This window comes from Phyllobates terribilis, unplaced genomic scaffold, assembly GCF_046119375.1.
Source record: "Phyllobates terribilis strain yellow unplaced genomic scaffold, ASM4611937v1 Scaffold_43__1_contigs__length_10536358, whole genome shotgun sequence".
NCBI lineage: Eukaryota > Metazoa > Chordata > Amphibia > Anura > Dendrobatidae > Phyllobates > Phyllobates terribilis.
Genome location: NW_027362803.1, coordinates 7,369,758 through 7,441,846, shown reverse-complemented (window position 1 = coordinate 7,441,846; position 72,089 = coordinate 7,369,758). Strand labels below are relative to the sequence as shown.

Below are 72,089 nucleotides of genomic sequence, written 5' to 3'. Positions count from 1 at the left end.
TGTAGGAAGATTCGTACAACGCCTTACCACCCGCAAACCAACGGGCTGTGTGAGAAAATGAACAATATCGTCATTGATCTCCTCAAGACATTGCCCCTGGAAGAACGCAGCCTGTGGCCGGAGAAGCTGCCAGATCTGATTGACTTGTACAACCATATCCCGGTGAATGCTACAAATTGCACCCCGGCTTACCTGATGCGCGCAAGACCAGTTAAGCTGCCGATAGACCTGGAGATGGGAGTCCTGACACCCGAGGACACCTCCCCAGACGCGGACTGGGATACGGAACGGCGGATACAGTACAAGAAGGTACAGGAGAGTGTGGAGAGGAGTCTGGCTCAAGCGAGAGAAAAGCAAGAGAGGCTCTTCAACCAACACGCCCCTGCTGGTCCCCTGGAACCTGGTGAGCAGGTCCTGAAGCGGAAGAGAAGGCTTCACAAGCTGGACGACCAGTGGGAGAGAGACCCGTACACAGTACTGCAGTCCGACCACAACAACCCGAAGGTATGTGTGATTACCAAGGATGGAGGAGAAACCACTAGCACCGTCTCCAGAGACCACCTAAAACGGTGCCCCGAGCAACTACAGAGTCCAAGAGAAGATCAAGATGACCTTGAACCCGCAGAGGACAAGGAAGAAATGATCAGCACAGTTCTCGGAGAGTTCCCCCGGACCTGGACTCGGATAAATGACGCGATAGTGGTACCCGTCCTACACTTCCTTCAACCTACCCAGCAGGAGCCTACAGAACAGGAAGAACAAGAAGAACAAGCAGCCCCAGAGGCAGAAGAACCCATGCCAGCAGCCCAGGAGAGTCAATCCTCTGCTGACAGTGAGCCTGCCATGTCTGCGGTAAGCCAAAGGACCCGCAGACAGCAGCCTGCCCTGCCTGTAAACCCAGCTAGTAGCAATACCCTAAATACTAGTGGGGAAAGCCAGGTTAGACCACCACCAGACAGTGGGTTACGGAGGTCAACCCGGAGCACTAGGGGCCAAATACCAGCTCGCTGGAAGATCTAAAATGCACAGTGTATATATTTAATGTTTTATGTTAGTACCCTGGTTATTAATACTGTTTTCCCAGTTTTTCTAGATATATGGACTAACAGGTTATGAACTTTGAGTAACCGGGACTTCCTTGTAAATATGTTCGGAGCCTAACCAAAGGAATGAATAAAGACTGTCAAGGACTCGGGGCAAGGACAGACCCCCACCTGGTTAAGGCTCCCGTTGTGTTGGTGAAATGGACACCCGGTCACGGATCATACTGTGACCCTCTCCTTTTGTTGGTGATATGGACACCCGGTCACAGGCCACACTGTGACCTAAAGAACTCAATATGTGATGTTGTTCGTTATTTCCTTCCCTGTTGTGTTTATGGTCATGTATTTATACCCTGTATTTGTGTTTCCTGTTTAGTCCCGGAGTACTAAATTTTACTAGGGGGGAATGTGTCACCCCAGGCCTGGATTCCACAAATATTAAAGGCTGTGTCTGAGAACAGGAGGGAGGTTCCCTGGTCAGGGACAATTAGCATACAGCACCTCCTGTCCCAGGCCAGTAGGGGGAGCTGGCTGCCCCTATAAAAGCTGGAACTGAGGGCAGGGTTAGTGAGAACTGGACGACCTAGCTCAGGACTGAGACTAGTCCCAGAGAAGGAGGGACAATTGAGCTGTAGCCAAGGAGTCCGTGAAGTAGAGGAGAAGCTGCGAGCCAGGGACAGAGGCGACGAGAGCCGGTCCAGGCTGAATCACCACCGGACATTGGGGTCCGAGGCTGTCAGGGTTGCAAGCCCAGCAGCAGATAACCAACCCGCAAGGGATTTCAGGTCCCTTGGCCTAAGAAGCCTGGAGGCTCCGCCACACAGAGGGACCGGTACAGCACAGAAAAGCCAAAGGTACCTAAGGCCCGAGCAGCAAGCCATACAGGCGAAGTACACGTCCAGCTCAGGGACGTGGGCTATTACACCACAAAAAGGGGGATAGTCAGCAAGTGGCAGAGAGAGAACGGTAGGCCATTACACTCACCCTGACCAGTGGGGCTCGCCCGAATGCCCTGAGACACCCAGGCCCATTCCTGCCCGGTACTCCTGTTGGGTCAGTAGTAATACCTACAATAAAGACCCTGGACTGTTTGAAGCGGACTCTGAACTCTTATTACTGCGGCCTACACCATCACCCCCAGTATCCACCTACATTGCTCTGAGGCTACACTCTTCCCGTGGGGAGTTATCCTATCCCTGTGCTGCACACCAACACCTGAGCCACGGGATTGGGTTGCCACTACTACTCCCAGCATTGTACTGAAGCCCGGTTCCGGGTACCCCACGGCCCAGGGGGCGAGTCACAAGCACGACCGCCAGGGATGTTACACAAACTAGCCGGTGACCCCTTTACATTACCCGTTCCTACACTTTAAGGTACCTCCCCTATTTCCAGACTGCCCACATTACCATGTGACATTAAAATAGACGGAAATGGACGTGACAAAGAATCATACTCACCAGAACGCATAGGGGGACCCACCCCACCGGCCAGAAAGTCTGTATCCGGACGATCTTCCTGTGTTGACGGTCTTGGTAAATAGCATCTTGTAGGAGAAGATAAGGGGAGTTGTGAGCCGCCCCTTGGCCCCTCCCCGCTGCATCTGCCTTGTTCCTGAGACGCCGATAACGTTGGCCTTCAGGGATAAGGTGGGCTTATCCCCCCGCCGCCGTCAGCCATGTGTCACACTGTCACAGAATACTGGAGGTAGGGGGCCTAAGCTGACCCTAAGCTGGGGCCCTGACTAATCCCTCACCCTGGAGGTACTGTTAAAGGTACAGAGGTCCAGGCCGCCAGCGTAACCCCTACCTCCTGAGGATCCCTGCACCTAAGTAATCTAGTCCTAAGAAGGACCCCGATCACAACAATTGGGAACCAGAAATAATATGCCCACACACAGTATTTAGACGAACGAGACAGTACAAGGGAAAAACCAAAACCACCTTGCATACAAAAACTACACCACAACTACAGAGGGAACACCAACGGGAAAGGAGATAAATGATAAAGCGAGGAAAGGGAAAAAACACTTCCAAATACACTTATCTCAGCAACTCCAAACACCACGATCCGCTCTGTAAGTCTGAATGAAAAGCTTTCACCGACACCTCCCAAACAGACCTGCAGGAATATAAAGGAGTCTCACTAAAGAAGCATTGATTGCAGCTGGGCGAGGCTGGACCTCAGCTAGCCCAGAGAGAGAGAGAATTAACTCCTACACTGCCGAGAAAACACAAAGCACCAACAAGTCAGCTGCGAGAAGTCAGGCTGTGTACTCGTGACGATCTTCGTGGCAACACACCCGTGACAGTACCCCCCCTTCTACGAGGGGCCTCCGGACCCTCAGGGCCAGGTTTATCCGGGTGAGTCGTGTGGAAGGCCCGAACTAATCGGTCTGCGTTAATATCCGACGCAGGAACCCACATCCTCTCCTCAGGACCATACCCCTTCCAATGAACCAAGTACTGAAGGGACCGGCGATTAAAGCGTGAATCAATGACCCTCGATACCTGGAACTCCAAGTTACCATTGACAACCACAGGAGGGGGAGGTAAAGGTGACGGTACCACCGGCGCCACATACCTCTTAAGCAATGATCTGTGAAACACGTTGTGAATTTTAAACGTAGGGGGGAGGTCAAGACGGAATGCCACCGGATTAATAACAGAACTGATTCTGTACGGCCCGATGAACCTGGGACCCAGTTTCCAGGAGGGAACCTTAAGTTTAATATTCCTGGTAGACAACCATACCTGATCGTTCACACTTAGGTCCGGACCAGACACTCTCCTCCTATCAGCCATACGTTTGTATCGGTTCCCCATAGTATTCAGATTCTTCAGCACCCCTCTCCATACTGAAGCGAGAGATGAGGAAAATCGTTCCTCCTCCGGAACCCCCGAAGAGCCCCCCCTACTGAAAGTACAAAACTGGGGGTGAAAACCATATGCCCCAAAAAACGGGGACTTACCAGTGGACTCGCTCCGCCTATTATTGAGAGCAAACTCTGCCAGAGGTAGGAAAGAAGCCCAGTCCTCCTGGTTCTCTGACACAAAACACCGAAGATATGTCTCCAAGCTCTGGTTCATACGTTCCGTCTGACCATTGGTCTGAGGATGAAAAGCCGACGAGAATGACAAATGCATCCCCCGCCGTGCACAAAACGCCCTCCAGAACTTGGACACAAACTGAGACCCCCGATCAGACACCACCTCGGAGGGTACCCCGTGAAGCCTCACAATCTCCCCAATGAACACCTGCGCAAGAGTTTTAGCATTAGGGAGAGCCGGAAGAGCGATGAAATGTGCCATCTTGCTGAACCTGTCCACTACAACGAGTATGACCGTTTTACCCGAAGACGGAGGGAGGTCCGTAATAAAGTCCATAGACAGATGAGTCCAAGGACGCTCCGGGATCTTCAAAGGTAAAAGGGCCCCAGACGGACGGGTATGTGAGGTCTTAGAGCGCGCACAAACCCCACAGGACGCGACAAAAGTTACCACCTCTTTATGTAAGTTAGGCCACCAAAACCGACGCGAGAGGAGATCCACAGTTGCTTTACTCCCCGGGTGTCCTGCAAAAACTGAGTTATGGTGTGCCTCGATCACCTTTTGTCGCAACTGATCTGGAACGAACAGTCTCCCCGGAGGTCCAACAGGGGCGTCCCCCTGAGCCTCCAATATCTCCTCCTCCAGCTCAGAGCATACTGCCGAAACCACCACCCCCTCCTGAAGAATAGGAATCGGGTCGTCCGTATTCCCGGCCCCAGGGAAACTACGAGATAAGGCATCCGCCTTTACATTTTTAGACCCAGGACGATATGTAACGACGAAATTAAACCTGGTAAAAAACAATGACCACCTAGCTTGTCTGGGATTCAGACGTTTAGCGGACTCCAGATATAGCAGGTTCTTGTGATCGGTGATGACGGTGACCGGATGAACTGCCCCCTCCAAAAAATGGCGCCACTCCTCAAAAGCTAACTTAATGGCCAAGAGTTCCCTATTGCCGACATCGTAATTCCTCTCAGCGGACGACAATTTTTTAGAGAAAAAGGCGCACGGATGCCACTTACCAGGGGACGAACCCTGTGACAATACTGCTCCCACCCCTACCTCGGAAGCGTCTACCTCTACAAAGAATGGCTGAGACGCATCAGGTTGAATGAGTATAGGTGCCGAGGCAAAACATTTTTTCAAGGAGGAGAATGCTTGACAAGCCTTGTCAGACCACCTAGAAAAATCCGTCCCCTTTTTAGTCATGTCTGTGAGAGGCTTAACCATGGACGAGAAATTACGAATGAACTTCCGGTAATAGTTAGCAAACCCCAGGAAACGTTGTAGTGCCTTAAGATTCTCCGGCCGATCCCACTCAAGAACTGCCCGCACTTTCCCAGGGTCCATACGAAAACCGGACGCTGAAACCAGGAAGCCTAAAAACTGGAGTTCCTGTACGGCGAACACACACTTTTCCCACTTGGCATACAGTTTATTATCCCGCAAGATCTGTAACACCTGTCTAACGTGCTCCTGATGAGACACCAGATCCGGCGAGTAAATTAAGATATCATCCAGATATATGACAACAAACTGTCCCACCAGGTGGCGAAAAATATCATTAACAAAGTGTTGAAACACCGCCGGGGCATTAGTCAGACCGAATGGCATGACAAGGTTCTCATAATGCCCCTCCGGAGTGTTAAAAGCCGTCTTCCACTCATCCCCCTCCTTCATCCTAATCAGATTGTACGCCCCCCTGAGATCCAACTTAGAGAACCATTTGGCGCCCACGATCTGATTAAAGAGATCGGGAATAAGTGGGAGCGGATACGGATCTCGGACCGTAATCCGATTAAGTTCACGGAAATCCAGGCAAGGGCGTAGGCCTCCATCTTTCTTCTTAACAAAGAAGAACCCCGCGGCCACCGGTGAAGATGAAGGTCTAATATGCCCCTTAGCCAGACTTTCAGAAATATAATCCTTCATGGCCTGCCTCTCAGGACCAGAAAGGTTATACAACCTAGCTTTAGGTAACTTGGCCTCAGGGAGCAGTTTTACAGAACAGTCATACTCGCGATGAGGAGGTAGTTCCTGACACCCATTCTCCGAGAATACATCCTCAAAGTCCGCCAGAAATGGAGGTAAGACCCAAGGAGTAACCGCACCGATGACCGTGTTCATGCAGTTTTTATTACAGAATTTACTCCATTGGCTTATCTCTCTGGTTTGCCAATTAATAACCGGGTTATGCTTAGCTAACCAAGGAAGGCCCAACACTATAGGAGTGGGAAGACCCTCCAACACGTAGCAAGACAACAGTTCTTTATGTATTGCCCCCACTTGAAGTTTTACGCCATGCACAGCTTGCAAAAAACTTCCCTGACCGAGAGGCCTGGCATCGATCGAGAATATGGGGATGGGTTTAGCCAACTCACTCAATCGCATACCTTGAACCCGGGCAAACCGAGCATCAACCAGATTAGCCCCGGCCCCACTATCCAGAAGAACAGATATCCTCTCAGTTCTCGTACCCACCACCACCTCCGCCGGTACGAGAAACTGAGACGAACCTAGGGACGAAATACCTACTCCCAGATTGCCGTCCACCACACAACCTGGGATCAACAGTTTTTTCGACGACTCTTTACTCTGCAAGGGACGGGATGGACACCCCCCAATAAAATGTCCCTTTTTCCCGCAGAGGAAACACCTTCCTGTCTTATGGCGCACCACCGGTCCCCTTCCCCGAAATGATGTCCCTCCTAATTGCATAGGCTCCTCCGGACTGACCAGGGGAACCACCATATGAGGGGACCTTGTAGGAGGTGGAGACATTACAGGGGGTAGAGTTATCCCGCACCTCTCCCGAAGCCGTCTGTCAACGCGAATAGCAAGGGCCATAGCGGCTTCCAGTGACGCGGGAGAGTCATACTGTGCCAACACATCCTGTAATTTGTCGGATAAACCATGACAAAACTGGCTCCTAAGAGCCGGGTCATTCCACTGGGTGTCCGTGGCCCACCTACGGAACTCCGAACAGAATTCCTCCGCCGGACGATATCCCTGCTGAATCCTACGTAACTTAGACTCAGCAAGGGAGATCCGATCTGGGTCATCATATACGAGTCCCAGAGCAGCGAAAAACCTATCCACTGACTGGAGAACTGGGGAGCTTGGGGGAAGAGAGAACGCCCAAGATTGTGGGTCCCCTTGTAGGAGCGAGATGACAATTCCCACCCTTTGTTCTTCACTGCCCGATGACCGAGGCCGCAGCCGAAAGTACAATTTGCATGCCTCCCGGAAAACAAAAAACTTGTCCCGCCCCCCAGTGAACCTGTCAGGGAGAGCTACTTTAGGTTCTGGTCCGGCTTGCTCCAGAGGATGCAAAACCTTGGACCTAACGTCCGCCAGCCCCATGGACAAACTCTGCAACTGCCGAGCTAGACCGGCTACTGGATCCATGGTAGCTGGAGAAAAACTAAGTGGGTCGGTGAAAATGTCACACTGTCACAGAATACTGGAGGTAGGGGGCCTAAGCTGACCCTAAGCTGGGGCCCTGACTAATCCCTCACCCTGGAGGTACTGTTAAAGGTACAGAGGTCCAGGCCGCCAGCGTAACCCCTACCTCCTGAGGATCCCTGCACCTAAGTAATCTAGTCCTAAGAAGGACCCCGATCACAACAATTGGGAACCAGAAATAATATGCCCACACACAGTATTTAGACGAACGAGACAGTACAAGGGAAAAACCAAAACCACCTTGCATACAACTTCTACACAACTACAACAGAGGGAACACCAACGGGAAAGGAGATAAATGATAAAGCGAGGAAAGGGAAAAAACACTTCCAAATACACTTATCTCAGCAACTCCAAACACCACGATCCGCTCTGTAAGTCTGAATGAAAAGCTTTCACCGACACCTCCCAAACAGACCTGCAGGAATATAAAGGAGTCTCACTAAAGAAGCATTGATTGCAGCTGGGCGAGGCTGGACCTCAGCTAGCCCAGAGAGAGAGAGAATTAACTCCTACACTGCCGAGAAAACACAAAGCACCAACAAGTCAGCTGCGAGAAGTCAGGCTGTGTACTCGTGACGATCTTCGTGGCAACACACCCGTGACACCATGTACTATATGAGACCGCGCCGCAGGTCCTCCCAGGTAAAACTAAGATTCCCAGAGTGTGTTTCTAGAACCCCCTCTAGAGGACTCCGTGATTGTCCCACCTGTTGTTCTCTTCTCACTACTGCAGCCTGGTCACGTTGTCTTTCAGAGGAGGCAGGCCGCCCCACAGGCACATCGCGGCTGCGGCCCACTGCAGCACTGATGACGCTCTTCCGCTGATGCTGGCCCGCCCACCGCCGTTGGGCTAGGCCTCGCTTGTGGATCCCTCGCGGCCCAGCTGAGTACCTTGGTGATAAGGCCTGGGCCGGAGGGTCCCGAGAGGGGCTCCTTCGCTGGTGCCAAGCCCGTGGACCGTCTGGGGAGAACCGCACCGGGGGGCGGGATCATTTTGCTGGGTGCTCCAGCAGCCCTGCAACGGTAGTGTTTTCAGATGCAGCTCCCGCACATCCGCGTCCCACAATTTTAATTTATGTCAATAAACACCACAATTTGATTAATTCATTGAGTACTGTCATAAGATTGGTCTGTCATTGTTTTACCTACCTTCTCATGATTCCTTGATCTAGAGTATGAGTTATTGTGTAATACTGCAAGGAGTTTGTATGTTCTCCCCGTGTTTGCGTGGGTTTCCCCCAGGTTTTCTGGTTTCCTCCCACACTCCAAAGACATACTGATAGGGAATGTAGATTGTGAACCCCAATGGGGACAGTGCCGATAATGTCTGTAAATTGTCTGAATTGTAAAGCGCTGCGGAATATGTTGGCGCTATATAAATAAAAAAAATATTATTATACTTCTGCCAGGAATGTGTCAGTTGATCAAGTCTATGTGAACCATATCTAAATTATTGCAAGGTTTTATTTTATTTTTGGATGAAATAAAGAAGACATCATTTCATTTTTTTGACCTTCTCCCCATACTGTCCCCTCATCCCACATACTTTCTTTCAACATGTGCCATCTAGCTGCTCTACCTGATTCTCTCCGTGTTTCATGAAAAACTACAGCCCCCTGGTTCTCTGAATGGAGAGAAAAGAAGCTTGTTGGCACTCATAAGTAGAAAAAACAAAATCAAATACAGTGTCTTGAAAAAGTATTCATACCCTGTGAACTTTTCACATTTTTCCACGTTACATCCACAAACTTAAATGTATTTTATGGTATATACCAACCAACACAAAATAGCAAGTATTTGTGAGGTGTAAAGGAAATGATACATGGTTTTCTAATAATTTAAAAAAATATAAATCTGAAAATTGTGACGTGCATAAGTATTATCCCCCTGAGTCAATACTTTGTAGGAGAAAATTTCACTGCAATTACTGCGGCATTTCTTTTGGGGTATGTCTCTATGAGCTCTGCACATCTAGAGGCTTAGCCCACAGCCCCCTTATCAGTATTTGGTCAGTATTCAGTCAGTATTTTTTCTCCGGAGTAGGAGCCAAAACCAGCAGTGGGTGATAAATGCAGAATTGGTGATTTGTTTCTATTATACCTTTTCTCTGATTGTTCCTCACCTGGTTTTGGCTCCCGCTCCTTAGAAAAAATACTGACCAAATACAGATAGTGGGGCCGTGGCGTTAAGGGGCCGTGGCCTTAAAATGTTTTTTTGCAGTATGTTTAGGGGAGTTGTCCTGCTGGAAGGTGAACCTACGCCACAGTCTCAAGTCTTTTGCAGCCTCTAACAGGAATTGGCCTGTAATTAGCTCCATCAATCTTCCCATCAACTCAGACCAGATTCCCTGTCCCTGCTGAAAAATAGCATCCACACTGCATGATGCTGCCATCATCATGTTTGACGGTGTTTTCAGGATGATGTGCAGTGTTTGTTTTTCTCCACATTGAGCCCAAAAAGTTCAACTTTGGTCTCATCTGACCAGAGCACCTTCTTCCACATGCTCTGTCCCCTACACATCTTTTTTCCAAACTGCAAACTGGACTTCTTATGGCTTGCTTTAAAAAATTGCTTTCTTTTTCCCATTATTCCATAAAGGCCAGATTTGTGGAGTATAAGACTAAAGCCATGTTCACACGTTCAATATTTAGTCAGCATTTGTAAGCCAAAATTAGGAGAGGAACAATTAGAGGGAAAGTACAGTATAATAGAAATACGTCACCACTTCTGTATTTATCACCCACTCCTAGTTTTGGCTTACACATACTGAGGTAAAATACTGACCAAATACTGAACGTTAGTGGCCTAACACTTCACAAATTCTTGCTATGTTGTAATGTTATCATGTAAAATCCCAATAAAATACATTTCAGTTTGTGGATGTAACGTCAAAAAATGTAGAAAAGTTCACGGGGTATGAATACTTTTTCAAGGCACTGAATGAAGCCACAAGGGGGGCATTATTAATATCTCCCCCTCCCCCAGCCAAATACAGTAATGATTTTCTCGTTCTAGCACCAATATAGTAATAATGTCCCCCATTCTGCCCAAAATATACTTAGAATGTGAACTGAATGTGATGTGGGGCATCATTATCTGAATAAGGCTATGTGCCCACGATGCAGAAATGCTCAGGATTTTTTCTTCCTGAGCGTTTCTCCATCTCCCTGGCAGAAAAAAACGCATGCGGATTGTACACGCGGATTGTGCATGCGGAATGTACATGCGGATTGTACATGCGGATTGTACATGCGGATTGTGCATGCGGATTGTACACGTGGAATGTACACGCGGATTGCACATGCAGATTGTACATGCGGGTTGTACATGCGGATTGTACATGCGGGTTGTACATGCGGATTGTACATGCGGATTGTGCATGCAGATTGTACATGCGGGTTGTACATGCGGATTGTACATGCGGATTGTACATGCGGGTTGTACATGCGGATTGTACATGCGGATTGTACATGCGGATTGTACATGCAGATTGTACATGCGTTTTTCCTGCCAGGGACATGCGGATGTGAAGCGTTCTTCACATGCATTTCCGCATGCGGGTTGTCAAGTGATTTTAGCATCACTTGGAAAGTGCTTGACTACTTGGTCACATTATATAAATCCATGTAACCGGCATGGATATATATATATAGTGTGACCGTAAAGAATGGTAAAAAAATAAAAAAATAAATATTATACTTACCTTCTGATGGCCCCCAGTGTCCTTGTCTTGGCTTGCCGGCAGCTCGGGGTCGACTGAAGGACCTGCCGACGTCAGCGGTCGAGTGACCTGTCACATAACTAAATGACGCCATGGCAGGTCCTTTTCAGACCATCGCGAGCTGGCGGCAAGCCAAGACGCATCGCTGAGGAGACCGGGGGCCATCAGAAGGTGAATATAATGTTTTTTTTTTATATTATTCTTTTTTTTACAGGTACTATGGTACCCGGGTCCAGAGGAGAGTCTCCCCTTCTCCAAACCCGGGTACCATCCGCACATTGAAATGCTTGGATTCCGCATGTACAGATCCAGTGATGCGGATTCCATGCATTCCAATGCAAGTCAATGGCGGCGAAAACGATGCACATCCGCAAAATAATTGGTAGTGCTGCGGATTTTTCCGCAATGATAATCCGCAGCGGAAATTTCTGCAGCATGTGCACAGCACATGCGGATTATCATTGGGGAACATGGCAGACCTTCTACCAAGCGTTTTTTAAGTGTTTCTGCAGCGGAATTGCTGTTGCGGAAACGCTTAAAAAACGCTTCGTGGGCACACAGCCTAAGGCTACAGTCACACATCCAAGAGAAATGGGCCACTTTTTTCTCAGGTGTCATCCTATTTGCATCTGTTTTTTTTTTCACTAAAGATGTTCGCTCACTTCATGCCAATTAAAAGCCCTTGGAAGGTCACAAGTTTTCATTCACGTTTCTCACTAAGTAACACATATGAATGTAAAACGGAAGCTTCTGAAGCCTTTTGATTTGAATCTGTCTCACGGATCCCGCAGCCAAGTCTGATCCACGGATTAGCATAGGATCTGCTCTGTATCTCATGGATTTCACACTTGGATCCGTGTTTTTCATGGATGTGTGTATAGAGCCATTTAATTCTATGTCTGGTTGCTGGCCACGAAAAAATGGACAGACTATGGATGTGTCCCACGGATTTGTGACTGTAGCCTACCTTATGTGATATTTGTGTCCCAAAAGCATTTAACCCTTTAAATACAGAAGTTACTTGTTCAAATCTGTATAGTGCTAGTCTGCCCACTTTATGCCAGCTTTAAAACCAAGAGCACACTGTGCCAGGCTGGAATGAAATGACTGATGGGGGGCATCTCTCTCCCTCTCTGCATGACTGAAATGGGATCTCTGCAGCCCAAACCCATTTGACCCTTAGCGGTAGCGTAGCTACCGAGGGGGCAGAGGGGGCGGTCGCCCCGGGCCTCATGCTCTGAGGGGGCCCACCCGTAGCTACGCTACTGTAACTGTATTGGCGTGCACAGTACGCCTTTACAGTTACAATCCGGGCAGAGCAGGGAGCCTGGATGTCCCTGCACTGCCCGGCGGCCGATATGCGGCCCATGAGCAGGAGGTGGGGGGCCCCGATGCCAGCAACGGGCTCCTCCGCCCGTCATCGCCGCAAGTTAACGTCAATGACGCATCAGATGCAGAGGGAGGACTGATCATCAGTTAACTTGGCGCCCGGTCCGCTGTCCTGAGATTTGTGCGGGCCGGGCACCCGGAGAGGTGAGTACTATGTTTATTTATTTATTTTTCCTTTTTGGGGGGAGGGTGAGATCATGCTACATACTTTGCTTATGGAGGGGGGAGGAGATTATACTACAGACTGCCTATGGGGGGGTTATACTACAGACTGCCTATGGGGGGTTTATGCTACAGACTGCCTATGAGGGGAATATCCTACAGACTGCCTATGGGGGGGATTATGCTACAGACTGCCTTGTGTGGGGGGATTATGCTACAGACTGCCTATGGGGGGGATTATGCTACAGACTGCCTATGGGGGGATTATGCTACAGACTGCCTATAGGGGGGGATTATGCTACAGACTGCCTATGGGGGGGATTATTCTACGGACTCTTCCTATGAGGGGATTATACTATATGAAGGACTATCTGGTGCATTATACTATATGTAGGCTATTTATACAGTTTAGGGACATACAGTGTGGGAGATAATGTGGGGTCTTTGCACAGTATGGGGGCTTTTATACAGTATGGGAGATAATGTGGGGTCTTTGTATAGTGTGGGGGACATCATACAGTGTGGGAGATAATGTGGGGTCTTTGTATATTGTGGGGGGCCATCATACAATGTGGGAGATAATGTGGGGTCTTTGCATAGTGTGGGGGCTTTCATACAGTGTGGGAGATAATGTGGGGTCTTTGTATAGTGTGGGGGCCATCATACAGTGTGGGAGATAATGTGGGGTCTTTGTATATTGTGGGGGGCCATCATACAGTGTGGGAGATGATGTGGGGTCTTTGCATAGTGTGGGGGCTTTCATACAGTGTGGGAGATAATGTGGGGTCTTTGTATAGTGTGGGGGCCATCATACAGTGTGGGAGATAATATGGGTTTTTTGTATAATGTGGGGGCATCATACAGTGTGGGAGATAATGTGGGGTCTTTGCACAGTCTGGAGGCCATCATACAGTGTGGGAGATAATGTGGGGTCTTGGCACAGCGTAAGGGCTATCATACAGTGTGGGAAATAATGTGGGGTCTTAGTGCAGTGTGGGGGCCATCATACAGTGTTGGAGCCATCAGTTTGGAGGTTACTAAGGGGTCAGTATACTCTGTGGGGGGTACTATACAGTTAGGGGGCATTATACTGTGTATAAGAGAGCATCATACTGTGTAGAGGGGAGCTGTACATGGGGGGAGACTCAACATTTTTTAATGTTAAGTGGACACTTATCGATAAAGGGGAACTCAGGTTATTATGACTGTCAAAGGGGCACACAAAGGGCATTATTACTTTCTAGGAGGCATAAAGTGGGCACTGATTTCTAGTGCACTTGCACACGGCATTACTATATTTTAGAGGTTTGTTTTACCATCTAGCACAGCAGGTGCAGTAATAGGGACACAACAGCAGCGACTCAGTATTGGATTATCAGCAGGATGAGGCGTTTTAGCAGGTTGGGAATATATGGGGACGGGGCCTGAAATGTAAGGAGTCAAATGTGTCTTTGTTGTGATCTCTGCAGACCTGAGACTGAGTCCTGGATGGAGGAGTTGTCGTGTCGGTCTGGGTCAGATGGAAAAGATGGGAAAAATTAACAATTTAATCAGAAAGAACGTCAGCTGTAAGTTACTATATATAACTGTGCTGTAATCTCTTATATTGATGTATGTCAGTCATGCAGAACATATATGTCACCACATGGCGGTAATATCAGTGCTGGTCCTTGAATAGAGATTATTTTCAATAACATCGCGGTCATCTGCTGAGGTTCTCCTACATCCACTATCTGGGTGTGCCACCATAGCTGTAATCAGGGTTATCTGGTTAGGGGCCCACTCAGAAGTTTCGCCTCCCCTGAACCAAAACCCTAGCTATGCCTCAGACCCTTAGAATACACCAATTATTCGAGTTTGCAGAAAGTGGTCATTTGTCCAGAACCCAGCCTCTTAACTGCATGTGATAAGAGACATCCTTGTCTGTATCTTTGGGAATATCACTTATTCGAATCTATGAACAGTGGTAGTTTGCCCACTTTAATGCCAGCTTTCTTGCTTGGAACGGCCTGAAGTGAACAGGTTCTGGAGTGGGCATACTGTTTTTTTTTTGTTGGCAATGTGATATCAGTGTTCAAAGTCATTTAATGCTTCCCATAACACATATGCTATACGAATGCCCATTTTTGTGCCAGCTCTTTATGGTCTGCAGCTGCTTTCAGGTGCATTCACCTCAGGGCTCCTCACTGCAATGTGTATGCTCATTATGAGACTAGGAAGATCTTGTGTGAAGAGACTGAATAATAAACTGGACGAAACCGACCACTGCATCATGATGTAATAAGATCTTTGCCCACGTATTTTCTAGCTAGCCAGGCTACAAGAAAATGGCCGCCATCTTAACCAATGAGAGTCATGGGGCGCGGCCAGGGTTGCATAGTTACGTCCAGCAATCAAAAGAGCAGGGTGACTACAGAGAGAGGAAGTAAAGTGCCATAGCATCCAGGTCACAGCGGTGCGGAGGGGCGGTCCCGAGGCTGCAGACAGGGACATTGGTGAGGCAGCAGTGGGTAACGTCCATGTCCAGGAGCAGCGGCCCTGCGCCCTGACTGATTAGTACAGCGTGGTGTGCTGTGCTTGCAGAGGACTGTAGTGTACTGTGTGTCCTGTATGGAATACAGGTTACAGGGACTGGTGTCACTTCTGTGTCCTATGCATAAAGAGCACATACATGTCACAGGGTACATGCTAGAGAGTGTGTCATCTCCTGGGAGGTGTGACATCCTTTGCTCTTTGCAGGCCTGTTCTGCTTTCATCCCATATTTTGCTGTCATTCTCTGCATCAGTGAGTAACAGTTAAAAATGGATGAGCTGCAGTCGTGTAACTTGAAGCTAGTGGGCCCCAATGCAAAATCTTCAACAGAGCCCCAAACTATCACAGGTTTTTTTTTAATAGTAATGGGCTTTTCCTATGGGGCAAAGGGTCCCCTAGTCTCCAGGGCCCAGGTGCGATTGCAACCCCTGCACCAACTCCTAGAATATATAATAAATTGGGTACAGTAGTTCAATGGAGTTTGTGGGGAATATTTTTTCATAAGAATTTGGGAAAGTTATGAAATGTCCTATAAATGTCTGTCCTATTCCTCATCTAAGGGTTTAGACTGTTAGCTGAGATGAATCTGTGCTACAGTAAATGTATCACTTAAACATGAGCCGTGTATGAGGGAGTCGGAGTCATGGAAATAGAGGAGTCGGAGTCGAAGGTTTGGCTTACCGACTCCACAGCCCTGGTGAAAATACAGAAAGTCAGTTCACCATAATTGATGCACCTGGATATGACATGCACAGCGCTGCCATGGTGCAAGTCAGAGTAAATTGCAGGAAGAAAAGGAAAAACATTCAAAACAAAATGAATGTAAGTAAAACTTTGCCTTTATTTCTTCAGTTAAAAAGCTTCATAGCTTGGACACCACAGAGGACTGGACAAACCCACACTTCAGCTCTCTCTGGTGCACAAGCTATGATGCTTTTTGATTGAAGACATAAAGGTGAAGGATACTAATAGGTCATCAATGCCAAAGTAATGGACAATCTCTTTAATGAGCACATCTCCATTGTAGCATGCACTGCTCATTCTCACAGCACTGGCTTCTTTTAATTCTATGGTCATCAGTATTAAATGTTTGCGTGAGTTTTTTCCAGTTTCCTCCCACACTCCAAAGACATACTGATAGGGAATTCAGATTTGTGAGCCCCATTGGGGACAGCATTAACCACTTCGCGCCAGAGCCTGTTTTTGCCTTCGTGACCGGGCCAAATTTTTCAATTCTGACCACTGTCATTTTATGAGGTAATTACTCTATAACGCTTCAACGGATTCCCCTGATTCTGAGATTGTTTTTTCGTGACATATTGTACTTCAGGATAGTGTTAAAATTTCTTCGGTATCACTTGAGTTTATTTGTGAAAAAATCGGAAATTTGGCGAAAATTTTGCAATTTTCTAACTTTGAATTTTCATGCCCTTAAATCAGAGAGATATGTCACACAAAATAGTTAATAAATAACATTTCCCACATGTCTACTTTACATCAGCACAATTTTGGAACCAACATTTTTTTTTGTTAGGGAGCTATAAGGGTTAAAAGTTGACCAGCGATTTCTCATTTTTACAACAAAATTTACAAAAACATTTTTTTAGGGACCACATCATATTTGAAGTGACTTTGAGGGGTCTTTATGACAGAAAATACCCCAAAGTGACACCATTCTAAAAACTGCACCCCTCAAGGTGCTCAAAACCACATTCAAGAACTTTATTAACCCTTCAGGTGCTTCACAGGAATTTTTGGAATGTGGAAGAAAAAAATGAACATTTAACTTTTTTCACAAAAATGTTACTTTAGACCCAAATTTTTTTATTTTTGCAGGGGTAACAGGAAAAAATGGACCCCAAATTTTTTTGTGCAATTTCTCTTGAGCGCGCTGATACCCCATACTTGGGGAAAAAACACTGTTTGGGCGCACGGCAGGGTTCGGAAGGGAAGGAGCGCCATTAGACTTTTTGAATGTAAAATTTGTTTGAATAATTAGCAGACGCCATGTTGCGTTTGGAGAGGCCCTGATGTGCCTAAACAGTGGAAACCCCCCACAAGTGACACCATTTTGGAAACTAGACCCCTTAGGGAACTTATCTAGATGTGTGGTGAGCACCTTGCACCCCCAGGTGCTTCACAGAAGTTTATAATATTGAGCTGTAAAAATAAAATTTTCACATTTTTCCAACAAAAATGTTTTTCATCCCCTAATTTTGCATTATCATAAGGGTAATAGGATAAATTGCACCATGAAATTTGTTGTGCAATTTCTCCTGAACACGCCGATACCCCATATGTGGGGGAAAACCACTGTTTGGGCGCACGGCAGGGTTTGGAAGGGAAGGAGCGCCATTTGACTTTTTGAATGTAAAATTTGCTTGAATAATTAGCGGACGCCATGTTGCGTTTGGAGAGCCCCTGATGTGCCTAAACAGTGGAAACCCCCCACAAGTGACACCATTTTGGAAACTAGACCCCTTAGGGAACTTATCTAGATGTGTGGTGAGCACATTGGGAGACATAATAAACAAATCAGTAGCAGGTGAAGAATTGGTTTTATTTATTTTTTACGCCGTTCCTCGTGCGGTATAAGTGATGAGATTACTTTATTCTTCGGGTCGGTGCAATTACAGAGATACCAGATTTATATCGGGTTTTTATGACTGACAGCTGTCACACACTAAGAGACGCTTTTTTTTGCAAAATCTAGTTTTTGCATCGCCATATTTTGAGAGCTATAATTTTTCCTTATTTCGGCCGACAGAGTCATGTGACGGCTTGTTTTTTGCGGGACGAGTTGACATTTTTATTGGTACCATTTTTGGGTACGTGACTTTTTTTGATCACTTTCTATTCCGTTTTTTGGGAGGTAAAATTAACAAAAACTAACAATTCAGGAATTGTTTTTTGAGTTTTTTTTTTATGCCGCTCTGCGTGTGGTAAAAGTGATAAGGCAGCATTATTCTTCGGGTCAGTACTTTTGCAGCGATACTACACTTACTGTATATTTTTTTTATGTTTTGGCGCTTTTACACAATAAAACAATTTTATAGAAAAAATATTTTTTTTGCATTGCTTTATTCTGAGAGGTATAACTTTTTTATTTTTCGGCTGATGGAGCTGTATGGCGGCTTGTTTTTTGCGGAACAAGATGACATTTTCAGCGGTACCATTTTTATTTCCATTTTGCTTTTTGATCGCATTTTTTTCCACTTTTTGTTTGGCGATATGAGGAAAAAGCAGAGTTTTTTGCTCCGTTTTTTATTTATTTTTATTACGGTGTGCACATAAGGAGTTATTTAGTGTGACAGTTTTATAGCTCGGGTTGTTTCGGACGCGGCGATACCAAATATGTGTACTTTTTTTATTTTTGCATAAATATACGGATTTATCGGTTTAATATTTTATTTATTTTTATTTATTTTGTAATTTTTTTTTAACAGTTTCAAAACATTTTTTTTTACTTTTTTTTTACTTTTTTACTTAGTCCCTGTATGGGACATTAATTTTTATTTTTCTGATCACTGATCTCATGTAATGTAATAGACATGTATTACATTACATGAGATCTTTGCTGACTGTTTCACAGTCAGAGTCTCCTGCCAGGCTTCAGCTGCAGGCTGAGCCAGGCAGGACACCATATATGGCAGATCTGGAGGCGGTCATCTGACCTCCAGCTGCCATAGCAACGTCAGGTCCTGGAAGGTATCAGGGGTCTTCGGAGAGGTAAGTATATGAGCCCCTCTCCTTCTGCTGTCTTCTATATGCCGCGATCTATAGTGATCGCGGCATATAGAAGACAAAGGGCTAACATCACTGGGACCTGATCCAATCAGGTCCCGATGATGTTCCCTGTCAGAGCTATCGCTTTGCACCGCTTCCGCAGCGCTTGCAGGACCCTGGGGGTCCTGAGTGCTGCGGGACCACCCACCGTTTTTAAACATCCGCGCTGCACAGAGCCCAGGCAGCATGGTCGTTTATCTACAGTGGGCGGTTGGGAAGCGGTTAATGATGTAAAGCGCTGAGGAATATGATGGCGCTATATAAGCGAAGCATAATAAATATTATTGATCAAGTTCTGGTGACAAGATCGAAACGTTTAGAATATATCCATGGATTGCTTGCACCAATAAAATTATTTCTTCTGTATTTGGGTGCCAAGTTTTCTTACTAATATATTACGGGATGGGATTGTACTTGTGCACCTACTACTACTACCAAGGTTAATGAGTTGTAACTCCATTCAATAAACCAATAGGTTTTATCTAGTGCTAAATATATGATTACACCTGAAAGTTACAGTATATAACACCCTAATAGTACAATGACATTTGGTGAGTACTTTTCCACCTTGATATCATGAATACCTTTCAGTCTCTCACCTACCACTAGTTCATTTTTGTTTTTTGCTTTCTACAGGTTGTTGGATCAAGATGAAATATTCCGAGGTTCACCAGAGCGAGTCATTGAGGGTGGTTGAAGAGAAGAGAAATAACACTGGCTTGATATTAAATCTAACTCTGGAGATTATATACTTGTTGACTGGAGAGGTGAGAATTTCTATACATACCCCCATCATATGGGGGGTATATAATTTCTATACATTATCCCCATCATGACCTTTGACGTACCCATACGTCATGGTCGGGTAGGGATTTCCGGCATGTCATGGCGATCGTGCCCGGCACAGATGCTGTGCCTGCGCGATCGCCACCGGGAGCTCAGCTTAGATGATAGCCGAGCCTCTGCTGTCCTTGCCAGGAGCGGTGCCCGCACTGCCCCCTGGATCTTTAACCCCTTTAGGACCAAGTCAGTAATAGTACGTAGCTGTGCCCTGGGACTTATGGACCAGCTACGTACTATTATGCATAATGCGATCGCGCCCGCACACAAGCGGTGGGGGACAATCGCCTCCAGGTGTCAGCTGATTGTCACAGCTGACACCCGGTGCTATGAGCCAGGAGCGGTCACATTAACCCTGGCACATTAACCCCCGCAATGCTGCGATCGAAGTCGATCGCAGCATTGCGGGGGCAAGGGGAGGTAAGCACCGATACCTCCTCTCCGGCGTCCAGTGATGTCTGTGGCGGCTCCGGGATGTCATGATGACCCAATGTCGTCATGACAACATCCAGGTCACCAGGAGGCAGGAAGTTACTTTGGTCATGCGCAGTGCATGACCAATGTAATGTCTCCATGTGTGCAGCACTGACAGTCTGCATAGCATAGGGAGCTGCTGCTCTCTTTGCTATACAGCCAATCAAGCTGCAAAAAGTGAAAGTCCCATAGTGGGACAATGTGTAAAAGTAAAAAAAAAAAAAAAAAAAAAAGTAGGAAAGTGAAAAAAAATAATCTCCAAAGAATAAAAATATTGTACCCATAATATTTATTTATTATGGAAAAAAAAATAAGCCAATAAAAGTACACATATTTGGTATCGCCGCGTCCGGAACTACCTAACCTATAAAACTTTCCCACTAGTTAACCCCTTTAGTGAACACAGTAAAAAAAACAAAGCAAAAAACAATGCTTTATCATCATACCGCCAAACAAAAAATGGAATAACACACGATCAAAAAGATGAATGTAAATAAAAATGTTACCGCTGAAAACGTCATCTCGTCCCGCAAAAAACAAGCCGCCATTCAGCTCCATCAGCCGAAAAATAAAAGTTATAACTCTCAGAATAAAGCGATACAAAAAAATATTTTTTTCTAGAAAATAGTTTTTATTGTGTAAAAGCTCCAAAACATAAAAAAACTATATAAATGTGGTACCACTGTAAATGTACTGACCCGAAGAATAAAGCTGCCTTATCAATTTTACCACACGTGGAACGATATAAAAAAAACACAAAAAAACAATTCAGGAATTGCTGGTTTTTGTTTATTCTGCCTCCCAAATATCGGAATACAAAGCGATCAAAAAATATCGCATACCCGAAAATGGTACCAATAAAAACGTCAACTTGTCTCGCAAGAAACAAGCCATCACATGACTCTGTCGGCCAAAATATGGAAAAATTATAGCTCTCAAAATATGGCGATGCAAAAACTAGTCTTTGCAAAAAAAAGCGTCTTTTAGTGTGTGATAGCTGTCAATCATAAAAACCTGATATGAATCTGGTATCTCTGTAATCGCACCGACCCGAAGAATAAAGTCGTCTAATCACTTATACCGCACGAGGAACGGCGCAAAAAATAAACTCTGGGGTTAGGGTTGTGTTGGGGGTTAGGGTTGTGTTGGGGGTTGGGGTTGGGGTTATATATTAGGGTTGGGATTTTTTCAAAAGTGAAGGAAAAAAAAATTGACGATTTGGCTACCAGTGTTGAGCGCAAGTGCTCGCTGCTTGAGTTTGCATCGGGTGCCCGGGTATGCACTGAGAATCGCGGGTGTTCGAGTGACATACTCGAGTCTCTGCCCCATATGCTTCACGGCCAAAAAAAAACGTTGCTGGGATCGTCTGCCATGCACGAGTGATCCCCGCATGTTTTTTTTTGGGTGTTTAACCACCGTGAAACATGCTGGGCGGGGACTCGAACATGTCACTCCAGCACCCGCGATACATGGTGCATACCAGAATACCCGATGCAAACTCAAGTAGCGAGCACTTGCACTCAAGACTAATGACAACTTATTCAATATGATTACCTAATGTTATCAAATTCTGTTGTACCTCTGGGTTCAAAATGTACACTATACCCCTTGATAAAATCCTTGAAGGGTCTAGTTCCCAAAATGGAGTCAATTGTGGGGGGTTTCCACTATTTAGGCACATCAGGGGCTCCCGAAATGCGATATGGCGTCCGCTCTTGATTCCAGCCAGTTTTGCATTCAAAAAGTCACACAGTGCTCCTTCCCTTCTGAACCCTGACGTGTGTCCAAACACTGTATTTTACCCACATATGGGGTATTTGCTTACTCAGGAGAAATTGCACAACAGTTTTTAGGTTCCATTTTCTCCTCTTACTCTTGAGAAAATAAAAAATTTGGGGCTAAAAGATCATTTTTGTGGAAAAAGTTAGATTTTTTTTTTTTTTAAATTTATTTTCACGGCTCCATGTTATAAACTTCTGTGAAGCACCTGGGGGTTCAGGGTACTCACCACACATCTAGATAAGTTCCCTGAGGGGTCTAGTTTCCAAAATGGTGTCACTTGTGGGGGATTTCCACTGTTTAGGCACATCAGGGGCTCTCTAAACGCAACATGGCGTCCGTTAATTCAAGCAAATTTTACATTCAAAAAGTCAAATGGTGCTCCTTCCCTTCTGAGCCCTGCCGAGCACCCAAACAGTGGTTTTTCCCCAAGTATAGGGTATATGCGCGCTCAGGGGAAATTGCACAACACATTTTGGGGTCCAATTTTTCCTGTTACCCCTGCAAAAATAAAAAATTGGGGTCTAAAGTAACATTTTTGAGAAAAAAGTTAAATGTTTATTTTTTTCTTCCCCATTCCAAAAATTTCTGTGAAGAACCTGAAGGGTTAATAAACTTCTTGAATGTGGTTTGAGCACCTTGAGGGGTGCAGTTTTTAGAATGGTGTCACTTTTGGGTATTTTCTGTCATAAAGACCCCTCAAAGTCACTTCAAATGTGATGCTGTCCCTAAACAAAAAATGTTTTTTTGTAAATTTTGTTGTAAAATTGAGATATCGCTGGTCAACTTTTAACCCTTATAGCTCCCTAATAAAAAAAAAAAATTTGGTTCCAAAATTGTGCTGATGTAAAGTGGCCATGTGGGAAATGTTATTTATTAACTATTTTGTGTGACATATCTCTCTGATTTAAGGGCATAAAAATTCAAATTTTGAAAATTGCTAAATTTTCGCAAAATTTCAGATTTTTTTCACAAATAAACGCAAGTGATACCGAAGAAATTTACCATTATCATGAAGTACAATATGTCACGAAAAAACAATCTCAGAATCAGCAGGATCCGTTGAAGCGTTCCAGAGTAATTACCTCATAAAGTGACCGTGGTCAGAATTGTAAAAATTGGCCCGGTCATTAACATGCAAACCACCATCGGGGGTAAAGGGGTTAAACCCCTGAATGCTGCGATCGATATTGATCACAACATTTGGGAGGCTAGGAGAGGGAGGGTGCTCCCTTCTGATGGGCACCCCCATGACATCATTGCGAGGACCTGATCATTGTCATGACAACCCGAGGCACATCATGATGACCTCTGGGTCAGCCAGCTACGGCGAGCCTGCCATAAAAGGCTTTTGTCAGTGTAACTCTTGACAGGTATAATGCATTGCAATGCGGCCATCTTCCTGAAGCCGTGGGAGGTAGGGACCCTGCTTCCGGCGATCCTGCTCCACCACCACCGCAACTCCCGGTAAGCTACGTTCGGACCTTAGGACGCATCCCCAATTTTCCTTCCCAATTTGGGCGAAAAAAAGTGCGTCTTATGGTCTGAAAAATACGGTAACTTTCCATTTGTCTCAGCCGTGAATCGCCTGAGGGTTAAATATGCTCACTACACCCCTAGATGAATTCCTAAATAAGTATAGTTTTCAAGATGGGGTCACTTATGGGGGTTTCTGCTGTTTTGGCATGACAGGGGCTCTTCAAATATGACATGGCATTTGCAATCTATTTCAGCCAAAATTGCGCTCCATAGTCGATTGGCGCTCCTTCTCTTCCGAGACCTGTAGTGTGCACAGTAGTTTGCCACCACATATGGAGTATCTGCGTACTCTGAAGAAATCGCACAACGGATTTTGGGGTCCATTTTCTCCTGTTACCCTTGTTAAATTGAAAAATTTGGGGCTAAAGCAACATTATTGCAGGAAATATGTATTTTTTCATTTTCATGGGTCAAAGTTATGAAATTCTGTGCAGTACCTGCGGGTTCAAGGTGCTCACCACACCTCTAGATGAATTCCTTGAGGTGGGTATAGCTTCCAAAATTGGGTCACTTGTGGGGGTTTCCACTATTTAGGCACATCGGGGGATCTGCAAGTGCGACAAGGCGTTCGCTATCTATTCCAGCCAATTTTGCGCTCCAAAATTCAAATGGTGCTCCTTCTCTTCTAAGCCCTTCTCTTCTAAGCCCTGCTGTGCACCAAACAGTAGTTTTCAACCGCATATCGGCGTACTCAGGAGAAATTACACAACAATTTATATTGTCCATTTTCTCCTTTTACCCTTATGAAAATGAAAAATTTGGGGTTAAAATGTATTTTTTTTTAATTATTATTATTATTATTATGGCTCAACGTTAAAAAAATTCTGTGAAGCACCTGTGGGTTCAAGGTGCTTCCCACTTCTCTAGATAAGTTCCTTCAGGGATGTAGTTTCCCAAATGGGGTCCACTGTTTAGGCACCTAGAGGGCTTTGCAAATGCAACGTTGTTGTCCTCTTTCTTATCAGGCCAACTTTGCGGCCCAGAAGTCAAATGGCGCTCCTTCCCTTCCGAGCCTTGCCGTGCGTCCAAACAGAAGTTTTGTACTACATATGGGGTATCAGTATACTCAAGATAAACTTGAGTGTGGTCCATTTTCTCCTGTTATCGTTTTGAAAATGCAAAAATTTTTTATTGGGAAAAAGTAATTTTTTTCATTTTGTCCTTACACATTGCCTTAATTCCGGTGAAGCCCCTAAACAGTTAATACACTTCTTGAATGTGTTTTTGAGCACTTTGAGGTTTGAGGGGTGCAGTTTTTTGAATAGTGTCACTTTTCGGTATTTTCTGTCATAGACCCATCAAAGTCACTTTAAATGGGATGTGGTCCGTTAAAAAAAAAAAAAAAAAAAAAAAAGGTTTTGTAAATTTTGTTGGAAAAATGAGAAATTGCCGATCAACTTCTAAACCTTCTAACTTTCTAACAAAAAAAAAATATGTTTCAAAAATGATGCAGATGTGAAGTAGATAGTTAATAAATAACATTTCCCACAATCTGGTTTAAGGGCATAAAAAATGCAAAATTTGAGAATTGCGAAATTTAAAAAAAAAAATGTTTGTCAAATTTTTGATATGATTTGTGTTTATGAAAATATCAGCCAAAATTTACCACTAATATGAAGTACAATGTGTCACGAATAAACAATTTCAGAATTACTGGGATATGTTGAGGCATTATAAAGTTCTAACCTCATAAAGTGACACTGGTCAGAATTGAAAAAAATTGGCCTGGTTAGGAAGGTGAAAACAGGCTGGTGATGTGAAAAAGTATTTTTATTTATTTATTTTTCTTTTATACAGAGAACAGTATCTGCAGGACTATTGTTAATGTACAGTGCAAGCTCCCTTCCAATTATTGCTGCTTTCCTGATTCTGGAACAGTTTTTTTCTTTTCCGTCTGACCTTCCGATACAAAGTTATGCCCCCCAGTAATAAAGGTGCAAATTTCCCTTCAAACAACTGGGCGTATTTCACAGAAGTTCTTTGTGAGCACAAAGGTGTTTTGAAGAAAAAGAAAACACCCGCTGAGAAGTTCTGTGGTAAACACCCAGTTGGTTAAAGGGAATATTGGCATTGTTATTTCCTGGAGGTATAACTTTGGAACAGAAGGAAAAGAAAAACTGTTCCAGAATCGGTGGAACTGCACAGATGCAAGAAGGTACTCCAGTTTAGGTTGAGAAATCCAGTGACAGGTCCTCTCTAACAGGAAGCATTGTTTTGTTTCTTCACTAATCAATAGTACTAGTGATGATATAAGATATTGTTACAGAAGTTACCCCATGCTCCTCTTTTCAGACTGCTATTCTCCCTCTCCAAGCCCTGATCATTCAATCTGAATTCACTGGTTAGTTCCATCATCATTTAAAACAGATTTTCATTTTAATGAAAGGCTAGAAGTTTGCAGTCACTATGTGCGTGCAGGCTTGTGAATCCTCGCATCACGTGCACTGCACGCTGTGAGGATTTGCCGGTGCTGGGAGTGGGCGGTCATGTGACTACAAGTATGCAATTTGCATACTTCTGGCCACATTCTGATTAGACGTGTCCGGCCTAGCTCACTACACTTGCACTGAGCGAGCATACACGTTTAGTTGACACGTGACCACATGTGTGCAAATTGCAGCACCAGAGAACCCTCACAGCGCGCAGTGTGTTCAGTATGAGGATCCACAAGTCTGCAGCTATATAGAGTGACTGCAGACTTGTAGCCTAAGGACGGACAACCCCTTTAATGAAGATTAGATGTCAGTTACTGCCAATAGATGATTGTGGGGTGGTGAGGGTGAGAAAGAAACTAGAAATCAGAGGCAGAAAGACGCAGCTGCTAGTTCTAGTATAAATACTCATCACAGTGCAAGATTGCTCCATCATTTACTCCATGCTATTGCTGCATTTAAATGATTAGTAGGGGAGCAAGATTTCCTTTTCTCTGTGCTTTGTATGGGGACAGCTAGTCTCCATGTACTTTGGAGCTGAGTTCAGGAGCACTGAGCATTAGATATGGAGCCTATTCCGCAGTAAAACTGCCGAAAATTGCAGCATATAGCGGACTCTAAAAAAAACCTTTGCAAAATAAAAACACTAAGAGTATTCGAATTTTGAATTGTATTCTGATAGGAATTGGTGACTCGCACAACATTACAAGTTAGGTTATAGTTTATTTTCTTTTTGATTACCAGCAATATGGACCAATGAAGAAGTCCAGTAAAATGATGAGACCTATTTGGGAATCGTATTGGTCAGAGGGATTGAGCAAAAGTCAGATACAAGAAAAAAGTGAATGGCAGAAGATTCTGGAACTCACTAACAAGATTATTGGACTGCTGAGTGCAGAGGTGAGCGCCACTGGGAATGTTGGGTCATTACACACTAGCACCAAGGGACGTGTGTGGATAATGGTTTTTTCGTTTTCAGTCTCAGGTTCCTATTAGATGTCAGGATGTCGCTGTCTATTTCTCCATGGAGGAGTGGGAGTATTTAGAAGAACACAAGGATCTGTACAAGGACGTCATGATGGAGAATCACCAACAAATTAGTTCATCAGGAAAGAGATTTTCCTTTGTTATAAACATTAGTGCTGTTTTGATGATTTCCTGGAGCTTAAAATTTAAGCTGGCCATAAATATCAACATCATATGACATTAAGAAGTTAATATCAGTCATGAGCACATGTCATTTTCTGCTTTTTGACCGCTATATCCATCATGCTGATCACGTGGTACTGGTGCAATCATCTGCAAGAGCCTGACCTATATACACAACTGGGCTCCTGCTGTAGCTGTTAGGATCAAATCTCTCGCTGTTCCTAGCAGGTGACTCCTCATCTGATGCTGTCATATAGCTCCCGTCGACATCCCCATTGCTCAATTGCGGTTCCTATGGTAATTAGAGAAATAACACAGGTCTCCGGGTCTGCCATACACCTTAGCCTATTTGATTACCTGTCAGTCAAGCGCCAACAGGATAGTGTAATACACTACTAAAGTAGTGTTGAATATTAATAATATAATCATATGATTGCATGTTCAAGTCCCCTTGTGGGACTAATAAATATTCTAAAATAAAAATGGGAAAAATATATATTTTTACGTGTTAGAAAAAAAGTAAAAATACCCTCCTCAAATTCTCAGTTTTCCAAATAAAAAAGTTTTTCAGATTAAAATTGTAGCTTAAGTCTCAAATTTGGTATTGCTGCATCTGTAACAATATGCACTATAACACTATATTATTATTTATCCCACACAGTGCACACCTCAAAAAAATAGAAAATACAGACCCCAAATAGGCGTTTTTGTTCATCCTGCTTCACAAAAAAAAAGTGATCAAAATGACTTAGATATCCCAAAATGGTACCAATAAGTACTATAGTTTGTTACAGAAGAAAAAAACCTCCCACAACTTTCTAAAGAAAAAGATATATGGGTCTCTGTGCGTAATGTGTTTTTCATGGACTTATAGACTTGTATTGGCCCTTGTCATCCATGATAACGGGAAAAAAAGGACGGGTCTCCATGTATTTTGAATAGACACACGGTTCATATAAAACACAGACATGTAGATAGCACCATAAATTATAATGGGTATGTTTTGTTGTTTTTTCAAGTACGTACAACATAGATGTCTGAATGAGGCTTAAGGAAAACAATTGGGCACTCGTATAGACACAAGAATTCATATGAACGTCACACATAAATAATGATGAGTAATTTTAATTTCTATTAGATGGATCCGTTTACACTAATTTCCCAGAAAAATGCCCCAGTCCTCCATATTTCCTGGTTCATGAGCGGGAAAATTCCAACATTCATCAGGTAGATGGAACTATGGCCTCGTGGAATACCAAAGCATCCAATCAGATGTTTAGTAAGGAATGCATTTTATATGTCTGTGAAGGATGAAGACTCCATCCGGATTAAAGTGGAGGAAATACATGAAGACGAAGTGATATATGTGATGGATGAACAGAAGTATGAGAAAAGTTCTACTCCTATCAAAATCGGTGAGTAGTAGGCCCAAAATAGAAATCACAATGAAGAGCGCAGGCAGCCCCAACTTTTCAGCAGACCGCTGGTTTCCAAAAGCAGGGCTGTTGCATTCAATCTTGCATGGTGGTGGCCACGTAGAGAAGCAGTATGTCCCACATATCACACCACAGAACTGACATATAAAGGGGAAAATACGATTTAAAAGCATTAAGGGGATTTATCTCAATTGTAGAATAAGTCTTTACTCTTGATAGTCCTGTTAAAGGGAATCTGTCACCAGGTTTTTGTCACCTAATGTGAGAGCAGCATAATGTAGGTACTGAGACCCTGATTCCAGCGATGTGTCACTTTTTGGGGTTCTTATTGTATTTTTTGATAAAATCTGTGTTTTATCAGAAGGAGATGATCACTAAAGGACTACTAAACCTTCTACCATGTAGTCCAATACTGTCCCCAACCACAGATTGGCAGCTCTCTGCCTATGCACAGTGTACACAGAAAACTGTCATTCAGTGGTGTGGGCCAGGTTATATAGAGCTCAGCATTCAGAGAGCTGCTAGATCTGCAGCAGAAAAAACAATGTTTTTATAAAAAAAAACTGTAGCAAGCAGCCCAGTAAGTGATTCATCATTGGAATCAGGTTATCTGCCCCTAAATTATGCTGCTCTCAGATGGGTTAGCAAATGCCTAGTAATAAATTCCCTTTCACCTTGAAATAAGAAGTCTATGACTGAATTAGTTAAATTTTGATGTCATTAAGGCTATGTGCCCACGATGCAGAAATGCTCCGGATTTTTTCCTGAGTGTTTCTGCATCTCCCTGGCAGAAAAAAACGCATGCGGATTGTACATGCGGATTGTACATGCTTTTTCCTGCCAGGGACATGCGGATGTGAAGCGTTCTTCACTTGCATTTCCGCATGCGGGTTGTACATGCGGGTTGTACATGCGGATTGTACATGCGGATTGTACATGCATTTTTCCTGCCAGGGACATACGGATGTGAAGCTTTCTTCACTTGCATTTGCATGCGGGTTGTGATTTTAGCATCACTTGGAAAGTGCTTGACAACTTGGTCACACTATATAAATCCATGCAACCGGCATGGATTTATATAGTGTGACCGAAAGAATGTTTAAAAATAAAAAATAAATCTATACTTACCCTCTGATGGCCCCCGGTGTCTTGCTTTGCTCCGTTCTCCCTTGCCGGCAGGGGTACACTAAAGGACCTGCCGACGTCAGTGTCGCGTGACCCGTCACATGACTATGATGTCAGTGCAGGTCCTCCGGTCCATTGCGATCTGCCGGCATGAAAGGAGGAGCACAGCAGGGCCGTCAGAAGGTAAATATAATCTTTATTTTTTTATTTTATTGTTTTTTTCACAGTTTCTTTGGTACCCATGTCCAGAGGAGAGTCTCCTCTCCTCTAGACCTGGGAACCATCCGCACATTGAACGCATGTATTCCACATGTCCTTATCTAGTGGAGCAGAATGCATGCGTTCTAATGCAAGTCAATGGCGGCGAAAACGCAGCACTTCCGCAAAATAATTGGTAGTGCTGCGTTTTTTTCCGCAATGATAATCCGCAGCGGGAATTTCCGCATCATGTGCACAGCACATGCGGATTATCATTGGGGATCATGGCAGACCTTCTACCATGCGTTTTTGCCGCTGCGGAAACGCTTAACAAACGCATCGTGGGCACACAGCCTAACTTCCTTTATTCAGTTGAAGTAGAATACTAAATGGTTTAAATTCTTTACTCTTTACAAAATGATCATTTACAGAGCTTGATTTTTAAAAGTATTTTTTTCATTATATTTCATTTTTAGCAGAAACCCACAAGGACCTTCATAGTTTGGCTGGACATCTTCTATATCCAGATTATGAAGTTGAAGATGGAAAAATTATAGGAAGTCTTTCAGGAGTAAACCCTGCTACTATGAATATACACCCAGCTCTTCACCGCTTAGATCACCCCTACGAATCAACTATACATGGGGGTTTTCCCTCTGAGCTATCGCATATCATTGACCACAGTTCACCTCATTTTAGTGATGCAATATATACAGGTTCAGATCCTTATAAGTATTTTACATTGGTAAATGATCCTGTTGTGAAACAGTTTTCATCTTCTGAGTATGACAATCCATTTAGATTCAAAATGTATGTTTCCAAACAGCAAAGGATACATAGAGTGGACAAACCATTTTCTTGCTATGAATGTGGTCGATGTTTTGCACAGAAATCAAATCTTGTGAATCATTTGAAGATTCATACGGGCGAGAAGCCATTTGAATGTCCTCAATGTGGGAAACGCTTCACCAAGAAGTCGAATCTCCTTGAACATTTAAGAGTTCACACAGGGGAGAAGCCATTCCCATGTTCTGAATGTGGGAAATGTTTCAAGAATAAATCTCACCTGGTGGAGCATCGGAGAACTCATACTGGGGAGAAGCCGTATCCTTGTTCTGAGTGTGGGAAATGTTTTACAAACAAGTCCAGGCTGCTTGAACATCTCAGAATACACACGGGTGAAAAGCCATTTTCGTGTTCGCAATGTGGGAAGTCATTCACAAAGAAATCAAACCTTGGTATACATCAGAGAAGTCGCAATCATTTATAATTACAGAAACATGTTTGCAATATACAGTATGTAAGGATCTTTCTTGAATTTGCTCATTTATTGGTAAAAACATGCATAAAGGACAATGGGAAAACATTAAATGTTTATCAACACCTTTCTTGGAAGTAATACATATCTTGTATGTAAACATTGGTAGGCACTGAAACATCTCTGCTTGTTAAACATCTGTTTTTAAAACCATGGGCATTAAACGGAAGACAGTGCATTTTTAAATGCTTCAAGCCTGGTTTGATCCAATCAAAGAAGTTTCACTTTCCCTCCTGGATTTTCCCTGCAGGTCGTATTGCATTGTTGACTTGGTCCCTGCTAGTTTCTGCTTCCCGGTAACCTCCTGAATACACCAGGAAAGGCCATTCAGCAAATCACTGGATGGCTGAGTGGGCATTTCTTGCCATTTATGGTATGTCAAGGATGGGACTAGGAAGAAGAGACATGCAGAGAACAGATGAACACTGGAACCTAATCTGTGGGGGATTGAGGAGGGTGAACATTATTTATTTTATTGTTTTAACTTTCTATGACTAGGGGAAGGATTGATGAGCTAGAAACTTCTACAGGCATTCTTCTGCAAATTCTGATGAAATTACAGTCTCTGACTGCAGCATTAATACCTCAACACATGTCTTTAGCCGTGTAATGCTCTTCAGCCTCCTGACTTCTTATTTCGGAAGGGATAACAATAACAGATAGAAAATGCAAGTTAATTGCAGACTTGCTTATTTTTATGCTGTCTAACTATACCAATTTCATAACGTGAGAATACTCTTTAAGGTGTGCAATCTGTGGGGCACGCCTGCTGTTTTGAGTGCTCACCATCAGGGTTCTAATGGATTATCATGTCAGCCAAGGTCCTGTTGAAGGCCCCACACTTGCCATGCTGGTAGTTTAGTGCTGGGCTTCATATGAGCTGATTTTAGCTGTGTACTGCAATAGTGTTGTATTACAGTACATACTACAGGCAATCGTAGGTACAAGTCCCCTAACGGGATAAAAGAAAAGTGTAAAACATACAGTGGGTATGGAAAGTATTCAGACCCCTTTAAATTTTTCACTCTTTGTTTCATTGCAGCCATTTGGTAAATTCTAAAAAGTTCATTTTTCTTCTCTCATTAATGTACACTCTGCACCACATCTTGAGTGAAAAAAAAAGAAATGTAGACATTTTTGCAAATTTATTAAAAAAACTGAAGTATCACCTGGTCATAAGTATTCAGACCCTTTGCTCAGTATTGAGTAGAAACACCCTTTTGAGCTAGTACAGCCATGAGTCTTCTTGGGAATGATGCAACATGTTTTCACACCTGGATTTGGGGATCCTCTACCATTCTTCCTTGCAGATCCTCTCCAGTTCAGTCAGGTTGGATGGTGAACGTTGGTGGACAGCCATTTTCAGGTCTCTCCAGAGATGCTCAATTGGGTTTAGGTCAGGGATCTGGCTGGGACAGTCAAAAATGGTCACAGAGTTGTTCTGAAGCCACTCCTTTGTTATTTTAGCTGTGTGCTTAGGGTCATTGTCTTGTTGGAAGGTGAACCTTCAGCCAAGTCTGAGGTCCAGAGCACTCTGGAAGAGGTTTTCATCCAGGATATCTCTGTACTTGGCCGCAATCATGTTTCCTTCAATTGCAACCAGTCGTCCTGTCCCTGCAGCTGAAAAACACCCCCATAGCATGATGCTGCCACCACCATGTTTCACTGTTGGGATTGTATTGGGCAGGTGATGAGCAGTGCCTGGTTTTCTCCACACATACAGCTTAGAATTATCACCAAAAAGTTCTATCTTCATCTCATCAGACCAGAGAATCTTATTTCTCATAGTCTGGGAGTCCTTCATGTGTTTTTGAGAAAATTCTATGCAGGCTTTCATATGTCTTGCACTGAGGAGAAGCTTCCGTCGGGCCACTCTGCCATAAAGGCCCGACTGGTGGAGGGCTGCAGTGATAGTTGACTTTGTGGAACTTTCTCCCATCTTCCTACTGCATCTCTGGAGCTCTGCCACATTGATCTTGGGGTTCTTCTTTACCTCTCTCACCAAGGCTCTTCTCCCACGATTGCTCAGTTTGGCTGAACGGCCAGGTCTAGGAAGACTTCTGGTGATCCCAAACTTCTTCTATTTAGGGATTGTGGAGGCCACTGTGCTCTTAGGAACCTTGAGTAATGCAGAATTTCTTTTGTAACCTTGGCCAGATCTGTGCCTTGCCATAATTCTGTCTCTGAGCTCCTTGAGCAGTTCCTTTGAGCTCATGATTATCATTTGGTCTGACATGCACTGTGAGATGTGAGGTCTTATATAGACAGGTGTGTGCCTTTCCAAATCAAGTCCTATCAGTTTAATTAAACACAGCTGGACTCCAATGAAGGAGTAGAACCATCTCAAGGAGGATAACAAGGAAATGGACAGCATGTGACTTAAATATGAGTGTCTGAGCAAAGGATCTGAATACTTATGACCATGTGATATTTCAGTTTTTCTTTTTTAGTTGCAAAAATTTCTACATTTCTGCTTTTTTCAGTCAAGATGGGGTGCAGAGTGTACTTTAATGAGAAAAAATGAACTTTTTTAGAATTTACCAAATGGCTGCAATGAAACAAAGAGTGAAAGGTCTGAATACTTTCCGTACCAACTGTACCCATAGAAATTGCCCAACCTATTTCCCTGTTAAAACTAGAGCCATTAAAAAATCATACCCTTTATTGCTGTGTTCTTAATAGTTAATCACATCATAAAATTATTTAACTCGTACAGTAAATGCCATAAAACAAAGAGAAAAGTTGAAACGTTATGATTGTGGTTTTTCAGTTGCCACACCTTACAAAAAAATGCAATTAAAAGTGATCAAATCACTGTATGCACCCCCAAGTGGTATCACTGAAAACATCAGCTCGCCACACATAAAACAAGTCTTCACACAGCAAAATTGATGGGAAAATATAAAAGTTATGGGTCTAAGAAAAAGGAAATGCAAGCCAAATTTTACTTCTTTTATTTTTTACAAACTACATCAAGTGTAGCAGGTTTGTGAGTTGGTGTTCAATCTAGGCCTTAATAAGTCACCCCTTAGCCATGTATCATAAAGGGATTGAGGCTTTTTACATACATGTTGAAGTAGATATGAGTGTGAAAATACGTGTGCCTCACTCAGTGAAAGTTGGAGAACTTTCTAGGGTTTTTCTCCATTGCCCTTTTTTAATGGGCCCTATGTCCTTTTACATTTATCCTCACATTGTACTGGGTGTTTTGGTGGGACTAATTCTAACAATAAATGGTAATTCATTGAGATGATTCCCACTGTATTGTCTAATGTTGTGTATTATTTTATTCAGAGGCCGATCACCTGTCACCTCCAGTGACTCCACATGGTAAGTGTTTCTCAACTGCAAGAATCATTGTGAGGCCATTCAACTGCCCTTTACATCTTATCTGTGTCACCATTCATTGACTGTGTCATCCCTACACCTTTCTGTTTCTATAGGTTAAACCCCCTAAGGATAAGTTCCCACAATGAGTTTTTGGTGAGTTTTTCATGCTATGTATTTTCGCTGATCAGTAACCGCAGCATCTTACAGTTCCAGCAAAGTGGATGGAATTTATAAAAATCTTTTATACTTTCTTGATTATTTTTTTTTCATTCAGCGTAAACCGACCTGTGGTGCATTTTTTTAATCTGTAACATGTTAATTTCTCTTGCGGGGACGCTTTGTTTTATGTGCAGATTTTCCCCATCAAATGGCAATAGATGTAAAAAATGCATAGCCAAATATTATGAAGTATCAAAAACAAAAGAGACCAAAACAGCAGCGTCACAAACCAGGATAAAAACGCATTTAAAAAACACTCAAAAATTCAAGGGAAAACAAAATGTAACCTACCCTAGTTTGCGGATTACACTCTCTGACAGAAGTTATGTCGCTTATCCATGTTATGTAAATAAAAGCTTATAACCTGATGTTAAATTCATCCATTGGTTTTATAAATTACTCTTTTGAAAGCTGAAACCCTCCCAAATTTGGTTTAGGTTAAGAAAATAAATTGGCATCAATGCTGAAATATTGATCATTTAATGAACACAGAATGGTCAGATTTTGGCAAGACAAAAGTTTTGCCGCCTGGTCATATAATGCACCCAATCCTAGTTTACATCCTCACCAGTGCTCAGTAAATGATCGGTTAATTAGTGGGTGTGTATAAAAAGAAACCCAGCACCCCAGACCTTCACTTGAACTGCAACTTGGGCTCTGACAACATGGCAAAAATCCACCCTGCGACCAAAGCTTTGATTATCAAGAGGCTGAAGCCCAGATCCACTGCAGAGGTGGCTGGCACCTTTAATGTGTCTCAGCGTCAGGTACAAAGAATAAAAAAAAGATTTGAAGAGACTGGAGATGTGTTTGACAAGCCCAGGTCCGGCAGACCCCGCAAGACAACTGCTCAGGAGGAACGTTTGTTGGTTAGAAAATCCAAAGCAAGCCCCTCCTCCACTGCAGCAGAGCTCCAACAGGCCTGGTCACCTCAAGTCCCTGTGTCAACTAGAACAGTTTGTAGGATTCTGTGTCGAAATGGCCTCCATGGTCGAATCAGTGCCCAGAAGCCAGCACTTAACAAAAGGCAAATAAAAAACCGTGTGGCATTTGCAAAGTCCCACAGCCTGCTAAACAGATGGACGCTGGAAAAGTGGCAGAAGGTGGATTTCTCTGATGAATCTTCGGTGGAATTACACCACAGCCGCCGCAAATACTGCAGGAGACCTACTGGAGCCCGTATGGATCAAAAATACACCCAGAAAAACAGTTAAATTTGATGGTGGAAAGATCATGGTCTAGGGTTACATTCAGTATGGGGGTGTTCGAAACATTTGAAAGGTGGAAGGCAATATCAGTAGCCTAAATATCAAGAAGTATTAGCTACCTCTTACATTCCAAATCATAAAAGGGGTCAAATTCTGCAGCAGGATGATGCTCCATCTCGTACATCCATATCTACAACAAAGTTCCTCCAGGCAAAAAAGATGAAGGTGCTCAAGGACTGGCCAGCCCAGTCTCCAGACATGAACATCATTGAGCATGTTTCGGGTAGGGTGAAAGAGGAAGCTTGGAAGACAAAACCAAAGAATCTTAATGAACTCTGGGAGGCATGTAAGACTGCATTCTCTGCTATTCCTGATGACTTCATTAATAAATTGTATGAATCATTGTTGAACTGCATGGATGCAGTCCTTGAAGCTCATGGAAGTCACACAAAATATTAAATATGACTCTAATAGCGCCACAACTTCATTCACCAATGTTATGCAACATACAGTACAGACCAAAAGTTTGGATACACCTTCTCATTTAAAGATTTTTCTGTATTTTCATGACTATGAAAATTGTACATTCACACTGAAGGCATCAAAACTATGAATTAACACATGTGGAATTATATACTTAACAAAAAAGTGTGAAACAACTGAAAATATGTCTTATATTCTAGGTTCTTCAAAGTAGCCACCTTTTGCTTTGATGACTGCTTTGCACACTCTTGGCATTCTCTTGATGAGCTAGTCACCGGAAATGGTTTTCACTTCACAGGTGTGCCCTGTCAGGTTTAATAAGTGGGATTTCTTGCCTTATAAATGGGGTTGGGACCATCAGTTGTGTTGTGCAGAAGTCAGGTGGATACACAGCTGATAGTCCTACTGAATAGACTGTTAGCTGCTTTTTTCTTGCCATAATACAAATTCTAAGTAAAGAAAAATGAGTGGCCATCATTACTTTAAGAAATGAAGGTCAGTCAGTGCGGAAAATTGGGAAAACTTTGAAAGTGTCCCCAAGTGCAGTTGCAAAAACCATCAAGAGCTACAAAGAAACTGGCTCACATGAGGACCGCCTCAGGAAAGGAAGACCAAGAGTCACCTCTGCTTCTGAGGATAAGTTTATCCGAGTCACCAGCCTCAGAAATCGCAGGTTAACAGCAGCTCAGATTAGAGACCAGAATTCTAGCAGCAGACACATCTCTTCAACAACTGTTAAGAGGAGACTTTGTGCAGCAGGCCTTCATCGTAAAATAGCTGCTAGGAAACCACTGCTAAGGACAGGCAACAAGCAGAAGAGACTTGTTTGGGCTAAAGAACACAAGGAATGGACATTAGACCAGTGGAAATCTGTGCTTTGGTCTGATGAGTTCAAATTTGAGATCTTTGGTTCCAACCACCGTGTCTTTGGCGGACGCAGAAAAGGTGAACGGATGGACTCTACATGCTTGGTTCCCACCGTGAAGCATGGAGGAGGAGGTGTGATGGTGTGGGGGTGCTTTGCTGGTGACACTGTTTGGGATTTATTCAAAATTGAAGGCATACTGAACCAGCATGGCTACCACAGCATCTTGCAGCGGCATGCTAGTCCATCCGATTTGCGTTTAGTTGGACCATCATTTATTTTTCAACAGGACAATGACCCCAAACACACCTCCAGGCTGTGTAAGGGCTATTTGACCAAGAGGAAGAGTGATGGGGTGCTACGCCAGATGACCTGGCCTCCACAGTCACCAGACCTGAACCCAATCGAGATGGTTTGGGGTGAGCTGGACCGCAGAGTGAAGGCAAAAGGGCCAACAAGTGCTAAGCATTTCTGGGAACTCCTTCAAGATTGTTGGAAGACCATTTCCGGTGACTACTTCTTGAAGCTCATCAAGAGAATGCCAAGAGTGTGCAAAGCAGTCATCAAAGCAAAAGGTGGCTACTTTGAAGAACCTAGAATATAAGACATATTTTCAGTTGTTTCACACTTTTTTGTTAAGTATATAATTCCACATGTGTTAATTCATAGTTTTGATGCCTTCAGTGTGAATGTACAATTTTCATAGTCAAGAAAATACAGAAAAATCTTTAAATGAGAAGGGGTGTCCAAACTTTTGGTCTGTACTGTATATCAATAAAGTTTTGTCAAGGCCAAATACCAGGAAGTATCAAAAACATAGTAGCTTTATTTAAAGCATGACACACCAAAAAAAGACAAAAAAAGGTCGAAGAGCGTCAAACACGCAATAAAAACTTATGTAAAAAAACCACAAAAATGCTCATTGTGGGATCGTAGTCTAAAAGAGATGAATGGGAAAAGCATAATTAGGCTATGTGCGCACGATCAGTAAAATTTCTGCACTTCTTGGCAGTAAAAACGCTGCTGAAAATCCATGATGCGTATTTGTCTGCTGATTTGGCATTCGTTTTTTCCAATACATTGTATAGGAAAAACGCAGGCCGAAACGCATAAAGAGTGGACATGCTGCTTCTTTTTCTGCTCATGAAATTCAGTTAGGAAAAATTCTGATCATATGCACAGAACTTGCAAAATGTCATAGGAAATGCTGGGATAAGGTGTGCAATGCGTGTTTGGTCTATTTCTGCGCGGAAAAAAAACAAAAAATGCACCAAAAACGCAATGTGTGCACATAGCCTATTAGTTGTTACATCTAAGGCTATCTTCGCACACACTGTTTTTGCAGCATTTTTATTTTGCAGAAAGCAGCTGCTTTTTACAGTAGCTGCCCTGTGCTGAATCAGCTCTGGTGTCACTGTCCTCGCTTCCAAACATATGAGGAAGGGAGGGCATCGACTAGCAGCTGGGTCTGAAGGTGAAGAGGGGGATGATTTCTGCAGGGACAAGAGACTCCCTGATGTTACATAGAACAGAGAAAAGAATTAAAGGGAATCTGTCCCCCCATGGGTGATATCAGACCTCCAGTATGGCCATACAGGTTATAGAAAAGGAAATCTATACATACCTGTATGGCCCATATTACAGGTCTGATTGCAGAGAAATCTGTTATTATAAACTGCGTTTAACACAGGCTTGGTGTCCCCGGGACGCCAAGAAATCCCCGCCTATCTGTTTGTTTATTAATCCGGTAAATCCCTACCTACGTGCTTAGTTACCATATCCCCCCCCTCCCCTGCACAGGGCCCTGTGACAGGTCCTGGGACGCGCACTGTGCTCCCTGACTTCCGGGCATGCGCAAAGCGCCACTCATATAAAGCGCTCTTTGCTTCATTCTGGCCCCGTCTACTTGTGCTCTGCTCTGCAGGTGTCTATTGCGCAGGCACCGAGAGGTGACACTGACTCCCCGGGACTTGCGCTATAGACACCTGCAGAGCAGAGCACAAGTAGACTGGGCCGGGATGAAGCTAAGCACGCTGTATGTGAGCGGAGCTTTGCGCATGCCCAGAAGTCAGGGAGCACAGTGCACGTCACAGGGACATGTGACGTGCAGGGAGGGGGGGGGGGATATGGTAACTAAGCATGTAGGCGGGGATTTCTGGGATTACTTAGAAGGTAGGCGGGGATTTCTGGGATTACTTAGAAGGTAGGCGGGGATTTCTGGGATTACTTAGAAGGTAGGCAGGGATTTCTGGGATTACTTAGAAAATAGGTGGGGATTTCTGGGATTACTTAGAAGGTAGGTGGGGATTTCTGGGATTACTTAGAAGGTAGGCGGGGATTTCTGGGATTACTTAGAAGGTAGGCGGGGATTTCTGGGATTACTTAGAAGGTAGGCGGGGATTTCTGGGATTACTTAGAAGGTAGGCGGGGATTTCTGGGATTACTTAGAAAATAGGCGGGGATTTCTGGGATTACTTGGAAGATAGGTGGGGATTTCTGGGATTACTTGGAAGATAGGTGGGGATTTCTGGGATTACTTAGAAGGTAGGTGGGGATTTCTGGGATTACTTAGAAGGTAGGCGGGGATTTCTGGGATTACTTGGAAGGTAGGCGGGGATTTCTGGGATTACTTGGAAGATAGGTGGGGATTTCTGGGATTACTTGGAAGATAGGTGGGGATTTCTGGGATTACTTAGAAGGTAGGCGGGGATTTCTGGGATTACTTAGAAGATAGGCGGGGATTTCTGGGATTACTTAGAGGATAGGCGGGGATTTCTTCTCGTTTCCCGGACGCAAAGCCTGTGCAAAACTGAGTTTATAAAAGCAGATTTCTCTGCAATCAGACCTCTACTATGGGCCATACAGGTATGTATAGATTTCCTTTTCTATCACCTGTATGTCCATAGTAGAGGTCTGATATCACTCAGGGGGGACAGACTCCCATCAGACCTCTACTATGGCCATACAGGTAGGTATAGAGTTACATTTCTATCACTTGTATGTCCATAGTAGAGGTCTGATATCTCCCAGGGGGGACAGATTCCCATCAGACCTCTACTATGGGCCATACAGGTAGGTATAGAGTTACATTTCTATCACCTGTATGTCCATAGTAGAGGTCAGATATCTCCCAGGGGGAACAGATTCCCATCAGACCTCTACTATGGCCATACAGGTAGGTATAGAGTTACATTTCTATCACTTGTATGTCCATAGTAGAGGTCTGATATCTCCCAAGGGGGACCGATTCCCATCAGACCTCTACTATGGGCCATACAGGTATGTATAGATTTCCTTTTCTATCACCTGTATGCCCATAGTAGAGGTCTGATAAATCCAAAGTGGTGACAGATTCCCTTTAACTGGGTAGAAAGGCAAAATGAGCCATTGTAGGTACACAGTGCTGTATAACATGATGACTGCAATATACTAACAGGATAAAAACTCTCATGGGAGGAGGAGTGCCTCTTTAAACATGTATGGTAGGCAAATCTCGAATGTAACCTGCACCCAAAATAACGCAGCAAAACCCACATTTTGAACCAGTGTTTTCACTGCTGAGAGATCATGGTGCAAAAACACTGTATAATGTAAGAGCCTAGTAATGAAATAGCCTCTTACATATATATCCTTACCTAACTCAGACTGCAAAAGTATAGAGGGATATGAATAAATAGATGCAGATAAATAGCAATTCATATGTAAATAGCAAAACATTTTATCACAAACATATGGGTAAAGTGCTAGTGCTATAAACAATTCTAATGTGAAAGGAGTTAGGCTAGCTATTGCATAGTGGTACATTACATGATGGGACCACAAGAAAATGGCTGCCATTCTCCTGCCTTGAGGACAGATTTTTAAATGAGAAGCTTTACCCAGGTTACTGTAACTAGGGCAACACAACGACGTCACTCTACCCATATATGGGCACTGCACAGCAGAAAATGAAAGGGAGCTGACTAAGTGAAGGGGTGTGGCCAGGCAGCTAACGTTACCACCTGCATTCAGGAAAATAACGGAGACAGGAAGTGCAGGCAACAAAGAGGAGGTGCCGGTAACAAAGAGGAGGTGCAGGTAACGGGCTTGTGCTGCAGGAGGAGTGGAGCGTACCACTCCGGGAGCAGAATAGGGGCTCGTCTGCGGGATGGCCACAGGGAGAGCAGAATGGGCGATGGAGTGCAGGAGCAGTGGGTTGTAGTGTCCTCAGGTTTGGAAGATGTCTCTCTGCCTCCATGTATGCCACAGCAGGAGGAGACTGTAGTGTCTGCATGATTTACCACTGAGAAGTGACCATAGGTCTGTCTGTGATATATCACATGGGAAGCAAAGTGTGCTGGTGCAGCAGGAGTGGGATGTAGTGTCCTGTCTGTAGGATTGATGATGCAGCGTCCTGTCTGTAGGATTGATGACGCAGGGAGAGTGGGATGTAGTGTCCTGTCTGTAGGATTGATTACGCAGGAGGAGTGGGATGCAGTGTCCTGTCTGTAGGATTGATGACGCAGGAGGAGTGGGATGCAGTGTCCTGTCTGTAGGATTGATGACGCAGGAGGAGTGGGATGCAGTGGCCTGTCTGTAGGATTGATTACGCAGGAGGAGTGGGATGCAGTGTCCTGTCTGTAGGATTGATGACGCAGGATGAGTGGGATGCTGGTTCTTGTCTGTAGGATTGATGATGCAGTGTCCTTTCTGTAGGATTGATGACGCAGGAGGAGTGGGATGTAGCGTCCTGTCTGTAGGATTGATGACGCAGGATGAGTGGGATGCTGGTTCTTGTCTGTAGGATTGATGATGCAGTGTCCTTTCTGTAGGATTGATGACGCAGGAGGAGTGGGATGTAGCGTCCTGTCTGTAGGATTGATGACGCATGAGGAGTGAGATGCAGCGTCCTGTCTGTAGGATTGATGACGCAGGAGGAGTGCGATGCAGTGTCCTGTCTGTAGGATTGATGACGTAGGAGGAGTGGGATGCAGTGTCCTGTCTGTAGGATTGATGACGCAGGAGGACTGGGATGCAGTGTCCTGTCTGTAGGATTGATGACGCAGGATGAGTGGGATGCTGGTTCTTGTCTGTAGGATTGATGATGCAGTGTCCTTTCTGTAGGATTGATGACGCAGGAGGAGTGGGATGTAGCGTCCTGTCTGTAGGATTGATGACGCAGGATGAGTGGGATGCTGGTTCTTGTCTGTAGGATTGATGATGCAGTGTCCTTTCTGTAGGATTGATGACGCAGGAGGAGTGGGATGTAGCGTCCTGTCTGTAGGATTGATGACGCATGAGGAGTGAGATGCAGCGTCCTGTCTGTAGGATTGATGACGCATGAGGAGTGAGATGCAGTGTCCTGTCTGTAGGATTGATGACGCAGGAGGAGTGCGATGCAGTGTCCTGTCTGTAGGATTGATGACGTAGGAGGAGTGGGATGCAGTGTCCTGTCTGTAGGATTGATGACGCAGGAGGACTGGGATGCAGTGTCCTGTCTGTAGGATTGATGACGCAGGAGGAGTGGGATGCAGTGTCCTGTCTGTAGGATTGATGACGCAGGATGAGTGGGATGCTGGTTCTTGTCTGTAGGATTGATGTTGCAGTGTCCTTTCTGTAGGATTGATGACGCAGGAGGAGTGGGATGTAGCGTCCTGTCTGTAGGATTGATGACGCAGGATGAGTGGGATGCTGGTTCTTGTCTGTAGGATTGATGATGCAGTGTCCTTTCTGTAGGATTGATGACGCAGGAGGAGTGGGATGTAGCGTCCTGTCTGTAGGATTGATGACGCATGAGGAGTGAGATGCAGCGTCCTGTCTGTAGGATTGATGACGCAGGAGGAGTGCGATGCAGTGTCCTGTCTGTAGGATTGATGACGTAGGAGGAGTGGGATGCAGTGTCCTGTCTGTAGGATTGATGACGCAGGAGGACTGGGATGCAGTGTCCTGTCTGTAGGATTGATGACGCAGGAGGAGTGGGATGCAGTGTCCTGTCTGTAGGATTGATGACGCAGGATGAGTGGGATGCTGGTTCTTGTCTGTAGGATTGATGATGCAGTGTCCTGTCTGTAGGATTGATGACGCAGGAGGAGTGGGATGTAGCGTCCTGTCTGTAGGATTGATGATGCAGGAGGAGTGGGATGCAGGTTCTTGTCTGTAGGATTGATGACACAGGAGGAGTGGGATGCAGTGTCCTGTCTGTAGGATTGATGATGCAGGAGGAGTGGGATGCAGGTTCTTGTCTGTAGGGTTGATGACGCAGGAGGAGTGGGATGCAGTGTCCTGTCTGTAGGATTGATGACGCAGGAGGAGTGGGATGCAGCGTCTTGTCTGTAGGATTGATGACGCAGGAGGAGTGGGATGCAGCGTCTTGTCTGTAGGATCGATGACGCAGGAGGAGTGGGATGCAGCATCCTGTCTGTAGGATCGATGACGCAGGAGGAGTGGGATGCAGCGTCCTGTCTGTAGGATTGATGACGCAGGATGAGTGGGATGCTGGTTCTTGTCTGTAGGATTGATGATGCAGTGTCCTTTCTGTAGGATTGATGACGCAGGAGGAGTGGGATGTAGCGTCCTGTCTGTAGGATTGATGACGCAGGATGAGTGGGATGCTGGTTCTTGTCTGTAGGATTGATGATGCAGTGTCCTTTCTGTAGGATTGATGACGCAGGAGGAGTGGGATGTAGCGTCCTGTCTGTAGGATTGATGACGCATGAGGAGTGAGATGCAGCGTCCTGTCTGTAGGATTGATGACGCAGGAGGAGTGCGATGCAGTGTCCTGTCTGTAGGATTGATGACGTAGGAGGAGTGGGATGCAGTGTCCTGTCTGTAGGATTGATGACGCAGGAGGACTGGGATGCAGTGTCCTGTCTGTAGGATTGATGACGCAGGAGGAGTGGGATGCAGTGTCCTGTCTGTAGGATTGATGATGCAGGATGAGTGGGATGCTGGTTCTTGTCTGTAGGATTGATGATGCAGTGTCCTTTCTGTAGGATTGATGACGCAGGAGGAGTGGGATGTAGCGTCCTGTCTGTAGGATTGATGACGCAGGATGAGTGGGATGCTGGTTCTTGTCTGTAGGATTGATGATGCAGTGTCCTTTCTGTAGGATTGATGACGCAGGAGGAGTGGGATGTAGCGTCCTGTCTGTAGGATTGATGACGCATGAGGAGTGAGATGCAGCATCCTGTCTGTAGGATTGATGACGCAGGAGGAGTGCGATGCAGTGTCCTGTCTGTAGGATTGATGACGTAGGAGGAGTGGGATGCAGTGTCCTGTCTGTAGGATTGATGACGCAGGAGGACTGGGATGCAGTGTCCTGTCTGTAGGATTGATGACGCAGGAGGAGTGGGATGCAGTGTCCTGTCTGTAGGATTGATGACGCAGGATGAGTGGGATGCTGGTTCTTGTCTGTAGGATTGATGATGCAGTGTCCTTTCTGTAGGATTGATGACGCAGGAGGAGTGGGATGTAGCGTCCTGTCTGTAGGATTGATGACGCAGGATGAGTGGGATGCTGGTTCTTGTCTGTAGGATTGATGATGCAGTGTCCTTTCTGTAGGATTGATGACGCAGGAGGAGTGGGATGTAGCGTCCTGTCTGTAGGATTGATGACGCATGAGGAGTGAGATGCAGCGTCCTGTCTGTAGGATTGATGACGCAGGAGGAGTGCGATGCAGTGTCCTGTCTGTAGGATTGATGACGTAGGAGGAGTGGGATGCAGTGTCCTGTCTGTAGGATTGATGACGCAGGAGGACTGGGATGCAGTGTCCTGTCTGTAGGATTGATGACGCAGGAGGAGTGGGATGCAGTGTCCTGTCTGTAGGATCGATGACGCAGGAGGAGTGGGATGCAGCGTCTTGTCTGTAGGATTGATGACGCAGGAGGAGTGGGATGCAGCGTCTTGTCTGTAGGATTGATGATGCAGTGTCCTGTCTGTAGGATTGATGACGCAGGAGGAGTGGGATGCAGTGTCCTGTCTGTAGGATTGATGATGCAGTGTCCTGTCTGTAGGATTGATGATGCAGTGTCCTGTCTGTAGGATTGATGATGCAGTGTCCTGTATGTAGGATTGATGATGCAGTGTCCTGTCTGTAGGATTGATGATGCAGTGTCCTGTCTGTAGGATTGATGATGCAGTGTCCTGTCTGTAGGATTGATGATGCAGTGTCCTGTCTGTAGGATTGATGATGCAGTGTCCTGTCTGTAGGATTGATTACGCAGGAGGAGTGGGATGCAGTGTCCTGTCTGTAGGATTGATGACGCAGGAGGAGTGGGATGCAGTGTCCTGTCTGTAGGATTGATGATGCAGTGTCCTGTCTGTAGGATTGATGATGCAGGAGGAGTGGGATGTAGCGTCCTGTCTGTAGGATTGATGATGCAGGAGGAGTGGGATGCAGGTTCTTGTCTGTAGGATTGATGACGCAGGAGGAGTGGGATGCAGTGTCCTGTCTGTAGGATTGATGATGCAGGAGGAGTGGGATGCAGCTTCCTGTCTGTAGGATTGATGACGCAGGAGTAGTGGGATGCAGTGTCCTGTCTGTAGGATTGATGACGTAGGAGGAGTGGGATGCAGTGTCCTGTCTGTAGGATTGATGACGCAGGAGGACTGGGATGCAGTGTCCTGTCTGTAGGATTGATGACGCAGGAGGAGTGGGATGCAGCGTCCTGTCTGTAGGATCGATGACGCAGGAGGAGTGGGATGCAGTGTCCTGTCTGTAGGATTGATGATGTAGCGTCCTGTCTGTAGGATTGATGACGCAGGAGGAGTGGGATGCAGTGTCCTGTCTGTAGGATTGATGATGTAGTGTCCTGTCTGTAGGATTGATGACGCAGGAGGAGTGGGATGTAGCGTCCTGTCTGTAGGATTGATGATGCAGGAGGAGTGGGATGCAGGTTCTTGTCTGTAGGATTGATGACACAGGAGGAGTGGGATGCAGTGTCCTGTCTGTAGGATTGATGATGCAGGAGGAGTGGGATGCAGGTTCTTGTCTGTAGGGTTGATGACGCAGGAGGAGTGGGATGCAGTGTCCTGTCTGTAGGATTGATGACGCAGGAGGAGTGGGATGCAGCGTCTTGTCTGTAGGATTGATGACGCAGGAGGAGTGGGATGCAGCGTCTTGTCTGTAGGATCGATGACGCAGGAGGAGTGGGATGCAGCATCCTGTCTGTAGGATCGATGACGCAGGAGGAGTGGGATGCAGCGTCCTGTCTGTAGGATTGATGACGCAGGAGAAGTGGGATGCAGCGTCCTGTCTGTAGGATTGATGACGCAGGAGGAGTGGGATGCAGTGTTCTGTCTGTAGGATTGATGACGCAGGAGGAGTGGGATGCAGTGTCCTAACTGTAGGATTGATGACGCAGGAGGAGTGGGATGCAGCGTCCTGTCTGTAGGATTGATGACGCAGGAGGAGTGGGATGCAGCGTCCTGTCTGTAGGATTGATGACGCAGGAGGATTGGGATGCAGCGTCCTGTCTGTAGGATTGATGACGCAGGAGGAGTGGGATGCTGCGTCTTGTCTGTAGGATTGATGACGCAGGAGGATTGGGATGCAGCGTCCTGTCTGTAGGATTGATGACGCAGGAGGAGTGGGATGTAGCGTCCTGTCTGTAGGATTGATGACGCATGAGGAGTGAGATGCAGCGTCCTGTCTGTAGGATTGATGACGCAGGAGGAGTGCGATGCAGTGTCCTGTCTGTAGGATTGATGACGTAGGAGGAGTGGGATGCAGTGTCCTGTCTGTAGGATTGATGACGCAGGAGGACTGGGATGCAGTGTCCTGTCTGTAGGATTGATGACGCAGGAGGAGTGGGATGCAGCGTCTTGTCTGTAGGATCGATGACGCAGGAGGAGTGGGATGCAGTGTCCTGTCTGTAGGATTGATGATGTAGCGTCCTGTCTGTAGGATTGATGACGCAGGAGGAGTGGGATGCAGTGTCCTGTCTGTAGGATTGATGATGTAGTGTCCTGTCTGTAGGATTGATGACGCAGGAGGAGTGGGATGTAGCGTCCTGTCTGTAGGATTGATGATGCAGGAGGAGTGGGATGCAGGTTCTTGTCTGTAGGATTGATGACACAGGAGGAGTGGGATGCAGTGTCCTGTCTGTAGGATTGATGATGCAGGAGGAGTGGGATGCAGGTTCTTGTCTGTAGGGTTGATGACGCAGGAGGAGTGGGATGCAGTGTCCTGTCTGTAGGATTGATGACGCAGGAGGAGTGGGATGCAGCGTCTTGTCTGTAGGATTGATGACGCAGGAGGAGTGGGATGCAGCGTCTTGTCTGTAGGATCGATGACGCAGGAGGAGTGGGATGCAGCATCCTGTCTGTAGGATCGATGACGCAGGAGGAGTGGGATGCAGCATCCTGTCTGTAGGATCGATGACGCAGGAGGAGTGGGATGCAGCGTCCTGTCTGTAGGATTGATGACGCAGGAGAAGTGGGATGCAGCGTCCTGTCTGTAGGTTTGATGACGCAGGAGGAGTGGGATGCAGTGTTCTGTCTGTAGGATTGATGACGCAGGAGGAGTGGGATGCAGTGTCCTAACTGTAGGATTGATGACGCAGGAGGAGTGGGATGCAGCGTCCTGTCTGTAGGATTGATGACGCAGGAGGAGTGGGATGCAGCGTCCTGTCTGTAGGATTGATGACGCAGGAGGATTGGGATGCAGCGTCCTGTCTGTAGGATTGATGACGCAGGAGGAGTGGGATGCTGCGTCTTGTCTGTAGGATTGATGACGCAGGAGGATTGGGATGCAGCGTCCTGTCTGTAGGATTGATGACGCAGGAGGAGTGGGATGCAGCGTCCTGTCTGTAGGATTGATGACGCAGGAGGAGTGGGATGCTGCGTCTTGTCTGTAGGATTGATGATGTAGCGTCCTGTCTGTAGGATTGATAACGCAGGAGGAGTGGGATGCAGTGTTCTATCCATCATATTACAGGAGAACTGGAATTCAGCACCATTTTACATTAACCATCAGTGGACTGTATTCTGTCACCTGTGCCGCTGGTGAAGCAGGGCTCGCTGGAGCATCTGGACGGTATTGCTACTTGCCCAGGCTGGGTTTCTTTTTGCCAGGAACCATACACAAAGTGCTGGGCTTGTGATATTCTACATGAAGTATCCACATCATAGTAATAACTTAGTTGCTGTTGTGTGCCATAGCTATTTAGGTATAATGAAGAATATGTTCTTACAGTTTGGGCTATTATGCTCTTTATGGAAAGAACAAAAACCCCGCTCATGGACCTGGTGATTGGCCTAACTCGGCAGCCATGCAGTCAGACACTGCCCTCATGTAAAGTACTCAATGAACACTCTACCAGGAGGGTTCAAAAGAGAAGGTTGTTGAAATGTATCAGCCTGGACTGGGTTATAAAGCAAACTGGAAGCTCAACACAAAAAAGGCATTGTGAGGAATCAAATAAGCAAGTGTGGAAGTCACAGAATTGGTGCACATACTAGTTAAAGAAGTTGTCCACTACTTTTACATTGATGACTTATCCTTCGGACAGGCCATCAATGTCTGATCGCCCGGGGTCCGAGACCCGGCACCCCCACGATCTCAAATCAATAAGAGATGGATGTGCAGGCCCCCGCGGGGCAGCCACTACAAGCTCAGCAATTAAGTAGTTTCGGCCGGCGGCCTCTGCCGGCAACGGTGACAGCTGATTGGGGGGGGGGGATGGTGTCTGACCCCGGCCAATCAAACAATGATGGCCTGTCCTAAGTATAGGCCATCAATGTAAAAGTAGCGGACAACCTCTTTAATATAGCAAGGAACTATCTTGATTTTCATGTTATGTAATTTGCCATCCACTCTGATTATACTATTCCTTGTTGGCTTACAGCCAGCATTTTAGGAGCTGGAACTTCCTTTCCCTCATTTTCCAGCATGCATTGTCCATTTAAAATGAATGAAACAAACATCTGGGTTGTCCCTGAGCTATGTGATGTACTGTTCTATGGATTGAGGTGTTGTGGAGAATGTGGGTCCCATTATATCAGATGTTATCCAGTAACATTTTTTAAAAACAGGCAGGAAAATGCTTTATCTCACAAAAAGAATCAGCTGTGATCCCCTGCTGTAATATCTGTAGACTCTTTAGCTTCCTCCCCTGCCCAGGAGCTGTGGTATGATCAGACCATGTTCCTGTACCGTCAGACACAACCATTACACAGTACACAGCAGGGACACATTTATAGGATTATCTCAGCACAGAAACATTTTATTTAAACACATCCAATTGTGGAATTTATTATTATTCCAAGATCTATTGATTAAAATGAATTTTAAAATTAACTTTGTTCATGGGAAAACCCCTTGAATGAATTGACCATTTAAATCTTAACTGGTACAGAACATCTTTAAGAAAAGAAAAATTGGAATGTAGGGCAAGATGTTGAACCAGAATACAGAATTAACTGCATATCTAATTAGCTCAAGAGATAAAAATATGAGATATATAATTTATTTATTTTGCTGTATCTCTTACAGGCTGAGGGGTCATGATGGATGGAGTGAGGAAGGATAACATGGAGATGATACTAAAGTTTACCCTTAAGATTATATATTTGCTGACTGGTGAGGTGAGGCTTCTGAAGAAATGAGACCAACATCAGATCATTACAGGTTATGCTGTTAGATAATATTTTATATCCTCTTTTTTGGAACTTAGAATTATGGACCATTAAAGAAGTCAAGTAAACATATGAAGGCTTTGTGCAAACCGCACATCTCAAGTGGTTGGAGTGGAAACCAGAGCCCAATGGAGCCTCCACCTCACGCACTGACCGAAGAGAAGAACAATGATCAGAAGAAGATCCTGGCACTCACCAACAAGATCATTGAGCTGCTGACTGGAGAGGTGAGCGCTGCTGGGAATAACAGGACATTATATCTGAGGGGGCAAATAGTTATTGACTGTATCATCATGTGTCAGGTTACTGTAAGATGTCAAGACGTCACTGTCTATTTCTCCATGGAGGAGTGGGAGTATTTAGAAAGTCACAAGGATCAGTACAAAGACTTTATTATGGAGATTCCCCAGCCTGTCAAGTCTCCAAGTACAGGTTAGAGTAATTCACATGTCGCCAGAATACCCCAGCATTTCATATAAACTATGTATTCAGTCATCATGTGTTTCCTACAGATGGATTCAGTAAGAAAAATCTGCCAAAAAATCCAAATCCAAAAGACTATCAAAATGTCTCTGAATTGTCCCAAGATCGTCCGAAGGGTCAAGCTAAAGTGTCATCTGCAAATAAATTAATTCTGAACTCAAAACCAGGTATTGTGGTAAAATATCTGTTACTTCATTACTTAGGATTGTCAAGTTGATAATAGAAAAGAGGAAAATGACTGAGACGTACATGATGCATGGTAAACTTTACAGGGAAGCTTAAAGTTCTAGATGTGTCGAGCACTAAATACAGAAAAGTGTTTTATTCTGTTACTTTTCCCTATAATTATAAAAGGGGAAAAAAGATCAAAGGTCTGAGTCCAGAAACATCTGCTTCAAATAAGACATGGGTTGTGTGTTTGACGATTGCTATCTATGTAATGTTGCTGCTTCTGTTACCCCAAGCCAGTTCTTGCTACAGAAATATCCTTGGCCTATGTTTAGTCCTAACTAGTTATGTTCTCTTTTCCTTTAAAAAGGTTTTATGAGATTGGAAAAAAAAGTATTACTTTCCTGCAGAAAAAGCTCCAAACCTGTCCATGGGATGTGTACTCATTCACTGTGTGTGTGATTCCTACAGTTGGAACCCACAAGAGAAATCCATCAGAGAGATGTTTTAGTTCCAAGGAATGTCCCAAAATTACTTGCTGTACCCCACAGGCTCATCAGGTAACTGGGAATAAATCTTCACCTGACCTGTTTATTATGGTCCATTCGCTTTAGTATGCTTCTATGTTTGATTATTCAGGTTGAAGACCTGAAGATTATTAAAGTTCAAGTTCTAGATGATGAAGAGGAGCTGTATGGAAGGAGTAATCTGGATTATGAGCAGGAGGAAATCTGCCTAGGTTAGAAGAGTGGAACAGTCCCATGTTCATGTTTAGTCTCTTCTCAATTCTGGAAGCCTCATACTGATCTTCTGTCATATTAGTGTATTCTTCACAGCAGTTAGACAATATGGTAAAAATATCCAAAAAGTGTTTTATGCATTAAGCCAATAGTGCGAATTTGTCTTTTACAGATGAATCCATTAAGAGAAGTCCACCAAAAAGTTGTTCTAGTCCTCTGTATGCTAAGGATTCTCCAGCGGAATATAACAATGATGATCCTCAGGTAGCTATGTCACAGGTCTCAACAAGTGTCTGCTTTGATGAACGCATGTACTATAATACTTCTGTTGATTAATGCAAATTTAGGGGGAAGACCAGATTGATATTAAAGTGTGTATTGTGGGAGGAGAAGAAGAGACCTATATGAGGGGAGATCAATATCTTATGGAGGACGACACTTCCACAGATGACAGTCCGAGTGAGTAAGAGTTTCTAAATACAGAACCCAGTTTCCTTCATGGCTGGCCTTATTTCAAACAGTTTTCACTTTCTTTACTATAATTTATTTTTATTTTATATTTACTTATCTTTTTTATTTTTACTCCATGCCATGACAAACATACAATTTTTTTCATGTTATCACTTTCCACAGTATCATATTATATTCCACTATATAACATCGATATATACGAATACAACAAAATACATAGAAGGAAAAAAAGTTATTCCACTCGCTCTCCTCTCCGTCACCAAAGTTGCATTTTCTAACCATTCACCCTCTTGCTTTTTAAATGACTATATGCATTGCTTTTACAATGCGCTCCACCAATCTAATCTAGTTTCTTATCCAGGATTTTTGCCCTTGTAATTCATAATTAGTTTATAGGCCAAAAATAACAAAGTGGATGCCTTGATTTTATGTTAATAATCCTAAGCCTTAAATACATGCTCGTTCTAATTCACTATCCCACGTTTCTAAACAATATATATGTAACTTGGGTACATAGCCATAAAATATATACTATTATCAATTCCAGGGCCTCCACATTTACTACATACCTTATCTTGTCTTCTTTCACTCCTATGGAAAAAATGTATACAATATAGAATTGAAACTGTTACATTCCCTTTAACCCCAACGCTGAATGTTATCATCAGAAAATATGTACTATTCATAATACGTTTTTAGTTATGTTGTGTTTGGGTTTATTTTCTTTTCTAATTTTCTATATTGTCTGTATTAATAAAGTAAAACCCTGAAATCTTGCTGTTTTCACTCTGGGCACAGAGCAGAGCCAGCACAAGACAGAAGCAGGCACCCACCAAGAGTGCCATCCAAAAAATTAAGGTGGCACAATGTATTGAAGGAAAAAAATCTTTTCTACTTTTCCTGCCGATCCATTTAGCACAGACAGGCTTGCAATGCGGTGCAGAAGTGATGGGCTCTCCCTCAGCACTAAAGGGAAGTGGTTGTAGAGCAGAGTCTGTCACAGTCTGTAATTTGTGACTGGGGTCTCCTTAACACTTTCACGCAATGGCAACTTTTGTTTCTCGTCTTTCCTCCCTTTATTCCAAGAGCCATAACTTTTTTTCCCTCAATATAGCCAATTGAGGGCTTGTTTTTTGCAAAACCAGTTGTAATTTTGAATGGCACCATTGATTTTACCATATAGTGTACTGGCAAACAGGAAAAAAAAATTCCAAGTGCGGTGAAATTGCAAAATAACGTGCACTTCCACAATTGCTTTTTATTCACCATGTTCACTATATGGTAAGACTGACCTGGCAATATGATTCCCCAGGTCAGTACAAGTACACCGATACCAAACATGCATAGCTTATTTTTTATTTAAGTGAAAAAAAAATTCTGATATTTCTATGAAATTTTTTTTTTTCATTTTGTCACCATTTTCCAAGACCTCTAGCATCTCTATTTTTCAAGATCTTTGGCCGGGCGATGATTTTTTTCTTATTTTTTTTTTTTGTGCCCTGAGCTGACGTATTTATTAGTACCATTTTGGTGTAGATATGATATTTTGATCGCCCATTATTGCATTTTATTGCAATGTTGCAGTAGCCAAAAAAGCCTAATCTGGCTGTTCGATATTTTTTTATTTTATTTATTCTTTTTATTTATTCTCTCTTTATGCTGTTAATCAATTAGATTCATTTATTTTTATTTTATATTTTGATCAGACTTTTCTGAATGCAGCAATACAAATTATGTGTATTTGTTTGTTTATTTTTTCAATGGGGCAAAAAGGGAGTGTTTTGAACTTGTGTTTTGGGGTTTTTTTTTTTCACTTTTATTTAGTGGTCCCCTTAGGAGACTTGAAGCGGCGATCAAGCGATTGCCTGTGCTATTCATAGCAGTGCTTCAGAATCTTGCATCGGAGCCTGGTCCAAATCTTGCACTGAGGGCCCTTCGGATTTTAGTCACGCCACTGAGCAGAGCAGCAGTTCAGGCAAGATGGTACTGTATGGTCATGTTTTCATCCATATCAGAAATCTGTAATCTCAATGGAATCATTTTTTCCCACCACCCTTGACAGCACCTGAGACACAGGGGAATCTGCCCCATCACTGGACAGGAAGCCAAGAGCCAAAAAAATAAAAAGGCCACTCCCAATTCCTCTTTCAGTGGTTTCCTGTCCTGCAGACAGAGGAGCCTTGAGCAGCCATTCATCATAGAATACCTATAGGGTGTTGTACCGCAACTTCTGGCAAGAATCGCAGTGAGTACATTGACCCAGTTGGGCGCTGAAATATTATCATTCACTTTGGGAAAGTTAGATTTCACGTTTACAGTACCTACTGCCTCAAATTTGATGTTTGGCCTACAACTTCATGCTTTGTGTGGAGCCTGTGGCCTCATGGTTGGTGCCGGGCCTGTGCACTCAGAGTTGATGGTGGCCTGGGGGTTAGTCCTCGTGTTTAGATGCGGCCTGGTGTTGTCTGTATGTCCTGCTATTTCTGCCGTATGGCTTGGCTTGATGTGGCCTTTGCCTGAGTATGACCTTTAGTGATATGCCTTAACTTTAGGCCATGTGGCTTTGCCTAGTTAGCCAGCTGACTCTTGGCTTAGTAGGTCTGTTTTTTCATTACTGCCCCACGATATGTTAGATTTTACCTTTTCTTTGCCTGCAGCTCAGTGTCGCCGAGCTTGGTGAAGGATGAATTCCATATGATACTGGGGTCTGTTGAAAGTAAAGAGGGGGCCAAAATGCAGGTGTGCATTGGGATGTGCATATTGCACTAAATCAAGTCAGCCCTGTTATTTTTCCTATGTTTGGAGGTTTAAAATGAACTAATCAGCATTTTATCTGGTAAACCAACTACATTTAGGTAAAGAAATATTTGGGCACTGACCAAATCTTCGTGATTTGGGTTCTACTTGCATGATTAAAGACGCAGGTCTGAAACGCGTTTGCTGTAGGATATAATATGGTTGGTTGGTGACCTAGGGTGATTTTTTTTTTTTTTTTTTTTACAATAAACATACAAGTTTTTAATTGGATCTGGACGCTGGAACATTACTTTCTCCTATTGGACTTCTGCCACACTGCTGATTCCGAGCATTGGATTGCCACGAGGATGAGCTGACAGTCTTTCTGCTTTTCTTTATCGATAAACATCTATGCCCCAGTTTATCCTCCTGGTTGTAGTTGTAATATGGTCATGGTTGTGCTAAAATGAATAAAACCATAATATGCCCAGTTAATCCTCCTAGTTTGGAACCAAAAAGTGGACTGGTCGTTCCAGTTTTTCCTCCTAGAGTTGTAAGATGGACATGGTCGTGGTAAGCCGAATAAAACCAGAGTAAGTCCAGTTAATCCTCCTTGTTGGAGTCATGAAATGGATTGGACATACTAATACCATTTGGAAATACTAATCTTTCAGTTTTTGGTCAGCATACTTAAGTGTTCACTAAGCCAACGAGTGCAGATTGGTGTTTTTTTTCAACCGCCATAGGGGGTTCTTGTTAAAAATTAATTTGCAAATTGCTAATTAATTATGTTCTAATGTCATAAACAGGGATTCTTTAAGGTTCAAGATATTGGCCATAGCAGGCCTTATTTTAATATAGAAATTGCAACAATATTTAGATTACTGTTTACATTTTTTTGGTCAGATACAGTTGTTTCTTGTTTCTGCTGTCACCCCACTTTGCTCCCTACTCCAGGGCTTAGGCATAACAGGTTCCTTGGATCACTTGACTTCTGCTTCCATTAACATACTAAGTTTGTGTCAGTTCCTCAACACTTTAGTTGTTGGTTAATTGGTTTAACAAGTACAGAATATAAGTAAATGCAGGAAGATAACCAAGCATGCATCTATAGATATAGATCCTCTCCCTTTAAAAAAAAAAAAAGTGAGTTTGTGGACCCTTTCTTTGTCAGAGCTCCGAATCTTATCTAGAACTTTTACTATCTGTTTTTCTTAAGCACTGTCTGTTAAACTAGGATTTTCTTGGGATCTTTCTTGAGGTGTAAGATTTTACAAGTACTCCCTGTCAGAGGATTTCTTTATCGATTCTCAGGTGCTGTCATGAATGAGGGAAAAATGATATCTACTTACGGATAATTTTGATTTTCCCGAAACCCATGACGGCACCCTTATTTATTCTCTCCCGTTGGCTTGTGGTTGTTAAGAATTAAATAGATAAATCTTTACTGAAACAATTAAATTACAATACACCTAATTTATAAATTCAGATAAAGACCTACTTCAGGGATAAATAACAGGTAAGTACAAATAGATTGCGTGTCTTTTTAAGAAGTGTTAATTATCTAAGTATTTAATGTACATAAATGAAACCGAAGAATTTTAAACTCCTAAAAACCCCAAAAAGTGCATAAATAGAAATTATCAAATGGTCTTAGATTAATATGATTATGTATTCATCCGCACAGTATACCGTTTCATAATTTCTATTTATGCACTGTTTTGAATCTATTCATAATGCACCACTAGGTGGAGACATATCACAAATAGATTTGATTCAATTGTTGATGTGAATTTTACATTTAGTGATACAGTGGTGAAAAAAAGTATTTAGTCAGCCACCAATTGTGCAAGTTCTCCCACTTATAAAGATGAGCGAGGCCTGTAATTGACATCATAGGTAGACCTCAACTATGAGAGACAAAATGAGAAAACAAATCCTGAAAATCACATTGTCTGATTTGGAAAGAAATTGTTTTAAAATTTTCTGTAAATCTTCACAAGGTTGGCACACACTGTTGCTGGTATGTTGGCTCCATTCAGATCTCCTCTAGAGCAGTGATGTTTTGGGGCTGTTGCTGGGCAACACAGACTTTCACCTCGCTCCAAAGGTTTTCTATAGGGTTTAGATCTGGAGACTGGCTAGGCCACTCCAGGACCATGAAATGCTTCTTACGAAGCCACTCCTTCGTTGCCCTGGCGGTGTGCTTGGGATCATTGTCATGCGTTTCATCTATAATGCCCTTGCTGATGGAAGGAGGTTTGCACTCAAAATCTCACGATACATGGCCCTATTCATTCTTTCATGTACACGGATCAGTTGTCCTGGTCCCTTGGCAGAGAAACAGCCCAAAAGCATGATGTTGCCACCCCCATGCTTCACAGTACGTACAGTTATATGAAAAAGTTTGGGCACCCCTATTAATCTTAAGCTTAATGTTTTATAAAAATTGGTGTTTTTGCAACAGCTATTTCAGTTTGATATATGTTATAACTGTTGGACACAGTAATGTTTCTGCCTTGAAATGAGGTTTATTGTACTAACAGAAAATGTGCAATCTGCATTCAAACAAAATTTGACAGGTGCATAAGTATGGGCACCTCACCAGAAAAGTGACATTAATATTTAGTAGATCCTCCTTTTGCAAAAATAACAGCCTCTAGTCGCTTCCTGTAGCTTTTAATGATTTCCTGGATCCTGGATGAAGGTATTTTTGACCATTCCTCTTTACAAAACAATTCCAGTTCAGTTAAGTTTGATGGTCGCCGAGCATGGACAGCCCTCTTCAAATGATCCCACAGATGTTCCACGATATTCAGGTCTGGGGACTGGGATGGCCATTCCAGAACATTGTAATTGTTCCTCTGCATGAATGCCTGAGTAGATTTGGAGCGGTGTTTTGGATCATTGTCTTGCTGAAAGATCCATCCCCTGCGTAACTTCAACTTGATCACTGATTCTTGAACATTATTGTCAAGAATCTGCTGATACTGAGTGGAATCCATGCGTCCCTCAACTTTAACAAGATTCCCGGTGCCGGCATTGGCCACACAGCCCCAAAGCATGATGGAACCTCCACCAAATTTTACTGTGGGTAGCAAGTGTTTTTCTTGGAATGCTGTGTTTTTTTGCCGCCATGCATAACGCCTTTTTGTATGACCAAACAACTCAATCTTGGTTTCATCAGTCCACAGGATCTTCTTCCAAAAAGAAATTGGCTTCTCCAAATGTGCTTTTGCATACCTCAGCCGACTCTGTTTGTGGAGTGCTTACAGAAACGGCTTCTTTCGCATCACTCTCCCATACAGCTTCTCCTTGTGCAAAGTGCATTGTATAGTTGACCGATGCACAGTGACACCATCTGCAGCAAGTTGATGCTGCAGCTCTCTGGAGGTGGTCTGAGGATTGTCCTTGACTGATCTCACCATTCTTCTTCTCTGCCTTTCTGATGTTTTTCTTGGCCTGCCACTTCTGGCCTTAACAAGAACTGTCCCTGTGTTCTTCCATTTCCCTACTATGTTCCTCACAGTGGAAACTGACAGGTTAAATCTCTGAGACAGCTTTTTGTATCCTTCCCCTGACCAACTATGTTGAATAATATTTGTTTTCAGATCATTTGACAGTTGTTTTGAGGAGCCCATGATGCCACTCTTCAGATGAGATTCAAACAGGAGAACAACTTGCAAGTGGCCACTTTAAGTAGCTTTCCTCTTGATTGCATACAACTGGCTATGAAGTTCAAAGCTCAATGAGGTTACAAAACCAAAAACAGTGCTTTAGTAAGTCAGTAGAAAGTAGGTAGGAGTATTTAAAACAAGAAAATGATAAGGGTGCCCATACTTATGCACCTGTCAAATTTTGTTTGAATGCAGATTGCACATTTTCTGTTAGTACAATAAACCTCATTTCAAGGCAGAAACATTACTGTGTCCAACAGTTATTACATATATCAAACTGAAATAGCAGTTGCAAAAACACCAATTTTTAGAAAACCTTAAGCTTAAGATTAATAGGGGTGCCCAAACTTTTTCATATAACTGTATGGTGTTCTTTGGAGGTAACTCAGCATTCTTTCTCCTTCAAACACGATGAGTTGTGTTTCTACCAAACAGTTATACTTTGGTTTCATCTGACCATATGACATACTCCCAATACTCTTCTGGATCATCCAAATGCTCTCTAGCAAATTTCAGACGGGCCCAGACATGTAATGGCTTAAGCAGAGGGACACGTCTGGCACTGCAGGATCTACGTCCCTGGCGTCGGAGTGTGTTACTAATGGTAGCCTGTGTAACATTGGTCCCAGTTCTCTGCAGGTCATTCACTAGGTTGTCCCTTGTGGTTCTGGGATTTTTGCTTCTTTAGATCATTTTGACCCCACGGGGTGAGATCTTGTGTGGAGCCCCAGATCGAGGGAGATTATCAGTGGTCTTGTATGTCTTCCATTCTCTAATTATTGCTCCCACAGTTGATTTCTTCACACCAAGCTGCTTGCCTATTGCAGATTCAGTCTTCCCAGCCTGGTGCAGGGCTACAATTTTGTTTCTGGTGTCCTTCGACAGCTCTTTGGTCTTCACCATAGTGGAGTTTGGAGTGTGACTGTTTGAGGTTGGGGACAGGTGTCTTTTATACTGATAACAAGTTCAAACAGGTGCCAGTACTACAGGTAATGAGTGGAGGACAGAGGAGCCTCTCAGGCTATGTGCTCACAATGCAGAAATGCTCTGGATTTTTTCCTGACCGTTTCTGCATCTCCCTGGCAGAAAAAACGCATGCGGGTTGTACATGCGTCTTCCTACCAGGGACATGCGGATGTGATGCGTTCTTCACATGCATTTCCGCAAGCAGGTTGACAAGCGCTTTCCAGGCGATTTTAGCATCACTTGGAAAGTGCTTGACAACTTGGTCACACTATATATATCCATGCAACCGGCATGGATTTATATAGTGTGACCTTAAAGAATGGTAAAAAATCAAAAAATAAATCTATACTTACCTTCTGATGGCCCCTGGAGTCTTGCTTCGCTCCGTCCTGGCTTGCCGGCAGCTCGCGGTACACTGAAGGACCTGCCGTCACATGACTATGGCGTCAGCGCAGGTCCTTCAGTCCACCGCGAGCTGCAGGCAAGCGAAGACAAGGAGAGGGGGGCCGTCAGAAGGTGAATATAATATTTATTTTTTATTTCATTCTTTTTTTTAACAGTTTCTATGTTACCAGGGTCTGGAGAAGAGTCTCCTGTCCTCCACACCCGGGTACCATCCGCACATAGAAACGCATATTATCCGTGTGTGCAAATGTACTGACACGGATAATATGCGTTTCAGTGCAAGTCAATGGCGGCAATTACGCTGCGTGTCCGCAAAATTAATGGACATGCTGCGGATTTTTCCGCAATGATAATCCGCTGCGGAAATTTCCGCAGGATGTGCACAGCACATGCAGATTATCATTGGGGAACATGGCAGGCCTTCTACCATGCGTTTTTTAAGTGTTTCTGCAGCGTTTTTGCCACTGCGGAAACGCTTAAAAAACACATCGTGGGCACACAGCCTCAAAGAAGAAGTAACAAGCCAGAAATCTTGCTTGTTTGTAATTGACCAAATACTTATTTTCCACCAAAATGTGAAAAAAAATTCTTCCCAAATCAGACAATGTGATTTTCAGGATTTGTTTTCTCATTTTGTCTCTCATAGTTGAGGTCTACCTATGATGTCAATTACAGGCCTCTCGCATCTTTTTAAGTGGGAGAACTTGCACAAATGGTGGCTGACTAAATACTTTTTTCCCCATTGTATACTTTTCTCCATATGGCTTTTTAGTCATTTTAAAATTCATCTGTTTCATAACTTATGTACATAAAATACTTAGATCGTCTTTTTAAGTGTTCATTATCTATTTGTACTTACCTGTTATTTATTCCTGCTGTTTGTCTTTTTTATCTGATTTTATATACTAGTGTATTTTAATGTAATTGTTTCAATAAAGATTTATCTATTTAATTTTCTTCTTGTATGGGAGTATTTCCATTGGCTTCATGATTCTTATAAACCCCCATTGATTTATAGGACCTTTTTAGCCTATTTGTGGTTGTTGAGGTTTTGGTCTTTCTCAAAGTGAAGAATGAGCTTGAGTGAATGAATGTATAAATCGTGGTGGTGGTGATGATGATGATTTTGGGCGACTCCTACTTGACTTCTTGGAAACCACTGAAGGTGGGAGTGGCCTTGTTGTTTTTTTTTCTCTTGGTTTCCTGTCCAGTGATAGGGCAGATTCCCCTTTCTCTCAACTGCCGTCATGGGTTTTGGGAAAATCAAGTTACCTGTAAGTATCTATCATTTTCCTGAGTCTTTGAAGGGGTTAGTTTCTAAAATAATGCAATAATTATTTTTACTTTTATTTTGTCTAATTCCTGGCAGGCAGAAACCAGAGCAAAAACAAGTTGAAGAGACGTCTTGATGCATACTCCCACTGCGGAGCAGAAGAGGTGACTAGCAGAGGAAATTTTTTTGAAGCAAATCCTATTGCCTCCAATATACACTCATTCCCTCATGGCTTAGGCCTCTCATATGACTCCACCATACATGGAAGCTTTTCCTGTGATCCATCACATATTACTTACAATTCAGGCCACCTAGTTAATGCAATATATTCAGGTTCCTATCCTCATAATGATTTTACCTTCGCATCTAACTCTGTTGTGAAATCATTTCCATGTCCAGAGTGTGGAAAACATTTCCGATATAAATGGCATCTCAACAAACATCTGAGAATTCACAGAGGTGATAAGCCATATTTGTGCTATGAATGTGGGCTGTGTTTTAAGGAGAAATTTAATCTTGCAAACCATTTAAAGATTCACACAGGTGATAAGCCATTCTTATGCTCTCAGTGTGGGAAAAGGTTTTCCACAAAGTCCAACCTTCTTGAACATCTTCGAGTGCACACAGGAGAGAAGCCATTCCCATGTTCGGAATGTGGGAAATGTTTCAAGAATAAATCTCATCTTGTAGAGCATCAGAGAATACACACTGGGGAGAAACCATTTCCGTGTTCTGAATGCGGGAAAGGCTTTACAAGCAAGTCTAGACTTCTCAAACATGTGCGTGTTCACACAGGGGAAAAGCCATTTTGTTGTCTTCAATGCAATAAAAGTTTTACCCAGAAGGCCCATCTCATTAGACATCAGAAAAGTCGCAATCATTTATGAAGATATAGACTTTCTTTCCACATGTATTAGATAGTTTTTGGACGGAGTAGAATTCTACGTTTTAGTGGTTGTACTGGTCATTGTCCATGTAATTGTCTTCTACTAATAAACAAACTGTTGTGGAAGGAGTATTCTATGAAGTTCATTGCTTCATGTGACTACCTAGGCAAGAGTTAGTGCTAAAGCTGGTTGACGTCTACCAGTACATGGCTCACTAAAATGATTAGTCCCTTGTAGCAATTAAATGAAGGATTTAGGTCTCTCTTAAAATGTGTGTGTGTGTTTATGTATATATGTGTGTATGTGTGTATATATATATATATATATATATATATATATATATATATATATATATATATATATATATATATATAGTCACATAAAATAATACTTAAACTGCATTTACATGGTTGTACTTTTGGTTTCCCTCAGAGCAAGTAAGAAAATGTTTGGAAATTTGAGTCTTGGGATCTGCTGCTGAGTTCCCATATACAGAGGCCCTACAAAAATCTTTCCAGTCATTAGTCCATGTGGAATCTTTATGTAGCTTCTTTAAACAGCTCCTGCTTAAAACACTGCATTAGTTCATGTTGAGGTTGTAAAAAGTGGCTACAATCCGGACCACCTCCACTAGTGATGATTAGTGGCGCAACACATTTACAACTTTCACGAATTGTGTAGACTTTCACTTTTCCAAAAGCTTGGGTATAGCTCAGGTGAAGGGTTCATAACTGCTGTTGAGCGAACGTGCTTGGATAACGTGTTATCCGAGCATGCTCAGTCTTATTCGAGTATTTTCGCCATGCTCGACTAATTTGTTTGCCTTCCTGCGGCTGCATGTTTTCCGGCGGTAGACAGACGCAACACGTGTGGGGATTGCCTGCATATGTGGTGTCTGTCTACCGCCTGAAAACTTGTAGCCTCAGGGAGGCAAACATATTAGCCGAGCACGCCGAAAATACTCGGATAAGATTGAGCATGCTAGGGTAACACGTTATCTGAGCACGTTAGCTCAGCACAAGTTATGGCCAATCGCAGCCCAATTGATTCACTAAAGTTGAGAAAGATTTGCAAGACACTGGTCCAGCAGGCACATCTATAGTATGTGGCTACTGCACCAGATCCCCTGTGAACCAACCTCCTGGTACCTCTTCTGAGTCATTGTGTAGAGCAAACAGATCAGAAGAGGCAATAGGGATGGTAATACCATTAGGTAAGAATAAGTTCACAGGGCTCTGGACTAGTGATGTGGTCCGTGGACCAGGGTCCTGTGAGTCTTTAGCCTCAACTCTAGTGAATTTATTGGACTGTGAATGGCCACGCCACCTTCCGCTAGGCTATGCCCATTTTTTGCACAATTCTAAAATTTAATATACGGTAACTTGCTCTAGAAAATTTACCAATTATCGAAACCCTCCCATACCCCCCACCTCATAGCTGAACAATATTTTTGACTCTGGAGCATTACTGCCCTAAAAGTTGTGCCCCATTTGTTGAGTAACATTTAAAAAAGAATTTGAAAAAGGAGGCAGTGCTTTAATTATATTTTTAACCCCTTACCAGCATCCGCCATACATATAAAGCGCAAGTCGATAGCTGGTTCACAGGGTGAGCCCACCCCATACCCGTTAAGTAATGGCTGTAACACACAGCCAGGATCTGCCTCTAATTGTTGCAGGTGAAGCAGAGCTCTGCTCGCATTTGTTGACTGCTCCTGTGAATCTCTGATAGCAGCATTAACAGCACGCATGCGCCCATCAACAGTCTAAGTGACACGATTGCGTAGCTCTGCCAGATTGCTATGGCAGCCAGAGATCTGTTGAATCAATTTTAATTAGGGTCGGCACTCCGCATAAATGCTGTGGTGCACGTGGAGAAGTAACAGCATGTAACAAATGATGAATCCTGGCAGTCACGTGTTGATTAAACCTTCTTTAATGGAAGTCCACATGCATGTGGACTTCCATTAAAGAGTGATCTTCCGTGGCTAGGCTTCACAGGGAACCGTGATTTTTGATATATACAGTGTCGTAGAAAATATTAAGATTCCTAAAGCCAGTGCAGTGAAGGGGCATTCACTCCATTCACACAGATTTGCAGTAGGAAAGAGGGCTTACAATCTACCAACCTCTTTTGATAACAGGACAACTGTGATGGATCCACACCTCGCCACCTGCCTGACATCATTATTACGTCAGACTGATCACGTGATACAGATCCACACTTTGCACCAACATGACGGTCTGCACTCCTTAGGGACAAGTAAGGTCAGATTGATACGATTTTACACAGACGCCCCCTGTCCTCACAGGTTCAGGAAGGTACCAAGAGTGAGAAGAGGTGGCCCACTCAGTCACTGATATGGCATCACACTCGCTAACACCCCTAAGAGGCCCCTTCCACTAGCCCCAGTGAAAACAAACTTTATTAGCCCGGTAGCGCCACCACCAGTTCCTATTCGATATAAGCCCCAATCCGTAAGCGGTAACTATATCGGGCCAGAAATCAGCCTTAGTAGCATGAGAATTAGCTGAACCAACGGATGTCTATTCATGGATCCTGATAAGAGCAGCCCAAGGTTAAATTATATATTTCATCGCCTTAAGGGCACACTAGACAATACACTATATACACAAGGGTTATACATATATAATTGTCAGAGATGCAAATACAATAGTAGTAGTACAAAAGTATGCAGGTATTAAGAGTGTGGCTTGCGGGGGAGGGGCTGCGACATGGGAGGCTTGTGGTCCCCTCTGTTGCATGATTTCTCCCCACACAATATGTCATCGTGACCTCCCAGAGAAAAAAGCCCTAGGCCAAAATCTGCAGGAGCATTTAACCTCTCTGGGTCATTCCATTCCTGCCCCCTGGGCTGGACCTAAATCCCCTCCCCTGGCCTCTAGCAGCTAGAAACTCCAGAACTTAAGATGGGTAATATCTCCTTAATGAACGATCCTAGGGTGGCAGTTCTGGCGCCATCGGATCCAGCCGGACCGCTGCTACGCGTGGAGACTAAATACAGCGGTCCTCTGGATTTCCGAATAGCTGTATTATGCATCTCCCATCCCTATGTGCTAGACTGAGACGAGACCCAGGCGGACATTCACCATGTCCTGGGGATCTCGGAAATCTATTACCTATACCTATAGTATTTCCATAACTCGATATAGGATTATTGCTGTCTGAAACGAAGGGAGACCGAATGGCTTGGATCCACAGGTGGTCTACCTGTAGTAGCTCACCAGCTAGCTGGTGGGGGTGTAACTCCTTTGTTTGATGCTGGCGAGGTGTCTCGTTACAATTACACATGCTTACAGGATGATTGTGGGCTGCCATTAACTCCCACCATCCTTCACAACCTCACATTTAAGATATGGTGTAGTGAGGAGTCCTAATTTAAAATTCGGGAAGTCCTTTTGAAATCCAAGTGCCAACGAGGATGTCTTTTGTGTGAAAGACTGAGATTTATAGTATAGACATGGTAATTGGACGAGGAAGGTCTTTTCTGAGGGTCGGAGAATAATGGGGACGTGCTTACACATAGACACAGAAGTGGAAGAAGCCTCTTTTGTCCACAGGAAATACATCCTGACTTGAAATTAAACTTTTCTTCCCTGTAAAGGAAATATTATACCTGCAACAGACACTGATGGAAAATTCTGAATATCAAAGCTCAGCTCATAGAGATCAGATAGTGATAGGACATACATTTTCAGCTTCATGGCGAACAGGGGAAGAATAGGCACATTTTCTCATAGCTGTAAGACCTGCCTATAAGCCACAAATCAATAGTGGACAGATAACTGTCACACACAGTGTGGGAAAGACTAAGTACAACACGAAGGGATGAGGGGAGGGTAGCCCAAATGCTAGGGAAAGGGGGAGTGGAGACTCTAGGCAGATCTAATATCACCCTACCTGTCCTACTGTCCCTATATAGGTTCCGCACCTATTGCCGAACAGTAAACCTAATCCCTGTATATCCCTAGAGCTAGGCCCTAGATAGGGAGGGGGGTGGGGTGAGCACTGGTCAGTCCCTGAGAAAACACAGCACCAACTCATCAACTTCCACAACTCCGACTCATCAACTTCCACAATAAAGAATTGGGAAACATCCGGTTGACTGAGTATAGGTGCAGTGGCAAAACAGCTCTTCAGGGAGGAAAAAGCCTGCAGGGAGGCATCCGACCATTTGGAAAAATCAGACCCCTTGTCATGTCAGGGGTTTCACAATTACTGAATATTTTTGGATGAATTTCCGGTAAAAATTAGTAAAGCCCAGAAAACGTTGTAGAGCATTCAGGTTCTCGGGACGGTCCCAATCAAGGACCGCACGGATCTTCTCCAGATCCATCCGAAAACCCGAAGATGACAACAGGTACCCCAAAAACTGCACATCCTGGAGTTTTCTAGTTTGGCATATAGTTTGTTATCCCTTAATATCTGAAGCACCTGTTTAACGTGTCTCAAAATCTGGCGAGTAAACCAAAATGTCATCCAGATAGACCACCTCAAACCTGCCCATCAAATGATGGAAAATATAATTTATGAAATGCTGGAATACCGCAGGTGCATTGGTAAGACCGAAAGGCATAACCAGACTTGAAATGCCCTTCAGGGATATTGAACGCTGTTTTCCATTCATCGCCCTCTCTGATTCTAACCAGATTGTATGCTCCCCTTAAATCCAACTTGGAGAACACCTTAGCTCCCACAACCTGGCTGAACAAATCTGGAATCAGAGGAAGAGGGGATGGATCCCGGATGGTAATTTGATTTAATTCCCGGAAATCTAAACGTAGACCTCCATCTTTTTTTCTTCATGAAGAAGAACCCTGCCGCCAGGGGCGAAGATGAGGGTCTGATATGTCCCTTCTCCAGACTTTCCGCAATTAAACCTTTCATGGCTTGTCTCTCAGGGCCAGAAAAATTATACAGTCTGGACTTTGGTGGTTTAGCTCTGGGGGTCAAGTTAATAGGGCAGTCATATGCACAATAAGGAGGCAAATCTTGACACCCCCTCTCAGAAAAAACGTCCTTAAAACCAGAACAAAATGCAGGTAAGGTCTCTGTAGAAACTGTAGAAAGGGAAATATTTAAACAGTTCTCATGGCAGTAATCTCCCCACTCAATGATCTCCCTGGATTGCCAATCCACCAACGGATTATGTTTTACCAACCAGGGTAGACCCAAAACAATTTGGGTGAGAAGATCGTCCAGGACATAGCAAGGAATTATCTCACAATGAACCGACCCCACCCTCAGTTTTACACCATGTACAATCTGAGTCAGAGCTTTTTGTGCAAGTGGCGCTGAGTCAATGGCGAAGATGGGAATGGGCTTAGCTTAAAGGGGTATTCCCATCTCCAAGATCCTATCCCAATATGTAGTAGGTGTAATAATAATAATATTAGCAAATACCGCCAATTAGAAATGTAGTATAGTATTTTTGATTCACTATGTCTCTTTCCTCATGTGCAGGCATTGCAAGACCTTGGGTATCCATGGTTACGTCCACTGATAAAGTGACAGCTAGCTTCTAGTGGTCGTAACCGTGGATACTTAAGGTCCTGTATTGCACATGAGGTAAGTGGCATAGCAAATCAGAAATACTATACTACATTTTTAATTGAAGGTATTTGCTAATATTATTATTACATCTCCTACATATTGGGATAGGAATTTGGAGATGGGAATTCCCCTTTAAGTACAGCAAGGAAGACCATGAGTTCTCACAAACTCAGCATCAACCATGCTGACTCCAGCTTCACTGTCAAACACAAACATTTTCTCAGTTCTGCTCTTTAGCATCACCTCTGCTGTCCGGACAAACCGGGAACTGCTGGTTGACGATAAATGCACCCCTTGCTTATTCGACTCCAGACTACCAAAGGTTAATCAAGTTTCCTTTTGCTTAGGAATCGAAGGACAGGTCCCAATAAAATGTCCCTTTTTTCCACACAAAAAAACATTTTCCCTTCTTTTTGCGGATCTCCGGTGAAATGTACGAGGCAGAGGCACCTCCTAACTGGATGAGTTCTTCCACCTCCCCCCATGCTGGTTCAATGCCAGACCGCCCCCCCCCCAGCAAAGGAGCATTACCCCAAAAAGAAGGCTCCGGAGAAGGTGGTCTCACCCACCCATCCCAAAGGCGTCTATCAACACGTCTAGCCAACAACATGGCAGCCTCCAAGGACTCTGGGGTTTCATATACTGCCAAAGCATCTTTCAACTTTTCAGTAAGGCCCTGACAAAATTGGCTTCTAAGAGCTGGGTCATTCCATTTTGTATCAGTCGCCCATCTGCGGAATTCTGAGCTCTACGTCTCCACTGACCGATTTCCCTGATGAAGGCGATGCAACCTGGACTCGGCCAAGGTTATTCGGTCAGGGTCATCATAAATGAGGGCTAGAGCCCCAAAAAACCCCTCCCCAGACTGGAGACAAACCGAACCCTGCGGCAAAGAGAAAGCCCAGGATTGCGGATCTCCTTGCAGCAGTGAGATCACAATTCCCACTCGGTTGTCCTAATTTCCGGAGGAGTAAGGGCGAAGTTTAAAATACAGTTTGCAAGCTTCCTTGAACACAAAAAACTTGTCCCTACCTCCTGAAAACCTGTCCGGGAGGGCAACCTTGGCTTCAAGCTGGACCGGCCTACCTGCAGAGTTTAAAATACAGTTTGCAAGCTTCCTTGAACACAAAAAACTTGTCCCTACCTCCTGAAAACCTGTCCGGGAGGGCAACCTTGGGTTCAAGCTGGACCGGCCTACCTGCAGAGTTTAAAATACAGTTTGCAAGCTTCCTTGAACACAAAAAACTTGTCCCTACCTCCTGAAAACCTGTCCGGGAGGGCAACCTTGGCTTCAAGCTGGACCGGCCTACCTGCAGAGTTTAAAATACAGTTTGCAAGCTTCCTTGAACACAAAAAACTTGTCCCTACCTCCTGAAAACCTGTCCGGGATAGCAACCTTGGGTTCAAGCTGGACCGGCCTTCCTGCAAAGACCCCAACATTCGGGATCCGCAGCTGCAGTTGTGGCTGCTGAACCTCATAGCGGAGGTCCGTCACCTCCAGAGACTGCCTGTGCAGCTGCTCTGACAGCTCAGCAATGGGATACATGAACCAAGGGAAAAAAAACTAAAACCCCCAAAAATGTCAGTATATATATATATATATATATATATATATATATATATATATATATATATATATATATATATATACATATATATATATATATATATATATATATATATATATATATATATATATATATATATAATATTATATACATACATACACATGCATGGCCGGTGATAATGTCACACACTGTGTGGGAAAGTAGTAGTACAACATGAAGGGATGAGGGGAGGGTAGCCCAAATGCGAGGAAAAGGGGGAGTGGAGACCCCTCGGAAGATCTAATATCACCTTACCTGTCCTACCGTCCCTATATAGATTCTGCACCTATCGCCGAACAGGAAACCTAATCCCTGTATAGCCTTAAAGCTAGGCCCTAGATGGGGGTGTGAGCCCTGGTCAGTCCCCACTATAAACTAAAGACAACAAGGGAGATAAAGGGGGGAGCAGACACCACAGAGACAACACCAAACGTCCTCCAAGGGTACCAGAGAGGAAGCTAGCCGACAGCTATTGCTCCAAGCCTTCACAAGGGTAAATGAGAATATCACCGGCGACTCCCTGAAGCAGACTGAGAGTTTATAAACACCCAGACTAGGATGTGTCAATCAGAGCAGGAGGGAGGTTGCCGCTGGGCCCAAAAGTAAGAAGGATTAAGAAGGTGTCTGCAATGCCAAATGTAGTGACCTTCTGCAGCCAGATCCAGAGCGACTGTCTGTTAATATATTAATATATTAAGATATTGTTAATGTTAATTTTATAAAATCTTGAAGGGCTGGGAACATCCCACAAGCTGGCCCACCTGATGTCATCAAGGGGGGTGTGTTGGTTTAACTCAGGTGCTGATAAAAGGTCAATGTGAATTATGATCTGTGTTCAATGCTGAGGAAGATACTTACCAGTGTAGGCTTGATCCCTTTAACCAGACGTTTTCAATCGCATTGCTTTCATCCACTAAGCTGAATCATCTCTGTGATCGGCGTAGTAAGATCTTTCGTTAATCCTGTTTTATTTTATGCAATTGTATATGCTGTATTGCTTTGTCCCCTTTGTAAAATGTTTTGTAGATTTTTTTATAAACACTGCCTATCATTTTGGATTAAATATAAAATGTAATGGTTCTGTTCCTTTTGTTCTGTAACCTGCACCCCGAAACCATACGCTACCAGAACCAGGCCTCCAGTCAGCCTGTATAAAACACGACACGTGGTGGCAGTGAGTAGTACTTGGGTTAACGTGGAGTTCGCAGTGACCGTATTGGAGGTATATACATACTTTGGAATCTGATGTGTATATACCATTCGCACACTGTTGGTTTCCCGATAACCGGCCTATTAGTGAAAATAGCCTGCAGCCTCCTCTGTTAATCGTCGGTCAATTGTCCGGACGATAGGGGGTAGCAGACAGCTATTCTCTCTAAAGATAACAGCGGATGGGTTAAGTGACGAAACCCCCCACCACCGCCACCCCGGCTGCAATCTTTGACATACAGCAATACTTTGGTATTGCTGCATATAGTACAAATGATCAAATGATCCCAGGTTTAAGTCCCCTAAGGAGACCAATAGATGGTGGGAAAAAAAATTCAAATCACCTTATTTTTTCCCCCATAAAAAATAAAGATAATAAAAAATTACACATGGCATTGCTTCGTCCATAAAAGTCCGATCTATCAGAATATAAAAATAATCTGATCAGTAAACACCATAAACAGAAAAAAAAATCAAAACACCAAAATTGTAGGATTTTTGTTTGCTGCAACAGCCCAAAAAATGTTGTAAGAAGCTATCAAAACGTCACATCCATCCCAAAATGTTATCAATAGTGTTGAGCGATACCTTCCGATATCGGGAAATATCGGATCGGATTGGATCGGACCGATACCGAAAAAGTATCGGATATCGCCGATTCCGATACCGGAAACCAATGCAAGTCAATGGGACAGAAATATCGGAATGAAAATAAACCCTTTCTTTCCTTGTAGGTTAATTCTACATGAAGGAAAACAACTAAGAATAATGTAGAATGTATTGGGGGAGGTGGGGGAGACAATAAAGGCATAGAGGTTTAGCCCAATCAAATGGAATAGCAGGAATTAATATATATTTTTTTAAGACGTTCTGAGTTATGGAAATATTGACTATGTTAAGTATTTTTATATTTTGTCAGATATTTATGTTTCACTACTTCCATGCTCTTCACCTTCTTTTTTACTTCTCCCACACTTTCTCCTTCATCATCCTCAGCATCTTTTTCATCCACTTCTTCACCTTCTTCATCTTCTTCTTCTTCACCTTCTTCGTATTATTCTTTTTTTTTACATTCTTTATATTCTACTTCTTCATCTTCTTCATCTTCATCATATTCTTATTTGCGGCAGGCATTCCTGTAGTTGTTATCTATAAAAGGTTGGACATTACACCTTTCATTCTGCCCGTCACAAAAGATTTACAACAGGATTTGTCCGTGTTCAGTTTGGCCTGCAGCAGCAGGTCTTTTCCAGGGGCACCACGAGGAGGAACGGACTCACCCCCATACACTGCTTAGTCATCTTCTGCTTATAATTTAGATATTATATTTTGCTCTGATTTTTAGTCTTATGCTTAATGTTCTTCCGCTTTTTGTTCTGCAGCTTCTTGTATTTCTGCTTCTTGGTTTTCTGTCTCTTGTTCTTCTGTATCTTGGTGCTTGTCTTCTCTTCTTTGTCCTCTTGGTCAACTTCTTCAGGGTCATCTTCTTGGTCTTCTTCGGGGTGGTCTTCAGGGTCTTCGTCTTCGGGGGTCCTCGTCTTCGGTGTCCTCGTCTTCTTCGGGTTGGTCTTCTGGGTCCTCGTCTTCGGGGTCCTCGTCTTCTTCGGGGTGGTCTTCAGGGTCCTCGTCTTCGGGGTGGTCTTCAGGGTCCTCGTCTTCTTCGGGGTGGTCTTCAGGGTCCTCGTCTTCTTCGGGGTGGTCTTCAGGGTCCTCGTCTTCAGGGTCGTC

The 72,089-nt window shown here is 43.9% G+C and overlaps 1 protein-coding gene across 1 annotated transcript; it reads left to right on the top strand.

Moving 5' to 3' along the window:
• Window positions 1-15,204: 15,204 nt before the first annotated feature.
• LOC141191443 (uncharacterized) lies at window positions 15,205-62,042 on the top strand. Its single transcript, XM_073661337.1, has 16 exons — window positions 15,205-15,331; window positions 19,792-19,922; window positions 26,964-27,119; window positions 27,199-27,328; window positions 28,507-28,595; window positions 28,678-28,783; window positions 30,604-31,395; window positions 50,029-50,114; window positions 50,204-50,392; window positions 50,468-50,597; window positions 50,678-50,815; window positions 51,288-51,376; window positions 51,456-51,555; window positions 51,729-51,820; window positions 51,904-52,015; window positions 61,181-62,042. The coding sequence occupies exons 2-16, from the start codon at window positions 19,806-19,808 to the stop codon at window positions 61,969-61,971; spliced, it is 3,117 nt and encodes a 1,038-aa protein (XP_073517438.1). The 5' UTR covers window positions 15,205-15,331; window positions 19,792-19,805; the 3' UTR covers window positions 61,972-62,042.
• Window positions 62,043-72,089: the final 10,047 nt, after the last annotated feature.

Bases quoted from the DNA above. Each gene is read 5' to 3' on its own strand.
- LOC141191443 (XM_073661337.1), top strand. From the start codon at position 19,806: ATGAAATATTCCGAGGTTCACCAGAGCGAGTCATTGAGGGTGGTTGAA. The intron at 31,396-50,028 runs AATTACAGAAAC...TTACAGGCTGAG, and splicing joins GAGAAGTCGCAATCATTTAT to GGGTCATGATGGATGGAGTG. The intron at 51,821-51,903 runs GTAGCTATGTCA...ATGCAAATTTAG, and splicing joins ATAACAATGATGATCCTCAG to GGGGAAGACCAGATTGATAT.